Source organism: Panicum hallii, chromosome 6, assembly GCF_002211085.1.
Source record: "Panicum hallii strain FIL2 chromosome 6, PHallii_v3.1, whole genome shotgun sequence".
NCBI lineage: Eukaryota > Viridiplantae > Streptophyta > Magnoliopsida > Poales > Poaceae > Panicum > Panicum hallii.
Genome location: NC_038047.1, coordinates 18650342 through 18722430, shown reverse-complemented (window position 1 = coordinate 18722430; position 72089 = coordinate 18650342). Strand labels below are relative to the sequence as shown.

Here is a 72089-nt window from a genome sequence, read left to right as displayed (position 1 = left end):
CTTCAACCGGGCACCGCTCCTATTTCAAAGAGGCCGTATCACATGCCTCCAAATGAATTAGCGGAACTAAAAATCCAACTTCAAGACCTTCTTGATAAGGGTTTTATATGCCCAAGTGCTTCCCTTGGGGTTGTCCTGCTCTCTTTGTCAAAAAGAAGGATAATAGCTTAAGGTTATGTGTCGATTATCGCCCACTCAATGCGGTTACTATCAAGAATAAGTATCCTCTTCCCCGCATTGACATATTATTTGATCAATTAGCTGGAGCTAAAGTCTTTTTCAAAATTGACTTGCGCTTTGGTTATCATCAGATCAAAATTAAGCCTTGTGACATTCCAAAAATGGCTTTCTCGACCAGATATGGATTATATGAATATCTGGTTATGTCTTTTGGACTTACCAACGCACCGGCATATTTCATGTACCTTATGAATTCAGTCTTTATGCCGAAACTCGACAAATTCGTCGTGGTCTTCATTGATGACATTCTGATATACTCCAAAACTAAGGAGGACCATGCTAATCATTTACGTGTCGTTCTCCAACGACTACGTGATCATCGCCTTTATGCCAAATTCTCGAAATGTGAATTCTGGCTAAATAGTGTGAAATTTTTAGGACATACTATTTCCAGTGAAGGCATATCGGTTGATCCAACCAAAGTCCAAGAAGTTATGGACTGGAAACCCCCAACTTCAGTCCATCAAATCCGTAGTTTCCTTGGATTGGCGGGATATTATCGCCGATTCATTCCAGACTTCTCCAAGATAGCTAAACCCATGACTGAGCTATTAAAGAAAGAAGTTAAATTCTGTTGGGACGACAAGTGTGATAAAGCATTCCACACCTTGAGAAAACTTCTAACAACTGCTCCAGTGCTAGCTCAGCCAGATAGCACTCAACCTTTTGATGTCTATTGCGATGCTTCTGGGACTGGCCTTGGTTGTGTCCTTATGCAAAACAATCGGGTCATTGCCTATGCATCAAGAGCACTTCGAACTCATGAGCAAAACCATCCAACTCATGATCTTGAATTGGCAGCTATTATTTATGCTCTCAAGATCTGGAGACATCACCTTATGGGTGCCAAGTGTAACATCTACACTGACATTAAGAGCCTCAAGTATATCTTCACCCAAGCCGACCTAAATATGAGGCAAAGGCGTTGGTTAGAACTGATTAAAGACTATGACCTTGAGGTACACTACCATCCGGGCAAAGCCAATGTGGTTGCGGATGCACTTAGCCGCAAGGCACATTGTCACTGCTTATCCATATCAACCTTCGGTGACACTCTCTGCCATCAGATGAGAAAATTCAATCTAGAGATCATTCCTCAAGGAGTCTGAATCTGCTAATCATTGAGTCTACTCTGCAAAATAGAATCATCATGTCGCAACTACATGATGAGGGTATCAGAATTATCAAATCAAAGTTATCTCTGGGAGAAACTAAATATAAGTGTTTTCACACCGATCATCAAGGAGTCCTATGGTTCAACAATCGTATTGTTGTACCTAAAGACCATCCACTTCGTAGACAAATCCTTGATGAAGCCCATCTATCCAAATTCTCTATTCATCCTGGTAGTACCAAAATGTATCAAGATCTTTGACAGAATTTTTGGTGGACCAGAATGAAAAGAGAAATTGCTAAATATGTATCTGAATGCGATACTTGCCAGAGAGTTAAAGCTAGTCATCTCAAGGCATTTGGTACACTCCAACCATTACCCATTCCGTCATGGAAATGGGAAGACATTAGTATGGATTTTATTGTTGATCTTCCTAACACCTCCCAAAAACATGACTCCATATGGGTAATTATTGATAGACTCACAAAAACAGCTCATTTTCTTCCTGTGCATACCACTTACTCAACTAAGAGGTATGCAGAGATCTATCTGGATCAAATTGTTCGGTTGCATGGTGTTCCTAAGACTATCATCTCTTATAGAGGACCCCAGTTCATTGCGCGCTTCTGGGAACAGTTGCAAGCTGCTCTAGAAACTAAACTAATTCGAAGCTCTGCGTATCATCCCCAGACTGATGGACAAACTGAGCGAATTAATCAAATCCTTGAAGACATGCTCCGAGCTTGTATTATACATTATGGTGCAAGCTGGGACAAATGTCTTGCCTTAGCCGAATTCTCTTACAACAACAGTTATCAAGCTAGTCTTCAGATGGCTCCTTTTGAAGCGTTATACGGTCGAAGATGTCGAACTCCTTTGAGTTGGTCTGAGACTGGTGAACGCAAAATCTTCGGACCAGACCTAGTCGTTGAAGCTGAAGATAAGGTTAAGGTTATTCAATCCAATCTTAAAACCGCTCAGTCCAGACAGAAAAGCTACGCAGATAAGAGAAGAAAACCTCTGAAATTCCAAGTAGGAGATTTTGTCTATCTCCGAGTATCTCCTACCAAGGGTGTCCAGCGTTTCGGTATAAAAGGGAAGCTAGCACCCCGGTATGTCGGACCTTTTGAAATCCTTAATGTTTGTGGCCCAATGGCTTACAAAATTCGCCTTCCATCTCAATTGGCTGCCATTCACGATGTTTTCCATGTCTCTCAACTTAAAAAATGTGTAAAAGTACCCACGGAGATCGTTGAGACCTGTGCCATTGAGATTGAACCCGATCTATCGTACATCGAACAACCTATTCGAATCTTGGATACCAAGGAAAGGCTCACCAGAAGAAGAACAGTTAAGATGTATAAAATATTATGGGATCAACACACCGAAGAAGAAGCGACTTGGGAAACAGAATACTATCTTCAACGAAATTTCCCAAACTTCCTTCAAAGCCAATTCCCAAATCTAATCGTCTGATTCTATTCTGCTTCGGAATCTCGGGACGAGATTCTTTTTAGGGGGGAAGGCTGTAACATTCAGGTAATTAGAAACATAGACACTAAGTTTTAACATAATATATGCATGCTTGTTATGGTGTATGTGAGTAGTACAGATAACCAGGGGTATAATTGTAATTTATGAATTATATAAGTCCTTGAGTGTAATTGGGAAAATATAATATTAAGTGTCAAATCTAAATGACCATAGAGAAGAAAAGTATAAAAGGTAAGTTAAAACCTAAGAAAAATAGGCCTTTGTATGAAACCAGGGACCTATGTGTGATTAAGATAAAAATTGAAGGGCCATATACAAAATAGTTGAAGTGTAATAGTAATATTCAGGGTTACTTAAGGGCTAATATGTAAAAATACAAGTAATCATGACAATCCAGGAAAATTTGTAAACATATCCAAAATTTGATCAAGTTTATTTGGATAAAGACAAAGGTAATTCAAATTCTACCTTTATTCAAAAACTTAACATAAAAAGTTGTAAACTTTGAATTTCTGAATTTGAGCCCTAAAGCAATGTTGTAGATTTTGAAAAACTCTACAACTTTCATGTTGAGCACTTTCTCATTTGATCTTTATATCAGTGAGAAATTTTAGTTTACCGAGAAGTCCTTGAACTTTCTGGAAATCGCAAACAAGTCCCCCGGACCTCCTCCCCTCTCTTCTTCTTGCTCGCGCACGTGGGCCCCTGCTCTGTTCTGCTCTGCCGCCGGCAGTGCTTCCCCTCCGGCCGCCGCTGTGCAGGCTATCGCCGTCCACCTCCTGCCTCCTCTGCATCCACGCGTCATCCTCTTCCCCTCCCGGTCCTGTTCCTCTCCCCTGTTGGCCTTCCGCGCGCGCCACGACTTCCCCGAGCGTCCGCCGGCCGCCACCTCCTCGTCGCCATGGAGGGCTCACCGAAGAGCCTTAACTCCCTATCTCTCACGCGCAACAACATCACCTTGACCCCTACGTTCTGTTTCTCCAGTTCCAGTGCCAAATTCTCGAGCGCCCGACCCAAATTCCACTGCCGCCCTTTCTTCCTCCACTCCGATGACCACGGGCCACCGTGGGCAGCAGTCATAGGCCATCCATTGCCCCCGCTAGCTTCTCCGCAGGCTTTCCCGACCTCCACTCATGCTCCCTAGCCCCAGCCATCTCCCAATTTCCACCGAGGCATCCTCACCGACGGCCACCGTCCGCCGCCGCCTCCTGCTCCTCGTGGACAGCTTACTCCGAGCCTTCCCGCGCCACAACAACTCCCTAGCCAGCACCACATCATCACCCCGGAGCTCTACGACCACTTCATGAAGTCTCTCGTGCCTTACATCTTCCTCCCGACGATCGCCGGTATTCATTCTCGCCGCCGCCGCCACTGTCCTCGTCGATTACCCCTCATCCAACGCGTATACTCCCAATTGGTTGCACCTACACCTTCCCCACGACTCACTGAAGCTCATGCGCAGGTTCCCTGCCGACGTTGACTGTCGGAGCCTCACCGTTGACGGTGACCTCTCCGCCACCACCTCGGGTTCTCGTCGGGATCCCCTCTTCTGATCACCCCAGTCCACGACAAGAGGTGCACCCGAACCGTCGTGAGTTCCTGAGTCTCCTCCTCCCTCGGACCTCGCCGCCGGCGACCTGTCTCGCCGGAACACGGCCGTCCTTTCTTTGCTCTACGTCTGTCTCTAGCCCAGGGATCTCGGGTTAGAAGAAATAGAAACCCAGGGGGTTATCTGCAAAGCCCTAGACTCAAATGAATAGTGCTGGAAGGACCCCTTTATGTTATTTCTAATGCAAACTTTTAAATTCTGTATCAATTCAAGGAAAAATCATAAAAATACAAACTAAAATTTGTTAGAATTTTCTTTTTAAGATCTACAACTTTACTTAAAGGATGAAATTCAGTTTCTGAGTGTTTGATGCTTTGATTTAAATGTTAAGTTTACTTAGTTATAGGCTTAGAAAACACATAGTAATTGTTAGAAAAATGATAAAAATATGAAACCAGTTGTGTTAGTTTTCTTTTAACATGTAGAATTCAAGAAAAATAATTATCCTATTATTTAAATATAATTTTCTTAATGTACAAGTTTAATTATGAATAATGCATAATTAACCTTATAGAATTAATATCTATGCATTTTAAATGATCAAAGGTTATGAAAATGTTCTAGAGTTCTGTTCTTAAGTAATATAACCTGCCATTAAATTCTCAACCTAGGCTTAGGTGTCAAACAACAAAAATAAGTTTGGACATAGTATAACGGGTCCATAATTTAATTTTAACATAGGGTTCTTGTACATACTTAATATAGCAAATAAATAAAGATATGGTTTTCAACCCACCTCAACCTGTTACCTTATGCCACTAGTTAGATGCTTAGTGAAGTTAACCCTGCTGTTTAATGAATCTAGGTAATATAGTTAATACTCAATAAATGACTGCCCAGTGCAGGAATAAATTGCATAAGTAATAAATATATTCTACTTTCGTTGGATTGCAACTTTATTGTGAAATAACATAAAAGAATATGCATTCTTCAACTTATAGTTTTGCATATCATGTAGACTTGACTACTCTCGCCGACGGTGATTACGAAGTGGTTCTGGAACAAGGAGTAGAACCAACTGAAGACCCCGGAAACGCCGTCGGAGGTTTAACTGAGGTTCCGAACCAAAGTTCGGACAACTTTGACCCTACTGCTCCCAATCTTACGCAAGAAGGCAAGCCTCGGACATAACCCACTATTTTATTTACACTGCAATTTATATCTATTTATATATTTTTATGCATTAAGTTCTTAGGAATTGCTTGGATCCTTAGCTGCATAATTCCAGGAACCAATGTACTGAACACTAGAACTTGAGTCCGACTAGCTTTTATGCTAATAGGACCGGTAGAAGTCGAGTGATTGCCTGTCACTCGCGCGATGTAGGATTTGTAATGTTTACATTTCTGTTATCAATATAAGGATGACGGACGGGAGTTTTGTGAGGTATCATGGTTGTGATGATACCCCGTCTGTGTTGTTGAACTTGTTAAGGTCGTAGTGTGTGGTAGCGGTGGTTAAGCGTTTGAAAGTACTAGCCACCTGCCGCGAAATATGGTAAGTGGTAAGCCTAGTAACCAATCGGCCCGAGGAGTGGACATACCCCCCACCACATGTATTTGGTTCTTTTGGTTACTTGGTTCGACGTGTAGGAATACGTGTTGCTGGGCAACCAGGAGTACGGGTTTTGTAGTCGCGCTACAGACGTACGTCCTGCACTTTGAAAGTGCGTATGGTCCTGCAGTCGCTTGTGGTGGATCTGATCCACGAGTCGGAATGAAAGGCAAACGGTTGCTTCGGAATGACCCATTGGTGTTCCAAGCGTGTGAGTTAGGTTTATCCTTGCAACGTTGAATTCGATTCAGAATCGTCCATTTCTCACGATGATTGAGACTGCTTGATCCCTTTGCCACATAGAGTAACAAGAGAAATGTTATGATTGTCAAAGATCATGTTTGGTTAAAGATTTTATCATGCTTGAGTAGTTATAGGTGCTTACCTTGAATGAATAATCAACTAGAACCTGAAAGCTAAAAATTGCAATTAAGGACCTACTCTTTGTTGCTTTTCAGCTGAAAACTCTACCCAAAACCTGAAAAGCCTACATAAGTCTAGGTACATGGCTAAGTATACCATGAGTGGGTAAGTCTTGCTAAGTATTAGCATACTCAATCTTGCTTTGTAACTATCTACTTCAGGTGAATCCCCTGATGAGCCAGCTTTCATTACACCGTGGCCATATCCCCTGCCTGATGGTTGGTCCGTGGAGTGGGATCCGTCCCCGGCCAACACAGATTCCGCCGAGTGATATTGTGCTAGGGCTAGCATGGTATCCGTAATAACGATATGTACAATGTCCGTGTTTTCAAACTCCGCTGATGTGACCTAACACTTAAACTGTTTTGTAATAATGTCCCTTCTTTGGGAAACTAATGTTGCTTTTATGCACTAATGTAATATACCTGCCTATGATGTAAAATGTAATGGCTTCTATATCTCTGGACTCGCCTTCGTGCGAGGTACCTTGTTGGATCCTGCTTTTGGTGGTTTATCGGGACGATACCCAACAGGCCAAAGGATTATACCGTTTGAAGCACAAGGTAGTCCTCAAGAGAGGACTCGCATACTTGAGCCGGTGTAATTCAGATTGGTTCTGCCACAAGACTCTATGATGAAAACAGCAAGAAAGGAGGAAAGTGGATACACGAGTTGCCACATGTCGTCTGGGCGCTAAGAACTCAGCCGTCCAAAGCCACAGGACAAACACCATTCTTCCTTGTCTACGGCTCTGAAGCTATCTTACCGGCCGACATCATGTGAAAATCCCCAAGGGTTGAAATGTACAATGAAGGCGAGCTGGATGAAGCAAGGCAGCTAGAGCTTGACTCTGTCGAAGAGGCTCGTTGCACCGCTCTTATCCAGTCAGCACGATACGTGCAGGGGATCCGGCGATATCATGACCGCAACATGAGAGAACAATCGTTCAGTATAGGCGATTTGGTCATACGCCGCATCCAAGACGAGTCCGGCTTACACAAGCTCAACTCGAGATGGGAGGGACCGTTCGTCGTCAAGCATATTACAAGACCGGGGTCTTATCGACTTCAAAACCCCGAGGGCCAAGACGTCCCAAATTCTTGGCACGTTCAGAACCTGTGCAAGTTCTACCCATAAGAAGACGTGCAAGGATAGCTGTTCTCCAAGCGCCTAGATGTTTTTCTTCTGAGTCAATTTGGAGGCTATGTGCCACAATATTCGGAATGTAAATTTTATGTTAAATACAGAGGCTACGGCCATGTTCATGTTTTATATGAATCAACTTCTAGCCATGAGCTTTGACGGTCATTAAATACGGAGGCTACGGCCACGTTCATGTTTTATATGAATTGACTTCTTGCCATGAGCTTTGATGGTCGTCGCGATGACGATCGCATTTTTTCCTAATAGGTTAGGTCCATTCGATCGGATTATGTCTAACTTGTTAGATGGGCTCACATGAGGAGCTATTTCGACTACGCCCCGAGTCGTTGCACTCAGGGTAGCTTTGACTTCTTGCCGTAGGCGTGGCAGTCATGCGATGATGCTCGCGTTCTTCCTAACTGGTTAGATCCGCTCGATCGAATTACATCTAACTTTGTTAGACGGGTTCCTATGCGGAGCTACTTTGACTACTTCTGGGTTGTTGTACCCGGGGTAGTGTCTACTACTTAGCCTATGAACATGGATGTCGATCCAGAAGTCACAAGGAAAATACAAGTGGAGACATTAATGACAGATATATACAAGAAGAAGAGTACTTGTTTTTACAATATCTCAATCCTGTATTACACTTTCTACTATTTTTTCAGTTACAGGTCGGGCTTCTAGGAGGTACTCGCTAAATTGCTCTTCAGAGCAGTCTGCAGCCACCCCATGCGTGAGTACTTCTAGTCGAGCCTGCGGCCAAAAGGAATTTACAAAACTTAGCGCGTGGCTGACACATGTGATGGGGGCTTCGATGATGAAGTTGAGGACTTTTTGCGAAGCTTCGAGGAGTCGCTCCAACAGGGATCGCCCGACCGCTTTGCCGCCTTCCTGCGGATCCACCATGTCAACAAGCTATTGGGCGGCCCCCTTAAGGTCCTCCAGCTCCTTCTGTTGCTACTCCTTTTCTTCGCCAAGCCTCTTGATCTACTGAAGGCAGTCGACAAACAGTTATTCAGTGTCGACGATAACCTTCTGCAGCCTCTCCACATCATCTGTACGGCGATACAGCATATTCTTCACGTCAGTAAGCAACTCTTCTTTATGTGTTAAGATTTTCCTAAGCTCTGCGGTGAAGACAGTTTTCAGAACTCAAGACAACTTGCTAAGAGAAAGTACTCAAGGGAAGAAAGGGCTTGCCTTGATGTGCCTTTTTCTGCTCTTTGAGTTGTTCCTGGAGCTCGGAGTTGGTCTTCTCGAGGTTGCGGAGGTTGTTCTTGAGGAGCCATGTTTCTCACGTCCGCTCCAGCTTCAGCTTGTCGAGCTCTCGCTGAAGATATATGTTCTTCATCAGCTCTTCTGATATGCATTTATCCTTTGCTTGGAGTTCCTGGAGGCCACTCACAACTGCTTTCAGCTTTTTGGACTTTCGCTGTGAGAGTTTGGCCACATCCTGCATAAAGGGAAGGATTAGCACAAGCAACTTGACAAAGTATAACGGCAGAGGAGTAATCATGCCTTACCACGGTATATTGGTACATCTCCTTGGAGATCTTCTGGAAGTATCGCATGTTGCTGACCATCAGGAGTGGATCATCCACTAAATCTGTGGTGATGATGTTCTGGTATCCACTCCCGGACACCAGTAGATCTTCAAGGTTCCTTGAGGTACCCATCGCCTCTTTAGTTGGTGGTTGTGGGATACCTGCAAGTCAAGACACATTCAGTACATGATGTCTGTGGTCTAAGCAGTTAGCCATGGGAGGTCAGACACATACTTGTGCCATCTGCAGGAGTGGCATCAGTAGCCTTGACTTGTTCTTCACCACCGGCACTGGCTTCGGGTTGCTGGGGCTCGGGGGGTAGGGAGTCGGGCAGTGTCGTGTCCTCGGGGGCTGGCGCCTCGGGGGCTGGAGTAGCCGAAACATGCTCTGGCTCCGACCCCAGGATAGACGCAGTCCTAATGAAGCAAAATCAGTCATGTCTTTAAACAAGTCGAATAGAACAGAATATGTATTATGAAACAGGATCTGCACTTACAGTGAAGATTTTTTTCATGGCAGATTTCTTTAGTCTCAGAGCCCGTGGTTTTATAACCACGGTACTCGTTGCCGGTGGTGGGGTCACACCAGCCGATGGCGAGGTACCCACCACGGCAACGGTTACAACCCCTGTTGAAGTAGTCGATGGGTCCGTCCCAGCAGTTTCTGCGGCACTACCTGCTAGAACATCATCCCCAGCGAATTCAATCCTGATCACCTTTTGGCGCTTGGGGTCGGGTGGAGAAGCCGAGGGACTGCAAATCAGACAATGTAAGCATGCAACAACTTTGCTATTTGACAATTCTACAGGACAGTAACTTCATACCTGGGGGTTCAACTGCATGCGCTTTACGTTTGTGTACTACCCGACGACCCCAAGGGACCAATGGCAAAGCTTCGGTCAACTCCACGGATGGTCTGGGGGAGTTGTTCCTCTTCGCCTTCCCTTTGTTTTCCCTCTCCGCCAGGGGGCTCTCGCTCTCTATTGTTTCATCGCTGGGTAGAGCTTCGGCTGCTTGAGTTTTTTTTCACTTCAGCCGCGGTGTTGGGAAGGAGGTGGTCTGGTCCAGCGATGTTGGGTTGTGGTGGATACCTCCGGTACAACTCTGTGTGTCCCTGCAGAAGATTTTCAGTTAGCGGTAGCAGAACAGCAGAACTTGTTCCAAAAAAGTAGTCGAATACTTACCGGTTTTGGAGGATTTTGCGTAGAAAACAACTCCAGGACGTAGGGAACTGCGTTCACGTCCAGCAGCACTTGCTTGACCCAGATGAGTGCGGCGTCGTTAGTCAGCTCCTCTAGCACATCCGAGATGGATCTTCAACGCCTATGTACTCGAAGCCTAGTGTATGGCGTTGTTGGATTGGCTCAATTCGGCGTTTGAAGAAGGAAAACATCACAGACGCTCCGGTCACTCCTATTTCTTTATGGGCTGCTATGATGGCTAGCAACTCGTTGACTTGGTCCATGTCTCCTCTGGAGAGTTCGGTGTTCCACTCTGGCCTCATGATAGGGGGTTTTTCGGATTTTTCAGAAAGCTGGAGGGCATGGTTTCCGATGTAGAACCAATGGCTCTTCCATCCAAGAATATTGGAGGCGAATTTGTAGGAAAGGTACCTATTGCCGGCTTGTTGTCTAAGCTGGATGCCGGCGCCCCCTACAATGGATGGATTTTTTAAGGTGGGCTGCGGCTTTACTCGGAAAAGGAAGCGAAAAAGATCCCGGTGGGGTTCAATTCCAAGGAAAGCTTCGCAAAAATGGATGAAGATGGCAATGTGGTAAATTGAATTCGGGTTGAGGTGATGGAGCTCAAGCCCGTAGAAATAAAGAAGGCCTCAGAAGAAAGAGCAAGAGGGGAGGGCCAAACCCCATTCAGCAAAATGGTAAAATAAGACGATTTCGTCCACATTTTCCATAGGAAGAGGTTCGCGGAAAGAGGGGCGCCAGTTGACAAGACTTTTCTCCTGAAGCAAACCCTTAGAAACAAGATTCATGAGTTCGTTGTTGGAGCACTACTGTAAATCCACTCCCCAAATGGTGGCTGTGACTCCTTCCCCTTCCCATCCTTCTCGTTGGATCTCTTGGGCGCCATTTCAAGATCTGTTTGCCACGAGTAGCTCGGGGGCTGCGGAGAAAGGGGCATAGAGATTTGGCTAGTTTGGGGCTTCTCAAAGGGGATGAAGGCGAAGCGCGGATCTGATTGGGGATTCGGAAATTTCTTGGCGGATTGAAGATTGGAAGCACGGATTTTACCTGGAGTTAGCGCGGGGTTAAATAACCAGCGGCTGGATAGAGTTTTACTGTTTCGAAGTTGAAGAGTTGTTTCAGGGAATATTTGGAAGATGAGGGGTCATTTGGTGGACTGTTTAGATAAAATATTCGATTAATCATTTTTCAGGGTTAATTGTCCCGAAAAAAGGGTTTTTCGAATTCTAAATCTAACTTCCATCATCTGCACCATCACACCAATTATTTCTCATGGGAACATTTTTTCACTGTATGCCACGACCTTTGGATCCTTATTTCCAAACCTGAGAGATTTGGATTCAAGGCTCGGGGGCTACGGGATACGTGGCATCGACTACTTATTTTTCGAAATTATTCGAAAAGTAAGTAAGGAAGATTCAAGACTAATGTGACCCTCAGCCTGATTCTTCGATTCAACCTAAGGCTCGGGGGCTACTCCATATGGAGTGCGATTTTTTCAATTGCACACCATACCAAAGAAGTAATTCGGGGCTTGAGCACCTCATAGCTTCGATGCGGTAAAGAAAGTACTCGAAGAAGAACTTCAAGATGGAGCTTCAAAAGAAGTTGAAGACTACTTCAAAAAGTACTCGAGAAGCCTGCAGTACTCAGCTACGAAGAGCTCGGGGGCATGTCAGACCTGGGACTACGGGACTGTGCACATAATGTAGTTCATATAGGATTAGGAGATAGGACTTGTCCTATACTTTATCTGTGTTGTACTCTGCTCGTATGCGAGGTAGAACTAGTCGGTACAGAAGGAAACTACTTGAGTTGTACTTGAGTACGATTCCTTGGCTAGTATTGGACTAGGATTCATGTAACCCTATCCTCCCGGATATATAAGGGCAGGCAGGGACCCCCTCAAAACATAACATCAACACCCAAGACAATACAAACCACCATACAGGACGTAGGGTATTACGCACATCGCGGCCCGAACCTGTCTAAACCTTGTGTTCCTTGCACCTTCGAGTTCCTGATCTCGGCGTCTCCCAACCTAAACTTACCACCTCGGGTATACCCCTCGGTGGGCAGCCGGTAAAACACCGACAACGGCAGCCGCGCGCGCCGCATGCGGGGATCTGCGGCGGGGGCGGGTCGGACTTGACGAAAACGCCGAGGAGGACGGCAGCCGCACGTGGGGAAAGGAAGGGCGCCTCGCGTTGACACCTATTACTAATCGACAGCAGGGGATATACTTTTCCGTCAGACGGGCGAGCAGCTAACGGGGCCAGCAGGTGGTCGCTATATCATCACACGTGTGCAGCGTTGTTGTCGGTCAAAACCCGTCGGCGGACAGTGACAGGCAACACGAGGAGCCGGGAGGCTTCTAGGACGGCTGGTGGGCCCCGATCCCTCGGTCAACGGCCCAGTAATCCGGCGCGCACCCTAGCTTGAGGTTGCTAGGCGTGCCACCTGATCCTGCACCTGATCAGGAAGGTGTGATGTATCAAATTCCTGTACGCACAGACACGTGTAAAGGTCAGTCCGAGCCGTGATCGGCTCATCACTTCCTCCCCGGTATCGGCTATGGAGAGCCGATTGCATCAATATCGGATCGGATCTTTGGAACAGGCAATATATATATATATGCTTGAAAATAAATCTTGTTTCATAAATATCAATCTAATCCAATCCACGATAACTAAGCCCTCATTGCACGACCGGAATATCCTACACGTGATTGAGCCTAACGAATACGCAAAAGCATCGGAACAATCAACCTAAACAGGGATCCTAAAAATAGCCGAAAAGCCGATTCCTAGAGCAACCTCTATTCAAGCTACGACCTGATACTAAACATACTGCCGGAACTTTCAACTCGTTTGCAAGGCCTAATCATGCATATATTGAACCAAATCTCCAAATAAACAGAAACTAGCCATAACAGATCAGATCTACTGATAAAGATAAAGCAAGACGCAACCATCGTATCCGTGATCGAACACGACGATTACTAAGCACACGTGAGCAACGAACAAAGCATGATCGGGATACAAAGAGAATAACATTACTCTATGTGCGCTACGATAACTAGTGCTACTCGCCATCTACAAGGCTTCAGAACGAGCAACACATAAAATGAACGAGCAAGGGTGATGCTACCCCGATCACGCAGAGCGTGATCGGAGCCGCATGGCACTTACCCGATGAAAACCCTAGAACAGGGGAGGCGATGCGCCGAGAGTTGTTGATGAATGATTCTGTTTCTTATTTATTCATGGTACATATTTATAGTCCGCAGACTCGTCCTTCTTAACTAACCCTAACCAAACATGACACGACTCTTAACTGCCTATATCTAAATTTACACGGCCTTTCTGGCCCCAATCATCCGCACAAGGCTCGATTCACAAGCTTATTATAATTATCTTCTAGGCCCATCTTGCTCCGCGGCCCACTTCTGGCCTGTCCAGATTATGGCGATAACACATGCCCCCCTGGTTTCGGCAATGGTAATTCCAAAATCAACCATTTTAAAATCGCCTCGACCCTTCGGCTTCTGACCCGTACAGCCACACCCTTTCGACTTCCAACGGATGTGACTGCTCTGTATCACCCTCCTAGGGAACCGTCACGGTGCCAATTCACTTCACCTCTCTATTTACCTTTATAAACTTACCCCCGGCATCTTCCCCAATCATCTTTCTCTCACAGCCATTGACAATTGCGCTCCTTTCTTTCTTTTGCCATGGCTTCTTCTTCTTCTGCCTCCTCCGTCATTTCTTTTGAATCCGAATCTTCTCGAGAGCCTACTCCAGAATACGATCTGATAGCTGCTTATGAAGTCCGTGCCCCCCTGCATTGGGATGCAGAGGAATGGGACTTCCATTCCTAGTCAGAGGATGATAAATCCCTGATTGATGGTGAGGATCTCGCACTCCTCTTCGGAGCTGAGCTGGAGGAAGACGAAGATGATGCATCTTGGGAGGAAGACTTCTCCTCCTCGGAAGAAAGAGCCGATTCCTTCTCCTCCGAAGAAGATCCGATGGCAGGTAACTTCCTCTTTGGCAGGTCATCGGACGAAGCTTCCGACGACACCGAAGAAGCCGAAGATGATGACGGCTTCACCAGCAACAGCAGCGGGAGTGACGACAGCGACAACAGTAGTAGCGATGATAGTGGTGCTAACGTTGCTTCGCCGACCAAGCGCCGCAAGACCACTGGCGTGTACTGGTGGTAGGCTGTAGCACCACCATTAGGTTGTTTTAAGGAGCAGTTAGCTCCTCTTTTGTACTTGCTGCCTTGCTGTGAATAAAATCCTCTTTTGCATCAGTAAATTTCTTGCACATAACAACCTACTCAAGAGCCGATGGCAACCATCGGCCTTAGAATATACCAATCCGGATCCGAAATAACTTTCCAATTTGTTTTACCCTCTGCTGGACCTCAAATCCAAAACAGATCTCTGGAGATTCTGGGATCCAGGTTAACTCCCAAACTTCTTTTGCTCATAAACCCTAGCCGCAAAATCCTCCTCTGAACCTTGAGATGCACATTCGATCCCACGCCGTCAACCCTAGATCTATTCTCTAAGTTCTCGATTCGAGGCTCCCGATGGCGGAATCTTCAAGCACCACCGCCGCCATCTTCGGTCTGAAGGTAAACTCCGACCCCCATTAATTTAATGCAATAACCATAAAATTTACTGCGTAGTTAAATGACTTCTTCTTCGACTATCTTGTTTCCTTGGGGTTTCTTCAGGCTTCCGATATCTTCTTACCGCACCCTTCTTCCCCCAATTCTTTCTGCCTTGGACCTCGTTCTTACGAGAAGCCTATAGATCTGATTTCATCCGAAGCCAATCGAATCCCCTTCGTGAGCTAGGACATATATCTAGAGTCTTGGTCAGATAGCCTCCGCGCTTGGCAAAATCCTCCTGAGGGTTGGATAGTTTGGTATAACAGAATGGCAGACGCCTACCAGCCTCTATGGGAATCCATCGGGATAGCCGATGCTCTGTCTCTATCTCTTTCTCCTCTTGAAAAAGACGAGAACCTTCTGAAGACCATCGGCTACTTCTGGTCCGATGCCTTGAATTGTTTTCTTTTTGGGCATGGTCCGATGACACCAACGCTCCTGGATGTTATTATGATCACTACCTTAGACATCTCATCGGCTTGTCCCTCTGCTTACAGGCTTTCTGTAGTCCCCTTCAAACTATCTTCCAAAGCAGAATGTACGAACTGGAGTGCATACTTGAGCCAACACCAGAAAAGCAAGGGTCCTGTATCGGAGAAAGAGCATACGGCCTTTCTAAATTTGTGGCTTGAACACTTCCTCTTCTGTGGCCCTTCACTTGCTCCAACCAAAAATTACCTCCCTCTGGCTTATGAGCTGGCCAAGGGTAACCCTGTTGGCCTTGGTAAATTATACCTTGGGGAAATTTATAGATACCTTCATCTGATGACTTCGAGCCTTCTTTCACAGAAAAAACTCAGAACTGGTGGTCCGTGGTGGTTCATCCAGTTATGGGCTCATCTTTACTTCCAGAGCTTCATCCCCAACTTCCCTTCTCTAGTCGGCAATTCTTTCCCTGACCTAAGTGGGAGGCAGATTAGATGCACTAGCTTCGGGCAGGCTTTGTACAGTCTTCCCGGCGGGAAGCTGAACCCTCCCGACGCCTTACGTTGGTTTAGGATCTTTTACCAAGGCCTAGACAACCCAAACTTTCTCCCATATATCGATTCTGAACTCTTTGAGAACCCAGCCATGTTCCGGCTAGCCGATTTCGCCTATGACGCTGACACCAGGCGTCTGTACTCCATTATGGTTCGGCCCTGTCTTCTTCCGGTTGGCATGAGTACTTCCAATCGGATTATGAAGCCAGGGTATGAGTTTTACCAGCCGGTTGTAGCAGCCCGGCAACTTGGTCTTGGACAAGTACCACCTCATTTCCTTCTTCACTTCCTGACGTCAAATAGAGTGGATCTCCCTGATGCTGTAACCACCCAAAGGTGTTACAGTCTTTTTTCAGACCTTCCCCTATCTCTCTCTGCCGATCTTGTCTTCACTTCTTCAGCTGTTGATTTTGAGGGGTGGTGGTCGATGTGGAAAATTCACATTTTCCGAAGAGCTCTGGGTCCGATGCTGCAACAGATCCATTCTGAATACGAAATTCCCGCCAGAGAGGTATTGCCTCTTGACTAACGTTTCTCTTTTTTTTTACTTTTATTGAACCCTTTCTGATTTCATTCTTTGTTTCTGCAGCAGGAAAATGGCCCAGAGCCAATGAATGATGATGGGTCACCCTTTTGTTTCTTGCCAGTTGCCCCTGTGGTTTTTTTCGGCAAAAATGCACCTCCTCCTTCGAAGAGCATAATGCAAATCCAGCCGAGCACTGCCAAGCTGACCCCCAAGCGGAAGCGATCCTCTGAAGCTGTTGCCCCTCGAGCTCGTGCTAAGACGAGGAAAGTCCTCATCAAGAAGATCCGGAAGGACGCTGCACCATCTTCCCCTAACCCAGAAGTCCCAGTCGCTAACCAGGTTTGGATCACCTTCCCCTTTTTTTTAAATATAATCGGCTCTTTCCCCCTGCAGCCTGTCGTTGTGGATGTCTCTAGTGGGGAAGAACCCCCACACCAGCAAGGCTTAGCTTTGGAGGTGCCGGAGGATGTGGACGTGCCCATTAGAGCTCTTATCACTCTTCGTGATCCTGATGCGACAGTCCTGGAGGTCCCTCTGCATCGGTTGACGTCCCGGCTGCTTCGCCAGGTTCACAGGAGCCGGTCGTTACCGCGTCACTTGTTAGCCCCCCTCTGGAAGGACCATCCACCGCCTTAGCCACTGCCGACCTCCCTGCGCGAGAGACACATCTAGCAGAGCTGACCGCTATCTCATCGGCTGTTGCCCCTTCTTCTGGAGACGTGGCTCCTCTGGACTCTACTGTCACCGTTCAGCCTTCGGAAGGGATGCGCCCTCAGGAGCCGATTGCTTCTTCATCGGCTATCGCCACCTCTCTCTCGGGATAGGTATGCCTTATTTTTTTTAATTACTTCAGTCTTTTTCCCGCACTGCCTTGCTCACCCTCTTTTCCTCCAGAATCTGAATCTTTTGAAGCTCCTTGCGTTCGATCCTGCATCAATCGGGTCAGCTATACTAGAAGCCGATGACCCTCCCCTGGACTCGACCAGCACTGCCAATCGACTTCTCCACATGAAGAATCTTCTATCGGGTCCGATCGACGCCATGATCCAGGATTCCAGTGCAGTGAAACAAATCCTTGATGAGGTCAACTCCCAGCTCCCTGTGAGCCTTCAGGTCAAGCTTTTGCCGGCCGGGTACCTCCCTTCTTTTCGAGCAAAGGTGGCAGAGGCTCGCCATAGGATTGAGACTCGGTGCTCTCAATTGCTCCTAAGGACTATCATCGCCGAGATGTGCCAGTCGGTCAACAAGAAGAAAGCCGCACTCGACGCCAAGGTTGACACATCTGCCTCCGCCCAGCGGCTTCATCTCCTGGAGAGAGAACTAGAAGATCTCGAGGCTAAAGTCCGGGCCACCAAGCAGCGCATTTAGCAAGAGAAGGATCTTATCGCGGGCTCCAAGCAGGAGGCAGCGGTCTTGACTGCCGAACTGAAGGCGGACTTGGCCGAGCTGAGCGGCCTGAGCAAACAAGTGGTGCTGGGGGTAGACGAAGAGGACGAAGCGGTGATTGCTGAAGTTGATCGCATCCGTCTCGACGCCATTGCTGCCATCAATGATTTCCTCCAGAAAACCTGCCCAAGATGAACTCTGTATTTACGTGTCGTGACCCTGAAGTCGATGGTCATACATCGGCTATTTAGTAACCCGTGGTGTTTAATTGCTACAAAAACTTCTAAAGTCGATGGTTTTACATCGGCTATTCTAATGCCTCTCGTATGGGCCGATCATACTCATCGGCCTCCTTTTTCATTTTTTGTCTTGCCAAAATTCCATCGGCTTTGCCCGTGTCACCTTGCTTAAGCTTACTGGTTAGATCGGCTTGTTGCCTGATGGGTGCCATCGACTTCACTGCTCGTCGGCCCACATACTTGGGAAGTATTTCTTAAGATGTTGACCATTGACTGCCACTGGAAACTTGACGCCATCCAATTCTTCAAGCATGTACGCATTCCCAGGTAGGACCTGGTCAACCCTGTACGGCCCATGCCAATTTGGGGACCACTTGCCATATGCCGCGTCCTTAGTTCCCAATGGTAATACTGCTTCCCAGACCAAGTCTCCTACTTGAAATTCCTTCGGTTTGACCTTCTTATTATATGCACGGGTTACTTTAGCCTTATTCTCCTTAATCTTCTCTAGCGACCAAAGCCTGAGCTCCGTGAGGTCCTCAACATTGTCACTCATCAGAGTAGCATATTCTTCAGCTGTTAAGTCATTCTGGAATTCTACACGCCTTGACCCGGCTGTAATTTCCCACGGTAACACGGCTTCCTGCTCGTAGACCAAGTGATAAGGGAAAATTTTTGTCGCCCCATGACAAGATATACGGTATGCCCACAATGCTTCTGACAAGACCTCGTGCCAGCGTCTGGGGTATTCATCAATCTTTCTCTTAATCAACTTGATAAGGCTCTGATTGGACGCTTCGGCTTATCCATTTGCCTGAGCATAATATGGAGATGATCTGATCAGCTTGATACCCATATCAATGGCAAACTTCTTGAATTCCTCTGAAATAAAAACCGAACCCCATCTGTTGTAATGGTCTGAGGGATCCCAAACCTATGAATGACGTGTTCCTTGACGAACTAAATAACATCTCTAGATGCCACCGATTTCGTTGGAACCGCTTCTACCCATTTGGTGAAATAATCTGTGATAGTTAAAATGAACTGATGACCTTTGCTAGATGGAGGATTAATTTTGCCGATCATATCCATGCCCCAGCCTCTAAACGGCCATGGTTCAATAATGGGGTTTATCACGGACGCTGGTTCCATCTGGATCTCTCCGATCCTCTGACATGCTTGACACCCTTTATAATACTTAAAACAATCTTCCAGCATGGTGGGCCAATAGTACCCTGATCGCCTAATTAGCCACTTCATCTTATGAGCCGACTGATGAGTCCCACACGTTCCTTCGTGGACTTCATGCAGGAGCCGATTGGATTTAACCGGCCCCAGGCATTTAAGCAGCAGCCCCTCCAAGGTCCTGTAGAACATATCATCCCCTATCAGGACATACCTCATGGCTTTGTATCGTATCCTCTTGGGTGCCCCTCGAGCCGAATCCTTCAAGTAATTGAAGATATCGGCTCTCCAATCTCCCTGGTCCAGTAAGTACACCTGATGATTTGATCCATCGGTTTTGTACCCTGAAGCCAGTTGCGCCAGATCATTGGCCTCTGTATTCTGAGCTCTAGGTATCCAATAGAAATTTATATACCTGAACTGGGCTATTAGTTCCTGGCATTGCACCCACAACGGGAATAGTAGCTCACTTTCACACCTGTGTTCTTCTGTGAGTTGGGAGATTACCAATTTTGAGTCCCCGAAGACTTCTACTGCTTCGGCTCTGGCCTCCAGAAGCAATTCCATGCCTTTATGCACCGCCTCGTACTCTGCAAGGTTGTTGGTACAAGTAGTAGGTAATCTGATCGAGAAAGAATACGTTGCCCCCCGAGGCGATACCAGCAGGATGCCGATGCCACATCCGTCTCCACAAACTGATCCGTCGAAGTACATAGCCCAAGCTCATACGGAAAGCACTGCTATGTTGGTATTAACCCTCTCAGCAATGAGATCCGCTAATGCCTGCCCTTTGACTGCTTTTGCAGGTTGATATCGGATATCAAACTCTGATAATGCAAACATCCATTTTCCCAATCGGTCTTTCAACACAGGAGCCACTAGCATATGCTTTATAACATCCGATTTGCAAATGATGATTACCTCAGCCGATAATAGGACATGACGAAGTTTAGTGCATGTAAAGAATAAGCAAAGGCAGAGTTTCTCCATATCGGGGTACCTTGTTTCTGCATCCAGCATCCTTCTGCTAAGATAAAATACCACCCTCTCCTTGCCATCATATAATTGTACTACCACTGAAGCAATAGACGTGTCGCCAACTGACAAATATATGTAAAATGGCCTATCTTGTTGTGGTGGCACCAACACAGGCGGTCTCGACAAATATTCTTTAATTTCGTCGAATGCCGTTGCTGTTCTGCCCCCAGCGGAATTCTTCATTGGTTTTGATTTTCACTAATTCCATAAAGGGTTCAATCCGCCCAGATAGATTAGAAATAAACCTCCTGACGAAGTTAATCTTGCCAATAAGCTGTTGAATCTCCTTCTTGGTAGTGGGTGGTACCATAGTGCGTAGAGCTTCCTGACTTTTTAGGCCAATCTCTATTCCTCTTTCATGAACCAGAAAACCCAGAAACTGCCCGGCTGACACGCCAAAGGTGCACTTTTTTGGGTTCATCCTGAGCCCGAACTTTCTAGTTCGTTCCAGAACCTGCCGTAAATCATCCAGATGTCCCTCGACCGATGCTGACTTTACCACGACATCATCGATGTAAATTTCCACCAGATTGCTGATCAAATCATGAAAGATGTGGTTCATGGCACGCTGATATGTAGCACCAGCATTTTTCAAGCCGAAGGTCATAACCACATATTCGAACAGGCCCACCGCTCCGGGCACTCTGAATGCAGTTTTGTGTATATCTTCAGGGGCCATGAAAATTTGATTGTAACCAGCATTACCATCCATGAAACTTAAAATTTTATGGCCGGCAGCAGCATTGATTAACGTCTCTGCAATAGGCATTGGGTATTCATCCTTCGGAGTAGCCCTATTGAGATCCCTGAAATCTACGCACACCCGCCATCGGCCATCCTTCTTCTGTACGGGCACAACACTGGAGATCCATTCGGCGTACCTACAAGTCCTGATAAATCCAGCTTCTAACATCTTCTCCACTTCTTTTTTCACTTCGACCAGGACATCGGCTGTTGGAATGGTCGAAATCCACTTTTAAGAGGGAGCCGATGCTCAACTATACTCCTATCCAGCCCAGGCATCTCTGTATAATCCCAAGCGAAGCAATCGGCATACCCCTTCAGCAAAGTTATCATCAGCTCTCGTAGGGATGGATGCAATTTCTTACTTATGAACGTTGGTCGTGGCTTATCCCCAGGACCAATATCTATTTCCTCAAGTTCGTCAGCCGATGTGAAACTATATCCTAACTTCCCATCCTCCATTAGATCAATGCTGCAGATGGAAAAGGAAGATAGTAAAAAGAATTCCGGCCGATCGTTGAGATCGTTGAGATCGGCCGCTCCGCGCATCCCATTATTTTCCAAGTTTTTACAAAAAGAATAAGGCTGGCTGCCAGCGCTGGCCATCCCATAACAACTATGTAAAACACTTGACATCAAAATTTTAATTTTTTGGGGCCGATTGCAGGAATCGGCCTTCATAACTTCGCTGTAATGCCTCGTTTCATGCGGCTCCTTTATTCTGTAAGGCCGGTGGATAAGACCAGCCTTACTCCATTTTTTGTAGCCTCGATGCGATCACACCCTTCTAAGCTCATCCCTAAAATCGGCTCTTGATCTTCCGCATCCCAGATGCTCATGGCAGCATGTGAAATTTCAATCGAGTCATCTGCTTGGACCACTTCCACCTTGTCTCCATCCCACTGGATCAAACACTGATGCATTGTGGAGGGGATGCAACAGTTAGTGTGAATCCAGTCCCTGCCAAGTAAAACATTGTAGGTACTTTTGCTGTTAACGATGAAGAACGAGGTCAGGATGGTCTTGTTTCCAATGGTGAGATCTACACTGAGGACGCCCTGAGCTTTTGAAGTCTGCCCATTAAAGTAACTTAGCGTGACATTAGTCTTGATCAGGTCTCCGGTGGACCGCTCCAAACGGCGCAGAACTGAGTATGGCATGATGTTAACTGCCGCTCTCGTATCCACCAGCATCTTGTTAACGGGCTGACCGTTAATATACCCTTTAAGGTATAAAGCCTTCAGGTGCTTGTAATTCTTGGCCAGTGGCTTTTCGAATATCACCGGTCGTGGTCCCAAATCAAGCTGGGCTACCGATGGCTCCTTGCGGGTCCGAGCATGGAATTCTGCAGGAAGTACAAAAACCATATGTGTATCAGCCGATACCTTCTTATCGGCTTTTGTTGACTTGGGCCGCCATTCCTTTCTGGAAGGGCGTGACTCCTTCTCCTGCACATAATGGACTTGTTCTGTCAGATCCGGTCGCGCTTTTCTTAATGTCTCGATGTACTTGGCCTCGGCTTCTTCCAAGCTACTAGCCGCTGAACCCTGCGCTTCTCGGAACGATTAAGTCCATCAGGGCACCAACATGGACGATGATACCTATCTTCCTCTTCATCTTCCCTTCGTGGTGATCGAACCCGCTCTTGCCGGGTTGGAGCAGGTCCTAGCCGCCGGAAAACTGAGTCCCTTGCATCTGGCTTCACAGGTCCACACTCTGGGCAATCCCTGATGGTAGGCAGCCGGCTCATACCGGAATCCCAACAGTACCTGAAGAACGGGCAGTGCCAATGATCACGGGCATCTTCATGCTTCCTCAAGCGCTTTCCAGTGTGATGCTCATATTCTTCTTCCTCAGATTCCTGCTGAAGGCGCTGCTGGTACTGGTATTCATATTTCCTGAGAAGATCAGAAGAAGTTGGTCGTTGATTCCTCACATACCTTACTTGTTTTTCTGTGACATATTCTTTCCTTTCTTTTTGGGGCCGATCGCTGGGATCAGCCTCTTTGTTCTTGACCTGGCGGCGTGATGCCACCCCCGCCATGTTGATGCCAAGCGCGAAGTCCAGCTGTCGCCTTGCAGACCGGTCGTAATTTTCTACCATGTTCACACCGGGGAAAGGCTGAGTGTCAACTTTCATGGCGGTCTGGCCTAGGATCAATTGGCCCTGCTCAATAGCCGATTGGATTTGCTGATGGAGCTCCTTGCAATCACTCGTGCTGTGGGTAAAGGAGTCATGCCATTTACAATATGATCTTCCTTTCAACTCCTGCGCCGTGGGAGGTTTGTATCCTTCTGGAAGCTTCAACTGTTTCTCTTTTAATAATAAGTCGAAAATTTGTTCGACTTTACCCACATCAAAGTCAAACCCCTTTGCAGGCCCAGTTTGCTTTACCCATTTGCAAGGTACAGGATTTGCGCCGCGAGCCCATTCTGCAACTGATACTTCTAGTTCTTCTCCGGAGTCATCGGCTTCTTTTGTATCAGCTACCGCCACTTGACGCTTAAACTTTTCTTGGTACAGCTCAGGATGACGCTGCTCATGCGTCGTCAGCTTTTGGACTAGATGCGCCAAAGAGGTAAATTCCAATTGAAAAGCCAGATCTCTGATCGGCTTCAATAATCCCAATGATGCCAATTCAACTGCTTCCTTTTCTGAAATCCGTGTTGAATAACATCTGTTCTTCATCTCCCTGAAGCGTCGAACGAACTCTGCCACGGTCTCCCCACGCTTTTGTCGTACCTGCGCCAGATCGGCAATTCCTGCCTCTGCAGCTTCTGAATGATACTGAATATGGAATTGTTCTTCCAACTGCTTCCAGGTACGGATAGAGTCAGGACCTAATGACGTATACCATCCGAAGGCCAGTCCTGTGAGCGATTGCGAGAAGAACCTTACTCGCAACGGATCCGATACGGAGATCATACCCAACTGTGCCAAATATCGGCTCACACGTTCAATAGAACTAGAACCTTCTGCCCCACTGAATTTGGTGAACTCAGGGAGCCGATACTTGGGCGGTAATAGGATTAGATCATAATCACTTGGATACGGCTTAGTATAACCGATCGCTCTCCTTTTTGGTAATATGCCAAACTGATCCCTCAGAATGGCGCTGATCAGCTCCGCTGTTTGTAACCCAGGGGCCGAGTGCATACTGTCGTGACTCGGCCCGGTAGCATAAGTTGCTAGCCATGCTTGCTTGTTTGCGTCAGCTCCAGAAACCCCTCTAGCTGCTTTCTGTGCAGAATGTACCGGGTTACTGCTGTCCGGTATGTACGCACACATATAGCCATGTGGGATTTCCTTGGGTGGCTCGCTGAAGAACTGGTGATCCATAGGATCACCTCCCACTTTATAAACCACATAAGCTGGAGCACCATGTGATTCCGCAGCTGCGAGCGCATAAGGCAATGGAGGTCTGGTTTGGAACGGCAATTCTCCCTTATGACTTCCCAAGGTAGGCCCAGTTGGAGAATGCTGATGCTTCATAATTTCTTGGACCACACGCAAAGCTACACGCTCGAAAGCATTGACCAAACTTTCAGAATATCGGTGCAATGAGTGAGCCACCGCATAATTTACCTCCTGCCGCAGAGCTCTGGTATGATCTTCAGATGGGGTAGACAGATCTACTCCGTCAAGAGCACCTTCGGGTGAAAACCCTCTCCACCTGACACCGTGGTTGCGAGTCCTTTCAAAAGAGCCGATGAGATCGGCTTCAAATTGAGTCTTGATTTCATCATATCTCTGCTTATGCTCAGCAGAGAGCTCCTTGTAAGTGATTGGGTCGTCTCTTGCCATTCCGCCTTCCGCGATTGACGAAGTCAACGGCGATGATGAAGTCGATGAAGATGACGGTGACGATGATGACGAAGTCGATGAAGATGGTGGCGATGATGATGACGAAGTCGATGAAGATGGTTCCACTGGGCGTGCCAGAATGTGTTGTCGGTCAAAACCCACCGGTGGGCAGTGACAGGCAACACGAGGAGCCGGGAGGCTTCCGGGACGGCTGGTGGGCCCCGATCCCTCGGTCAGCGGCCCAGTAATCCGGCGCGCACCCTGGCTTGAGGTTGCTAGGTGTGCCACCTGATCCTGCACCTGATCAGGAAGGTGTGATGTATCAAATTCCTATACGCACAGACACGTGTAAAGGTCAGTCCGAGCCGTGATCGGCTCATCACTTCCTCCCCGATATCGGCTATGGAGAGCCGATTGCATCAATACCGGATCGGATCTTTGGAACAGGCAATATATATATATGCTTGAAAATAAATCTTGTTTCATAAATATCAATCTAATCCAATCCATGATAACTAAGCCCTCATTGCACGATCGGAACATCCTACACGTGATTGAGCCTAACGAATACGCAAAAGCATCGGATCAATCAACCTAAACAGGGATCCTAAAAACAGCCGAAAAGCCGATTCCTAGAGCAACCTCTATTCAAGCTACATCCCGATGATCGGAGCCGCATGGCACTTACCCGATGAAAACCCTAGAACAGGGAAGGCGATGCTCCGAGAGTTGTTGATGAATGATTCTATTTCTTGTTTATTCATGGTACATATTTATAGTCCGCAGACTCGTCCTTCTTAACTAACCCTAACCAAACACGACACGACTCTTAACTGCCTATATCTAAATCTACACGGCCTTTCTAGCCCCAATCATCTGCACAAGGCTCGATTCACAAGCTTATTATAATTATCTTCTAGGCCCATCTTGCTCCGCGGCCCACTTCTGGCCCGTTCAGATTATGGCGATAACAAGCGTAGATAACAATGTTTGTGAATAAAATAAAATATTTTAAAATAAGATAAAAATATTTTGAAACATTGCTATATCCAACTTTTTATTTTATTGTGGAATATTTTATTTTATTTTATTCTGTAATATTATTATCTCAAACGGACATGTACGATGATACGACGACCAGTACTACTTGCATGAATAGACATGAATAGACATCCGGCAGCCGACGGCCTCCAATTCTTCGCGCAGGACGACGCGGGTTTTGCGGGTGGGATCGGGACGTGCGAACGCTGGATGGCTTAGTGGCTGTTTGGATCCACCCCCAAATAGCAAAAGGGCAAATGGTAAAATTTTTGCTCCTGTCACATCAGATGTTTGGACGCTAATTAGAAATATTAAATATAGTTTAATTAAAAAACTAATTACATAGATGAGGACTAAATGACGAGACGAATCTATTAAACCTAATTAATCCATAATTAGCAAAATTACGGTAGTATTTTCCCTTTTGCACTTTGGGGTGTTTGGATCCAAAAGTGCAAAAAAAAGTGCAAAAGAGTAAAAGTTTTGCACTTTCTCTTTCTCTTTCCCATTCATCCGAACAGGCCCTTAGAAACGCGGTTTGGCTGGCTAACACCACGTATCAGCGAGCGGCGGGAAAAAAATACGGAGGCCGATCGGTCACACGATTAGAAACGCGGTTTGGCAGGTTAACGGCGGGGATTAGCGAGCGGCGGGACGAAAAAATACGGAGGCCGATCGGTCGCACAACCAACCGGTCACCAAATCACGCTTTTTAGTAGTGAGAGATGAGAGACTACTAGTCCACTTTTCTACTGGGTACTACAATCCCACTAAATCACCAATTAGGCAATCACTATTACCAAATTATGGAAATAGAATAACAGAAATAGAAATGCAGGAGCACATACATGGCAAGATTCCTTTGTTGTTTTCGTCCTTCAGCGGTGTCCACCTTGCCCCCTCCATTATCGTAGCTGAGCACCCAAGTGGCCGGTGCAACTGTGCAGGTGCCGAATGCATTTCTGTTCCTGTTATTCAAGGTTTAGGGTGGGACGGTGGGCGCCGACCAGCCTACGAAGGCTAATCATGTTCGCAACTCGCGCTTGCAGCTGGGGCTGGCATTCGGTGACTACTTAGGCCTGGATGAGGCGCTTAGGGCACCCACAGTGAAGCCAGGGTTTGAAACGTCCTGTCGCTGCCACGTCTCCATCGATGCCTGAACTCGTTTACGGTTGCAATGTGAGCACCGAAGCCTCGAACAAGCGTGGGGCCGTATTTTTTAATATAATACCTAGTATTCAACCTGCTGGGCTCGGCGTGCGCCCAGCGTGGCCATGGTAGCAGAAATCTTCCGGTTCGTGCGATGCCTATCGTTCGGCTCGTGGCGTCCGGCGAAGACCGGTTGGAATTTTACGACGGTGCGGCGCGGAGTGACTGCTGTCCTTTTTTGAACGTCTTGGCCTGACGCGTAATTTTGCATGTCGATGCGGTGGCACATCCGTGTCGCTTCCCCGGTCCTTGGTCCGTTTCGATAAGTCCTGCGCTCGCGTATTTACTGCTCTCCTTTAACTTTGCTTTGCCTTCGAGTGTAAGTTTTACCTTCGCCTGTTGTTTCGTTCGTCCTTCCCGCTGTTGCCATTGCCTTTGAGGTTTGGTGCTCTTCTTGTTCTTTTTGTCGCTGTTGTGCTGCGTACGTGCGCCTAGTCCTGTTTCCGGCTGTTGCTTATGTTTTTCTTTTTTGTTTCTTTGCGTTCTTGTTCCTTTCTTTGCATGTCGATGTTTCCTATTCCTTTGTTAGCTTGTCGCTGCTTCTTTCAGTTCGCCGTCCTTTGGCTTTTGCTGACGACCTACAACTTTTTTCTCCTTCCTCTCTTGGCAGCGACTGCTATGCAAACACAGCATAAATGCAATCATGCAATCATCTAATCACCGCCATCAGATCTCAATCCAACGTTATTAGGCTGTTTTGCAGATGAACCCTCCCACCATCCGGACTGATCTGCAAACCGTATTGGCCCAGAGCCGACCGGGGGCCTTCACGAGCCGAGCCGATCCCATCGATTCGATCCGAACTAGCAGCAGCGATCCCTCCGTTCGCAGGCCGCCGCTCCCTCCGTTCGATGCGAGGGCGCCCAGGCCGCCGCCGCTCCAGGGCCTGAAGCCGCATCCCTCCGCTCGCAGGCCGCCGCTCCCGAAGCTAGCGCCATCCATCTACGCGTTCGATCTTCGTTGCTCCGCAGTCCGCTCGACCGCTGGCCGCTTCACATCTCCGCAAAAAGCTTGGACTGCGCCAGCGCTAGATCGAACGTACTGAAGGAGTGAGGAGCCAGCGTGACCTGCATCTGCTCTGCGGCATTGCTCAGCTCGCTCTTCACCGGCGCAACCTGCACAATAGTTACAAACAGGCTTTGGATTCAGATGGGCCATAGGACAGCCGAAAACAGAGCGCAAACATGCATCGAGACATATGGTCATTTTCAGACAAAAGCAAGCGAAAGCAAGGGGCAAAAATTACCTTGTTTTGGTTACTGAAAGAATTTTCATCCATAACATTCCCGGATGTGAGAACAGTGGTGGTTGATCCCAGAGCATTAACACTAGCCTGAAGTCCAGTTGTGGAGATTGTGAGGCTAACAGCATCCGACCCAAAGTTTACAACCTGGACAAAAGCTTGAGATCACGTGTTTGTAATCCTACTCTTAGGAAGCTATTCTCTGAATCTTGCCACGTAATTGCAGATGCTGCCAGAGAACCAGAGTAGCTGGAACTGATTGTGATTGGATGAAGCATAGCACCAGAGTAGCTGGAACTATCAAAATACTCTGAATTAACTATCAAAGTGAATCATGAAGGCAATGTGACAGCCATGAAGGCAATGTGCAAGCACCAGATGTCTATTTGAAAAGAAAATAATTGAAAGTATATATTAGTCCACTACTCTTGAAAAGAAAATTACAATGTTTTAAGAACTCATGGTGGGGCTGCATCTTTATTTGGGCAATTGCGCCTATCGTGTCCAACACCTTTGCATGATGTGCATTTACGCGGACCTGAACTTTGAGTCCTTTTGTGTTTATCAGCATGGCCTACTATTCTCTTACACCTCCCCTTCGAAGGAATGTCACTGGGTGGATGTACTTGTACATTTTCCGGAATGGACATCCCAATAAAACTTTCTTGTTCCTCCTGTCTTGCACGAGATGTAGGCTCAAATAATAAGGAGAGCCTCTCCAAATTCTGTATAAGAATATCCAGACCTTCCTCAGAAGTCTTGGCCATTTGAAAAATATCTTCAAATTTGTTATGGGCAGCTGCCATCTTTCTTCTCGTACTATCTTCCATGGACGTAATGGACTTTTCAATTAATAAATTTCCTTCACTATCAAATGCTGCTTCTCTGAAAGTTAGTTCATGTGAGGATGTTAGTTTATAAGAAATGTTTGTGACGCTACAAAAGTACATGATTTATATTAGTAGAAGGTACCTTTTGCAATTTTTGGTCCATCTCTTGGTGATGTAGTGCATGGGTAGTTCACTTATCCTTGCAGATCTTAGCATCCGTATAATATGGCGACATGGTATTCCTATGGATTCGAATAACATGCATGAACACTTATGTACCTGATCGGCATTAACGAAAATCACCTCTCTTGGTCTGTTGGAGTTGTCGACCACTCTAATAATTGTTCTATCCTCCATTTCAGTTGTGGTCTGTACATCACAGTGCTCTCTTGCTGCTAGCAACTCATCCTGAAATCTTCTAAAAACCTCATGTGTGAAAACGGCACCGCCATGTCTCTCTAATTCCCACGATGTCAAAAGCTTTGGGTTGGTATGCATAGAAGTGTTATCATCAATCAATTCATCCTGCCTCTGACATTTTAATGCTGTATCAAACCTTATCCAAAATTCTACAAGTGCAAGCTTGCGACCAATAAAGCGACTGAAAAACGAATTAGCACTTTCTGATCTAGAGGTTGTTCGGAGTATACCTCCAAGCCATATTTCTCTGAAGTATGCAGGTGTGATAACCAGGTAGTTAGACAACTAGATACTAAGTTTGGGTGTAAGATATGTAAGCAGGATATAGTGTATACAAGTTGTACAAAGCAATAAGGGTATATTTGTAAATTATAAGTTTTATAAATTATCATGTGCAAGTGTGTGAAAATGTTCTTAAATGTCAAATTTCAGATGGCTATAGAAAAGAAAAGAGCAAAGGTTAAATAAACACAAAGGGAAATAGACTTTATATGAAACTAAGGACCTTTGTATAATTAATACAAACATATAAGGACTTACATGTGAAATGGTAAAAAGATAAAAGTAAAACTTAGTTTTACCTAAGGACTAAAGTGTAAAAAGAACTAGTAATGATGACTGCAGGAAAACTTGCAAAAAGACCCTAAGCATTAAAGTATTAGGATTGAATTACAAAACAAAGTTTATAATTTGAATGGCGCTCTAAAGTTTAAAATAAAACTACAGTCTTTGAGATTTTGAACTTGAACCTTAAAGCAGTTTTGTAGGAATTGAAATTCTCTACAACTTTGCTTTAGACACCTTTCTCATTAGACTTTTCTATCAATGGGAAATCTTAGTTTACAGAGGGGTCCCTGGAATTTTTGGAATTCACAAACTAGTCCTCCTGACATCTCTCTGCTTCTTCCTCCTCTGACCAGCGCTGCTTCACCTCTGCTCCGCTCCTGCCACCACCGCTCGCCGGCGATACCGCGCCCCAAGCGCCACCTCCTGCTGCATTTCTCTCCCACGCGTCGCCCTCTACCTCTTCCACCTTGGCTCCTCTTTTCCCCTGGCCTCTTCCGCGTCTGCCACGCGCACACCGTCACCGTGCGGCCGCCACCGAGCTGCCGCCGTGGCGAGCTCCAACCCGAGTGCCAGCTCCTATGTTTGCGAGCGCATCAGCACCACTGGGATCTCCTCGACCTATTCTAACCATCCATACGCTAGCTCCTCGTCTCTAGCCCCCGGAACGCCGTAGCCATCGCCGCCCGAACGCCGGCGAGCACGAGCTCACCGTCGTCCCACTCCTCTGCAACTGCTCCGCTTGCACCCACCTCGCCGTTAGCTCCACCGCATCCTCGCGCAGCTGTTCGACCAACCAATTTCCCCACTCAACCACCGTAGCGCCGACGCGCTGTTCTTCCCTTAGCGCCGCCTCGGCACCGCCGTGGGCAGTCCACACCAAGCCGTTTCAAGCCACCCCTGTGCTCTAGCCTGCACCACATCACCCCCACGACGCCCCCCGACCGATCCATTGGGTGTCTAAGGCCTCACCTTGGCTTCCCGACAAGCTCCCCGAGCTTTACTGTCGCCGCCGTGGCGGTTCACCGTGGGACTTCCTCTTCCGGCCTTTCCCAGCTCCAGCTGACCTTGACCTGAGCTCCAGCACACCCTCAGGCAACTCCCCGACCTCTCCACCGTTGTCCAAAGGCACTGAAGCACTGCCCCACCGAACCACCTCGCCGCCGGCCGCAGGACTTCGTCGCGCCGCCGCTTCGAGCCGTCTCCCTCCAATTCCCGGCTCAAGCAGGTGCGCAAGAGTATCTAGATGCTTCTCCAACCCTCGGTTCCCATCCCTAGAGCTCGCCGTCGCCGGAATAGGCCGGTCAACGTCGGGTTGTTACCTTGACCGAGGGGGGGATTGGGGGAAGGACTGCGGGTTAAAAGAAACGAAAGTTTGGGGGGTTTTGTGCTAATTCTAGGGACTGTTTTGTAAACCTTCTTTGAGCTCTCTGCTGTGAACTTTGAAAATGCATAGAAAACAGTAGAAAAATCAGAAAAATACGAAATTGATTGGGTTAGAAACCTTATGATAAGCTCTGCAACTTTTATTTTATCACCATGCCATGAAAGTACATGGTTTGTTCTGTATTTTAAATACTAGTAAAAGCATGCATTAATTAACTCTTGTGATCCATAGTCTTATTGCTGTTAGTTTTTGGGGCATGTGTTGTAGGTAATGTAAATAGCTCTGTGTAAACTCTTGAGGCCTAGATCAGCTTTCTAGCTAAGGTATTTAGTTACTTTTGTTATAAGTTAACAAAAACTTGGCAATTTAATTTTAGAAGTATCTATGCATATTTAGGGATGAAATTTTTACTATAGTCTAGTCTTTATGAGTGTAATATAACATAAAAATTTGAGAAACAGAAACCTAATATAATTTGAGTTATAAATTCAAACTTAAATTTCAAGATAAATCATAAATAATAATTAGAATGCATGAAAATTTATGAAACCTTTTTGGTATGCTAGACTTAAGTAGTTTATGATGTCTTTAAGTTTTAAACCCTAATTTTAATATAAAACTCTAGTTATAATTACACTTTGAAATTTCACATTTTGATCTTGTTTAAAATTAAGTAAATTGTTATTTATTGTATAAAATATCTAGAGTAATGTTATTTCAATTAAACCCACTTAGGGTAATTTCCATAAGTATTACTTTAATTTTACTAATTTATAATTTGCCTAAGATTAATTCAAGGTTAACCATAATTAGATAATAACCTAAAGTTAATTACAGTATTTAGCTAATAAATGGGAATTGCTAAGAGTGTGTAGTGTTACTTAAGGTAATTAGATACACTACCCAATATAGATAAATTGGATGTTCAGGGTAACCCACCCCGGTTGCCTAACGAGACTAGTTAGTTTAATTAGTACTCGATAAATGACTGCCCAGTACGGGGTAGTTAGATTATCGTCGTAATGTAATTTTTCTTATGTTGGATTGCAACTTTATCGTGAACTGAACTACAAATGTATGCATCCATTAAACTTCATTGTGCATAACATGTAGAATCGACCACTCTCGCTGACGGGGACTATCAGCTAATTCCGGAACAAGAAGGAGGGTATTCTGAAGACCCCGGAAATCTCGTCGCGGATTTCTCTGAAGCCCCGAACCAAGGTTCGGAAGAAAATATTTTGACTAACCCCAACCCTGCTAGCGAAGGCAAGCCCCGGACATAACCCCTACTTTACTACACTGCAACCTATATTATGTACATATATTTGTATGCATTAAGTTCTTAGGAGTTGTTTGGAAAACTTAGTTGCATTATTCTAGGAACCAATGTAATGAACACTAGAATTGGAGTCCGACTAGTTGCTCTGCTTATAGGACCAGTAGAAGTCGAGTGATTTCCTGTCACTCGCGCGATATAGGAAATTGTAATGTTTACATTCCTGCTATCACTATAAGGATACCGGACGGGAGTTTTATGAGGTATCATGGTTGAGATGATACCCCGTCTGTGTTGTGGAATTTGATAAGGTCGCAGTGTGTGGTAGCGGTGGTTAAGCGTTTGAAAGTACTAGCCACATGCCGTGAAATATGGTAAGCGGTAAGCCTAGTAACCGATCGGCCCGAGGAGTGGACATACCCCCCACCACATGTATTTTCTTCTTTTGGTTACTCTGTTCGACGTGTAGGCATACGTGTTGCTGGGCAACCAGGAGTACGGGTTTTGTAGTCGCGCTACAGACGTACGTCCTGCACTTTGGATGTGCGTATGACCTGCAGTCGCTTGTGGTGGATCTGATCCACGAGTCGGAATAAAAGGTAAACGGTTGCTTCGGAACAACCCTGTGGTGTTCCAAGCGTGTGTGTTAGGTTTACCTTGCAAGGGTTGAATCTCGATTCAGAATCGTCCGCCTCTCACGATGTATGAGACTGCTTATTCCCTTTACCACATAGAGTAACAAGTGTAACTTTATGATTATCAAAGATGGTGCTTGATTAAAGATTTCACCATGCTTGATTAGTTATAGGTGCTTACCTAGAATGGTTAATCAACTAGAACCTGAAAGCTAAAAGTTGGAAATAAGGATCTACTCTTTGTTGCTTTTCAGCTGAAAACTCTACCTAAAGCTAAAAGCCTTCATGAGTTTAGTTATGGGCTAAGGTATACCCAATTCCGGGTAAGTCTTGCTGAGTATTAGTATACTCAGCCTTGCTTTCATTTATTTACTTCAGGTAATCCTTCTGAGGAACCCGCGTTCATTACACCGTGGCCTTACCCTTTGCCTGATGGTTGGTCCGTGGAATGGGATCCGTCCCCGGCCAACACAGACTCCGCCGAGTGATATTATGCCAGGGCTAGCATAATATCTGTAATGACGTCGTGTATATTAACTACGCTTTTCAAACTCCGCTGTTTTAACCAGAAACTTAAACTTGTGTTGTAATAAACTCTCCTCAGTGAGAACAAATGTTATTCTGTATATTTTTGTAATATAACTGCCTGTGGTGTAAATTATTTTGGCATTGTATCTCTGGACTCACCTTCGTGTGAGGTACCTTGTTGGATCCTGCGTTCGGTGGTTCATCGGGACGTTACCCGACAGACCAATAGTCTTATACCGTTTGAAGTGCGAGGTAGCCCTTTCATTGAGGACTCGCGTACTTGAGCCGGTATAATTCAGGTTGGTTCTGCCACAGCAGGTATCCATGATTTGCGGATTTTATACCTTCCAACTAACCATTCATTGTTCTCAAAGTGATACTTTGCAATCCATGCTTGCCATCTGCTCTCAAACTCTTCTATAGTTTCTGAACCCCATACACATAAGTTGATCATCTTCCTAAACTCATCATCTTTCAGAAGGTTGGCATCAATTTTCTCAGGCAACTTTTTCATAATGTGCCACATGCACAACCTGTGTATAGTGTCAGGAAGAACGATGGCAATGGCAGCCTTGATGCTAGCATCCTCATCTGTTACAATAAATGATGGAGCCTTCTCTCCCATAGCTCGAAGAAAGGTGTTAAACAACCATACATAGCTCTCAATCTTCTCATCAGCTAAGAAGGCAGCCCCAAAGAAAATGGAACGCATATGATGATTGACCCCAGTAAAAGGAGCGAATTTCATGTCATACTGGTTTGTGCTGTAGGTAGTATCAAAAGACAACACATCACCAAAATGGACATAATTCTTCCTACTAGTTGTATCAGCCCAAAACACTCGAAACAACCGACCATCCTTTACCTCATATTCAAAGAAGAAATTGTGGTCCAACTTGTTAAGTGTATGTAAATTCTCAATAAACATATGAGCATCTGCGTCCTTTATTTTATGTCTGAAATCACTGTAGTAGTTCTGCAAATCCTTTTTTGTGCATCCAACATACTCAAAACCCCCTGCACCAATCTGAAGTAACCTGAATGCTTGTGATGTTCCTATGCTAGCCTTGTGACAATTGAAAAGAGTAGTTTTTGCCTTCTCATTGACAGAACGGTTGGATCGAAGGAGATGACGTTTGCTAGGTGTCACAAAGGCATGGTTATGTTCCTCGTATAGTGCTGCAATGACATACTTACCTTCAAGAGTGCGTTTAACATAAATATAAGCTGGACATCCACATCTCGACTCCCTACTTCTGCGACCCTTTGATGATGAACCACTAGCGCCTTCTTCTTTTTCTCTTTTATACCCTTCTCTTGCACACAAGAACCGCTTCCAGATAACCACTCCATTAGCATCTAATTTCTGTTGACCTATACGAACAGAGAAAGCAAGACTATATGCATATTCCATGTAAAATTTATGAGCCGCTTCCATGTCATCAAACAACATCCCTTTCTGAAAAATGCAGCATATTAGCCTTTAAGCATTTGAACAAATTTGTAATGAATGATTTTCTGGATACAAATATGTCACCTCAAGAACATGTTTTTTCTTCGTTGGTGTTCTAAATGCATCATTCATTTTGACAGTAGTCTCGTTATCTAATGAAAGACACGACGTCAAATTAGATCAGCTTATACACATATACGCATATGTAAAAAACTTGTTCATCCAAGCCAACAATTACCTTCACACAAGAAGTTCTCTTCGCGAACAGGCGATGATTCACTGTTAAAATCAGCATTCACGAGTCCCAGTGCATCTACCTCTTCTATGGAGATCACGTTGTGATGCATGGAAAGAGACACGTCAACATGGTTGACCTCCTGAATGTTCGTCTGTTCAACAACGACGGCGGCGACCTCCTGACCTCGTTGATCATCGAGTTCCATGGGATCATCGAGAGCCATCTTCCTTGTAAAACCAAGTTAACACGCACATACGACGGCCATTAATAAAAAAAATCAGTTCAAGCCATCCCACACGTGACTTCTCGCAGCGAAATAAGAACGCCAATAACGAGGACGCGGTGTGCGTGCGTACCTCTGTACGTGGGCGTGAAAGGAGACGACGTTGAACGGCGTTGAACCAGGCCAGCTACGAACCCAAGGGCGGCCAGCGGTCGAGCGGCGGACTGCCTTGGAGCGCCTGTTTGTAACTATTGTGCAGGTTGCTTTGAAGCTCGAGCTGAGCAATGCCGCACAGCAGATGCAAGTCACGCTAGCTCCTCACTCCTTCGGTACGTTGGATCTCGCAGGGGACGGAAGGAAATTTGACCTGCCGCCTTTCTTCTTGGGCGCAAATTCAGAGGAACTTTCAACGAGGAACACAACAAGTCCACGAGTCACGCGTACACGGAACCCGCCGGGAATTAATGCGGCCGCCGGGAATTAAGTCGGAGGGGGAGGAGGAGAGGGCCTGACGTGGTGCCGCGGCTTGGCTTGCAACATCGGTGTCGCTGCCTTGGAGCAACGAAGATCGAACGCGCAGATGGATGGCGCTAGCTTCGGGAGCGGCGGCTTGCGGACGTCGGGAGCGGCGGCCTGCGAGCGGAGGGATGCGGCTTTAGGCCCTGGAGCGGCGGCGGCCTGGGCGGCGGCCTGGGCGCCCTCGCATCGAACGGAGGGAGCGGCGGCCTGCGAACGGAGGGATCGCTACTGCTAGTTCGGATCGGATCGATGGGATCGGCTCGGATCGTGAAGGCCCCCGATTGGCTCTGGGCCAATACGGTTTGCAGATCAGTCCGGATGGTGGAAGGGTTCATCTGCAAAACAGCCTAATGACGTTGGATTGAGATCTGATGGCGGTGATTAGATGATTGCATGATTGCATTTATGCTGTGTTTGCATAGCAGTCGCTGCCTCCTCTCTTATGTCTTAGTACTGAGGGTCATGGATTCTCTTGATCTGCTCGCGCGACCATCGGCTCTCTGTTTCTCTTCATTTTTGCTTTTGCGGTCCTTTTCTATTTTTTTTTATGTGATAGCTTCCCTTAAATTGTTGCTGGTCAGTTCGTCTTCCTTCATTTGTACCATTCATTCCCAACGCTTCACTCCATTGTTTTATGGCCAGGTTGTGGATGAGTTCTAGGAAATTTTACTGATCTTTCTTTTGCATGTTCTGACCTGCTTTGCGCAGCTGTCACTTCATATACCACGTGGGGTTCAATAAAGTTAGATCTGTTCATTCCAAATACCTTGTACCTCTATAGTCATTATATGGTAGAAACAACATTTGCAGATTTACTTAAGCGTATCAATATTTGCTCAACTCTTACAGTCTACGACCGAGAACTCTGGGAATGGAAACATAAATGCTAAGAAGGTAACTACAAACAATACTACATATCTTCTTCAGATTTATTGCCCCCTAAAAGAATTCTTATTTTCATATGCACAAGCACATGTCATATCAAAAGCAAAGAAAGAAAGAAAGATGAATAAGAAAAGCGAAGGCGAAGCCTAATCTCCCTTTCCCTTGCAACAAGCAACCCCTTCTATCCTACGCTATTATGTAGATAACTCATTTCGCAGCAAGCAAACCTTAGTATATGACAAAGCAGTCTCTACATAATAATTATACACCAACTACTGCTTGTTTGAGCGAACGTGCATGTTATACTGTTATCATTCCCAGAACAATTCTACTGCGATCGCCTAATACACATATTATCTACCCGCGCGCATGGGCGCGCGAATCACTAGTATGACAATGAGCATTGATGGCTTGGGTTGTTACTGGAATTGGCAAACATCGATGCCTGATCTTTCCTCGGTGCTTGCTTTTTGAAACAGAGCATCGGTAGCTGCAGTGGGAAACTGGATGCTTCAAACAAGAGAAAAATGAAGTATCGTTTTTATACCACACTGTAGGTGCTCTTAAGTATTGGGGTTAAGGTAGTCGGTTGATCGTATAGATAGAGGTTGGGATGGGTTGTGAGGGATCTTAAAGCATTACTCATCCCAAAAATTTGATATTTCGATGGTGATTGGATGTGTTTCAGCATATTACCAAATCTATTCCATAATATCTAAAAGTTTTTAATAATCATCAAAATACACCTCCATCCACCCTAAATGATCCATCTATCCTATTCTTGGTGATTGAATTTTGATAGCAACAACCATTACTAAAATATAAAAGTAGTTATTGGTAATGGAGAGAGAGTGTGGTAGTTATCGGTACGGAGAGAGAGTAAGATATAAGTAATCTAACAGAGATGTTTGGACGTCTTGGCTTGAGAGGTTTGTTTGGTTCCATAGATTAAATTTTAGTTTAAATTTTAGTCCGTTACACCAAATATTTGGTTACTAGGAGTATTAAATACAAACTAATTATAAAACTAATTGCATAGATGAACACTAATTTGTGAGATAAATCTATTAAGTCTAATTAATCCATGATTTGATAATACGGTGTTACAGTAAACATGTGCTAATGATGGATTAATTAGGTTTAATAAATTCATCTCGTGAACTAGTCTTCATCTATGCAATTAATTTTGTAATTATCTTATGTTTAGTTCTTCTTATTAACATTTGAAGATTTGACATGATTTTTTAATCCCTGTGCCAAACACCCCTGCATGACTACCCAAATTAATCCCAAATTTAGAAATTAGAGGTGCAAATTGGTGATCTTAGGTGCATCTCTAACCTTTTTTATTCAATTATTTATGCTACTTTTCAAAATAGAATCTTATTTTAAAGAATAAAGAAGGTTGGAGGTGCATCTAAGGGTCATCAATTTATACCTTATTGGTAATTGGTAACCTCTTATCTGAGATATCGATTGGTTAAGGTTCGGGATTGGGGTTTTCTGCTAATTCGGTCCAGGTGATTTCCACTTGGTTCCAAACAAATCCAAGGGGAAGAAAAATCCACAAAAAAAATATCCTAATCCCCGTTGCGAGACGTTTCGAAATTCAGGAACAACTCGACCACTCGCTGCCCCGCCTCTGTACTCTCCTGTTCCGCCGACCTCAATCAACATCCTCCTCGTCGCCGCCGTCTCCGGTCCACCGCGCTGTCCCGTCAGCCATGGAGGAGTACCTGGAGAACATGAGGTCTCTCCGCTCCTATATGAACGGTGCGCACGCTTCCATATCTCAACCCAAATTACCCATTCCCTCCCGCTGATCGTTCCGCCGCCGCCGCTGGATGATTGCGTAATGGGCTGCAGATCTGGAGGACGCCGCCGCGAAGCGGTCCGCGGAAGAGCAGCAGCAGCGCACAGCCATCGAAGCCCACGACGCTGACATTGCGCTAGGTACGGACAAGTGTTGCTTTCCTCAGCTCGCGACCCACGCTAACTTCGCCTAAGTGTTGGTTTTGCCGTGGGGGGTTTTTGGCAGTGAGGGCGCAGGCAAAGCAGGCGAGCGAGGTGGCCGGGAAGCTGGCCGCAGCAAGGGCGCAGGTACGCGTGGATATGGCCGAGAAGCAGAGCAGGATCGCCACGCTAGATGTCGAGTGCGCCACGCTGAAGCAGGTGAGGGCGAGAAATTGTTCAATCAATAGCTGCCAAGTTTGATATGCTGGAATATGTGCATATAGTCGTAGTGTATTGTGCAGCATTGCTTAGTTCTTATTGATTAAAGTGATGGTTGGTGGAAATGGTATGGAAGGGTATATACTATTGAGGGAATAGTGAGGATTTGGTGGAGGAAAGAAAAGGGACTAGTCAATTGTTAGGCCAAAAAGGCTGGGACTAGTCACTTGGACTAATAAATTTTGCTGGAGGCCAGTAGTTAATATAGTTGATGATTTGTGCAGGTTAAACTTTTTGAGACTTGTTCAGGACGTTCGTTCCTTTCCCGAGTTAGGATATGATTATCATCCTTTTCATTTTCTGTTGTATTGCCTTTTTACTTGAGTTTCATACACTGATATTGCAATTCCTGTTATTTGGGATTCCAAACCATGCGTTTTCTAACCAACAGGGTAGCAGGCTATTAGGCACTAACAATAGACAGGAGATGCTCACTTTCTAACCACTTTAATGCAAGAAATTGATAGGAATTTTGATGGAAGTCCATAGGCAGCAGTTCAGTGGTATACCCATATGGATCATTTCTGCATTCCGGATGGGTCCTAAGAAAGTCGTAGTTTATTGGGCATGATATACCAATTTTCTCTATGGGTAAATCATCTGAAATGAGAACCTGCAGTTTGACATAGTCAAGTGCATAAGTTAATATAAATACCTTAATGACATGATTGTTTACATTATTTCTAATTCTTACGTGAGGTAAGATTCTTTTTTACTTATAAAATGGCATACTTATTTGTACATGGCTTATGAAAACATGAATCAGCTATTGGACGGAATAATAAAAGAAATATTTAATTTTCTGAAAACTGTGAACACTTTCTTCGTTGTTAAATGTTAATATATGACAGTGATGGAGAATATGAAGGATCCATATGCTCATGTAGAAAATTCTTGCTTGTACATGATATCACAATGAATGTAAGTGTCAGAGCAATAAGCCGTTGTAAGATTAGAAGAAAATTCTAGACCTCTATTTACTTTTATCCTATAACTATGTGAGTACATCTAGAATTCTCAGGGCAATCTTTTCTTGTTTTAATAAAAATAGGATTTTAAACATGGATATCAACCTGTATAGACTACATACATCATATTGAAATAGTGGGTAGTTTTTTTCTTTTTCTAATCAATTTGGATGAAGATTTCACACTTTCAAGGGGTTTCTTCTACTTCTTTCTTGTACAATGGGCCATATTACTACCCAGACTTTTAAGTGCTGGCACTGTGCTGCTTATTGTAACCTAATATAGATTTTCTCACTGATTTTGAGTTAACAAAAATGCATATCCAATAAGTGAGATTATGCTGCTTGATTTACCTTCTCTGAAACAAGTATTTATTTCATAACACCAAGTTTTTGTTTCATCTTCACTAAATAGAAATTCTACGTAGTCCTTTTGTTAAGAGACATAAAGGAGTTCTTTAAAGAGACATGTTAATCGATACTTTTCTCGAACATATTTTTTTATAGGATTGAAGTTTTAATGCCTTACCTTGTCTATCTTTTTTTAATCATTTATCAATATCTGACTGTGGCTCGTGTTATCCTGAAATTAATTATAGGTATGTGTTTCAGCCATGACTGTACGCTAGAGCTTTCGTATGAATTTTATTGAATGAACACTCAAAACCACATCAAATATTAGGTTTAATGTATATTCAAATTTCTAACCTTATTTCCACGCTTTATGCCTTGAAGACCTTGGAGCTCCTCCATCAGGAAATTGCGAGTACATCTGCCAATCTCAATGAGAAAAGGTACGCCTCTGTATCCTATCAAAAGCACATACTTTAAGTTCTGAGATGTAACATGCGCTAACTATTTGTTTTCGCATTGACAGACTGTTCTACAGAAAGACAACAGAAACCATGATTGTCAAACTACAGGAGCAACAGGTATATTTTTATTTATTTGTATTTTAATCTTTTATGCCAATATTGTTTATCTCACAAGGAAGATGGTCCAGCTATGGATACCAATACACTAACAATCCTATATTCCTCATTTTTCCAGGAATGGCTTGGTTCATTGAAGAATAAGAGTACTACAATAAAGCCACATGTAAGCCTTTTGTTCACATAGAGAAATTATTTTGCTTGTTTACCATGATTAATATTTTTCTGTAAAAATCTTGTACAATTATTATCTGATTAGTCATGTATTACTTTTATGATGGTTTTGATGCGCACAAGTATTAACCGGCAAGCACATAGTAAAACATTGTATCATTTCGAAAGATTAGGGAATGTTGTAGAGTTATCACTTATCAGAGCATAATGAGCATGTTCACTCTATGGTTCACATCTGATAATTCTGGTATGAGAGATATGATTCCGCATCCTTGTTTGATCCCTATGTAAGTATGGATTATTATTTGGATGATAGGGTCATGAGGTTTGGAGTAAGAGAGCACGGAACATTATTAAGCAAAGATGACAGCACATGATTATAAGATGACAGCACATGATTATATCACAACTGTAAATTGAATTGGCAAGAGAATCAAAACTGTAAATCGACTTTTAGGCTTTTTTTTTTAACTTGTGAACTGCAAGTTGGATAAACCATTGACCCATTTTTTATCAGGTTAATGAGAACTTGATGGTGCATTTCAAATTTGGACTCAGAGGTGTATTATATACTGATAAACTTTGCATCAAGAGAATTTAGCATTGATAAAAGTTGCCTAAAATTTGTCATTTGTCTGCAGTGCTGAACTCTTGATCGTTTGTCTTGATTATAGACATATAGCGACACAACATGTAATAGAAGTACCATGCTATGCATGAGACTCCAACATATTATGTTGTGCTTTTGGGTCCTATATCTTTTTCCATCCGTTTATAATGAGTGATGCCCGTCCTAGATCAATTCCTGGCCCAAATCCTAACAAATACTCTACAAAAACCATCTGATCCTTGTGAAATCAAAGGAGCAAACCAATTCAAGTTTATGTGAAACAATAGCAGAAGCTAATTTGGAGAGAACTTCTTGTCCTGGATGACCAAGGCGGCGATGCCAGAGGGAAGACGTGGATCTTGCGACGAAGGTGGCAGCTGGTAGGCGCATGGGGTAGAGTGGTCCGGAGCTATTGCACCGAACGATCACGTTCCTGGTCTGGAGATCCTTCACAGAGCAACCAGCGGGTCAAATTCGACAGAACAATTATTGTCAGATGTGAATTGGCGCACAGAGATCAAATTCTCAATAAGATTCGGGGAAACCAAAACATTATTAAGACGTAAAGAAGCAGGTAGATGTGCAGCGCCAGTGGAGGTAACCGGAAGAATAGAACCGTTACCAACAATAATTAATGAAGGCGAAGGGAAAGAACTATGTGTAAGGATGCTAGCATTGGGGGTCATATGAGAGGTGGCACCTGAGTTGAAGAACCAGTCATTACCGGGAGGCTGGTTGAGAGTCACGGTGCTGAAGGTGGAGGCCAGCGACTGCTGATCCCAAGATGGCGACCCGGCTGTGGTGGGGTAGAAGCCGGGCGGAGAGCCCCACACACCAGGAGACGTCCACAGGGGTTGTGGGCCGGCAGATGGACCAACCGTGGCCCAAGAGCCAGCAGCGGAGGGAGCTTGCTGCTGGGTCGGCGTGGACAGCTGCTGGGCCTGTTGGGCTAGCATGGCCTGCTGCTGCGTTGGCCTGGCAGGCGTTGGAGGCTGGGATCGGGCCACATCTGAATGGACCTGGCCTAGGGATTGTAGAAGGAGGGCCACTGCTCTCCGCCGCCGCTGGGAGCGCCGCCAGGAGCCCGAACGGAGGCTGCGCCGGCGCCCGAGCTGCTAGCCCTGGTGGAGCCGGCCTTGGGGCGGCCACCGCGCTTGCTCTGGCGGCTCTTGGAATTCCAGGAGCCGGCAGCAGAGGCGCCCCCGGACTTGGAGGGTGGATTTTTGTGTGTGTGTGTGGGGGGGGGGGTGGGCGGAGCACTGGCGCCGGTCGTGGCGATGAGGGCGATGGGAGCGGCTGGAGCCTGGTGTGCCGCGCTGAGCTCCTCGAGGAGGAGTTCGTTGCAGATGTCAAGGATGGGAAGGGGTGGCCGCAACAAAGATGGCGTTTGATGTCGGTGAAGTTCTTGTTGAGGCCGCGGATCACGTTCAGCACCAAGGTGCGGTCGGTGACGGGCTCGCCAAGATCGGCGAGGGCGTCGGCCATGGACTTGAACTTCCTGCAGTAGTCGGTGATGGACAAATCACCTTGGCAGAAGTGGCGGAATTGGGCGTTGAGGTGCAGTGCGCGGGTCTCTCTGTTCCCGAGAAACTGCGCCTCGATGGCGAGCCAAGCCGCCTGAGCAGAGCCACCGCGCCCCATCACGGTCTCGGCGAGGTCGGCGGAGATGGTGCCGTGGAGACAGGAGCAGACGACGCAGTACATCCGCGCCCAATCCGGGGAGGATGAGGACGGAGCGTCGAGGAAGACGTGGTCCTGGAGGGCGAAACAGCCGATGGTGAGCATGAACTACTCGCTCCACCGCGTGTAGGGGCCGGTGGTGGCGTCGAGGACAATGGGGATCAGTCTGCGGATGTTCTGCACTCCCGCGGCCTAGGCGTGGAGATTCAGGATGGCGGCAGCCTCATGGAGAAACATGGCGGTGCTGGTGTCATTCGACTGGGAGTGGCAGTTGGCATCGGTGTTGGCGTCGTGCTCCTGATCGTCTGTGCCGGCAACGGCGCGTTCCTCAGCCGCGCAGGTGAGGGCGTCACGGACGCGAGCGGCGGCCTTCGCCTCGGCCTTCTGAGCGCGGGTGAGGGCAGCGTCACGCTATGGCTGGCGTGCCTTGCGCGCGTCCTCGAGGCGATGCTGCTTGGCGGCCAGGGTCTTGGCGGCGTTGTTGCCATCGTCGCTGGTGGGAGGAGTTCCGGCCATGGCGCAGCCAGGGACGGCGTGTGGCGCAGCCAAGGTGGTGCAGCTAGTGCGGAGGAAGGAGGAGAATCAGGGTGAGAACCCGGACTTTTTACCATGAAAGTGTATATGGCCAGGAGATAATAGATTGATTGAATGGAGAGGCAATCCTTGTACACATATAAAGGCAAGGAACCCTAGTATGATGGCTTATAGAATCAGAACCAATCACGGGATCCTTGCCTATCAAGCAATCCTATCATCACAAGAGAAGGCCGGGCGCACAGCTTATGGCAGGTGCAGCCACGCGCCTAAGGCCCACAGGGCCCGCCTAATCAAGCCCCAAACTACCATGCTAACAAGGACTAACACATCCGCCTTCTCCTCACCGGTGTTGCTCGTAAGCAAGCGGGACGGTACTTGGCGATTCTGCGTCAACTACTGGGCACGGAACGACAAGTTCCCAATTCCAGTCGTGGACAACCTCCTGGATGTGCTCAAGGGCGCCATACTTTTCACCAAGCTAGATCTTAACAGCGGCTACCATCAAGTTCGGATGCACGACGATGATGTCGAGAAGATGGCGTTCCGGACACACCACTGCCACTTTGAGTTCCTCGTCATGCAGTTTGGTCTCACAAATGCGCCATCAACTTTTCAAGCACTCATGAATGACGTCCTCCGGCTGTTCCTTTGACGGTGCGTCCTTGTATTTTTCGATGACATCCTCATCTACAACAGATCATGGATGGAACATCTCCAGCACATTCGGATGGTGTTTGCCGTCCTGCGCGAACATGGTCTTGTGCTTAAGCACTCCAAGTGCCTCTTCGGCGAACAGGAGATCCTATACCTCAGCCATGTTGCCAACAATGTCGTGGCTGTGGACAACAAGATAGCAATTGTGCAGGCTTGGCCGCTCACTCGATCAGTGAAGGCTCTCCGGGGATTCCTGGGGCTTACGGGATACAATCGAAGTTCATCCACAACTACGGTGTCATCACGGCTCTAACGGCATTGTTGAAGAAGGAAGCATTCCATTGGTCGCATGCCGCCACTAACGCGTTTGAGGACCTCAAGTGCGCGCTCATGACGGCCCGGTCCTGCAGTTGCGTGACTTCGACGCCCCGTTTGTGGTCGACTGCGATGCCTCGGGAACGGGCTTCGACGCCGTGCTGCACCAAGGACACAGCTCCATCGCCTTTTTCAGCCGCGCGGTGTATTTGCGGGAGCCCTTCGGCCTGGTTCAGGCCGTTCGACATTGGTGCCCCTATCGCTAGACACGAGACTTCATCGTGAACACCGACCATTGGAGCTTGAAGCACCTACTCGATCAACAACTCTCCACGATCCGACAATACACATGGGTAAGCAAGCTTTTTCAGGTTGAGTACAAATCGGGCAAGCAAAATGCCGCGGTTGACGCTTTTCCCACTGTGATGAGAACGAGCCGGGCATCCGTTCCCATGCCATATCTCGACTGGAGTTCGCGCTGTTCGACGAGTTTCGCCAGGAGGCATCCTCTCTACAGGAAGTCCAGGATATGAAGTAGGCAATCGAGGATGGGATGGCGGGGTTGGCATGGTCCATGGCCGAAGGCTTCGTCATGCCCCGCGGCCGCATTTTCATGCCATCGTCCTCAGCGCTTTGGCCATAGCTCCTGGTCATGGCGCACGACACGGGACATGAAGGAGTCCAGAAGAAGCTGCATCGCCTACGTTCCTCCTACAACCCGCACGCCTCCAAGTTCGTCCGCGACCACGTCAAGAGCTGCACCGTGTGCCAGCATCACAAGATGGAGCACTTGCATCCATCTGGTCTTCTTCAACCCCTCGACGTCCCGACATCGGTGTGGAGTGATCGCGATGGACTTTGTCGAGGGATTTTCAAAAGTAGGAGGAAAATCGGCATCCTCATGGTCGTTGATCGGTTCTCGAGTTTGCACATTTCATCCCCCTCGGACATCCGTACACGGCGCTCTCCATCAAACAAGCGTTCTTCAACACAATCGTCAGGCTCCACGGGTTGCCATGCTCAATCGTGAGCGACCGCGACCCAGTCTTCAGCAACACCTTATGGACGGAGCTATTGACGCTCGCCGGCGTCAAACTTTGCCTGAGCTCCGGCCGCAGACCGATGGCGCATCGGTGTCTACTTGCGTTGTCTGTCGGGTGACCGACCGCGCAGCTGGGTCTGCTGGTTACCTTGGACCGAGTACCGCTACAACACCTCCAATTAATCGATGCTGCAAACTACACCATTCCGAGTGGTCTATGACTGTGATCCCCCTACACTGTTGACCTACTAGCCAGGTGTGGCTCGGGGTGCAGCGCTCGAAAAGCAACTTCTTCAGCGCGAGGAATTCTTGGCGGACATCCGGGAAAGCCTTCTCCAAGCCTAGGATTACATGAAGACCAACTACGACAAGGCTCATCGCGACCTCGAGCTAGAGGTCGGCGAGTGGGCGTGGCTCTGGTTCCATCAGCGTTCTGCCGTGGCTATCACCGACAAGACAAACGCGAAGCTGGTACCAAGCTACTACGACCGTTCCAGATCGTGGAACGTGTGGGGCACTTTGCATATCGGCTCCGTCTTCCGGCGAAAGCCTGGATTCATGACGTGTTTCATGTCGTCTTTCTCAAGCGGCATCATGGTGATCCACCAGAGAGCGTTGTCGCCCTGCCACATGTGGTCCATGGCCTATGTTTACGCTGTCTAATGTTGTCCACGCTCGGCCAATGCGAGACTCTTGGGAGCTCTTGGTGCAGTGGGTTGGTCGGGGACCAGCAGACGCAACTTGGGAGTCCCTAGCAGACTTCAAGGACAAGTACCCTGATTTCAAGCTCGAGTTCGAGCTTTTCTGTCAGGGGGCGGAAGTGTTTTGGACGCTTTCTTTGGAAAGCAATTCCAGCGCAGGAAGAAGTCCCAGGCAGCAACTGGTGGCTAGGGATTTCTTTTCGGTTTTGATTTGGTTTGTTAGGATTTGGTTGAGTTGCCAGATTAGATGAGCTGGCAAGTTAGAGTTTTAATTCAAAGTTGTTAGGAGGTTTCCTATACATACTAGAGTTCGAAGGAATAAAGATTAAGCAGAGATTAAACCCTAAACTCAGAGCCTCTCCGGAGGGCGAGTTGTTAATCCAAGCAACTAGCCATATCAGAGAATCTGTTTATGCATGTTAAACCAGCTTTTGCAAAGTTGCATCAATCAGAAGTTTAATAAATGCACGTGGATATCTGTCAAATCATTTCCATTTTAAATGTTTTTTCATTGAATATGCAGGAGAGCTGCACATTTTTTAAAATGGCTTGTCGCATGAATCAGTCAATGTTAATGAGTTGCAATGTATCCATGCAGGTTACCACATCTCAGAGCAACCGAACTTTCATTGAAGGTATGGGTTCTTCCTAAAACAGAGGGAATAGTGGCTTTGCATATGTCATCGTTTCATGGGCATATTTTCTTAATTCTTACATGCTTCCACCACATGGTGATGCGTGGTTTTCGCATGTATGAGATAACATACCCTCCAACAATTGTAAAATTACAAAGAAATGGCTTGTCAAATGGTCGAACAGAATGATTCATAAGTTCATCTGAACCTTGGATGTGCCCTGCCACTTGCAGGGGAGAGAGATGGAACCTTTAACTCAGAAGGCAGCCTGGATAAGTTGGTTAGTATTCACATCCTTCCCCTTTCTCCCTCCCACAGATAATCAATTCATCATGTACTTATATTTTTTTTCTAACAAATCAATTATCAAATGTTTGGTTTCCTTTCCTTCTGCCCTCAGGAAACGATGTCATATTTCATGAAACTGTTTTAGCAGTGGCAGGTATGCTAACTTCTCATTTTACTGTGGTGCAGGGCGTTTCTGAACCTGTTAAATGTCGTCGTGGACTGGATGACAAGGTAGAACTGGGTGGCGAAGCCATGGATCTAAGCTAAACTCTTGCGTCAAAAGACAACAGTAACACTTTGTTCTCGACATGTATATGCGTGAACGTAGAGCAGATTTTGGCAACTTGTACAGTAGTAAACATGGAAGACTACCACAGCGATTACCAAACTTAAGAGAAACCTGCAAATGATAGGAACGTTAGCTTATTATCTTTGAAACACAAAGATTCCTGTTGCAAGGGCACGAAGTACCTGGAGCTTCATTAGACCCTACAATACCATAGTTTTCATCATCTTTTCGCCATGCTTTTGCTCTACTACACTCCAGCCGGGAGATGTCATTCGAGTCCACTACTCTGTTTTCATTTGGTTGCGTGGTGCAGAGTATTGTGCTGCACCACGTGGCTGCGGGTGATCAACGGGGACGTGAGATTCACTCATTCACATGTAGGGATCCGAGGAGAAGTTGGGTAGGAGGAATTCGCCTTTCCCTTGACTTTACAGTTTATTGGTTGAAGAACAGGTCTGTTACACCTTACACGCTCGGTTCATAACTTATAGCCACCCTCGTCCGACACTGTCAAACGGGTCCCACGCACGCCAATAGGTAGACACCAACTCAAAATATCAAATACTTTCGCTACATGAACACGCATACAGCGGATTACGCCTAGGTTCTGTTTTGCTTGTGCCTCTGTCCCTGGTGCGGTGGTGCGACTGTCTCTTCCTTCGCCTGTCATGGACTCATGGTCGTCTGGCACCGTGCACCGAGCTGTCACAATAAACAGCTAAAGGGATCCTCCAGCCAGTTTTTCATAGCAACGTAAACTGCCACTGTAAGAAGCGGTCAACTCTCAGCCATGGCCTTCGTGTAGGAGGGTATGCATCATCATCGCCCGTGGAGGTACTGGCGTGCGCCTCGGGGACACTCAGGGTCGCCCTCGCCGGGAAGCTCAGATCCCTGGCAAAGCCACGCTCATGCTCGCTGCCAGATAGCCGAGAGCAAGCGAGCGGTCTCCGAGCCCGGGCACTCTGTAAGAAAAATAGCTCCTAAGCCAGTGCTTGTAATTTTGGTGAATAACATAATTATTGGAACTAAAGCGTTTGTCAAGGTATATTTTTGTAGGTGTTCATAGATTTCAAGGATAAATTTCAAGCCATCCAAATGATAGTAAAAAAAAAAGACTTATATAGCATCCAAATCATAGTAGAAATCAAGAGAGAATTTTTCTAAGGCATCTGAATGCTAGCAAATATCAAGAAAAAGAAACCCAGACGAAGTTTTCTCAGGCATCTAAATGCTAGCAAATATCAAGAAAAAGAAACCCAGACAATGACACGCGAAGAAACAAATTAAGATAGTGAAGTTTTCTCACCGATGTATTTGATCGAAGCTTTTTAAGCACATCACCGGGCCAGACAGTCAAATTGTCGAAGTACGCGTGGAATAACAGGACTACCGACGTTTTAGGAAAAGCATTGGTGATAGCACCGTATCAATTGGTGAATAGGAAAAAAAAACTCTTGGAATGACCGACTCATTTGATCATGTCCATAAAAACCACCATCGAACTAATAGAAGATGTTAGCAAGGAGAAGAACAGCTCTGGAGTGACCAACTCATGTGTGCATTCACAAATGACTGTTGAAACCATCACTGGATGAGTGACAAATGGCTAGTCGACGTGGCCAGCACCGTCCCATTTGGTGGTACCACCTCTGCATCACCGGATCAGCTGGTGAGACGCAGAATTGCAGCCGTGAGTTGCAATAACAAGTTTCTTGGTTGCCATGTGTACACCAGATACGTGGCCACTGCAAGGTATGTTAGAGGTTGAAGAAACTATAGGCTTGGTTCCCTTACACATTCAAGTATTCTATCCATCAGAATGCTCAAGAAAAGATTAAAGCAGTTAGACCTCAATTATTACTTAGTTTAGACCTCTTAGTTCATTGCTTTAGATTTTAGCCTAGGGTCAGGCAAGTTTTGCATAGCGCTTTGTTATCAATGCTTCTAAGAGTTATAAATCCGGAGCCTGTAGGTTTTGCGTGACCCTCCAATCGAGATTGTAGAGTGGCCGCTGGTGCTTGTGAGATGAAGGAGGGACCCTCGATGTTTTGCTAAAGCTCCACCTAGTGAAGATGGCGAGTAGCATCCGGGAGTGGCAAGGCGGAGATCCACTTACGTGTGGGAAGGGTTGTCGGCTATCCACAAAGTTACTTGATAGGGCGCTTGGTCCTTGCAACGGCTCCAACTAGAATTCGGGAATTCGGAAAAGTAAGAGCTTTCCGATACCTCATAAAAAGTTATTGTGCCAGAAGTTTGCATTCTTTACCTCATTTACTTTTTACATTACTTATTGCACTCTACATTCTGTGCTTATTACTTTTTCTAGAATTACCATATGTAGTTTGTAAGATTGGAATCTATACGGTAGCAATACATAGAAAAATCTAGTGCGCATCTAAATAATTTTGAAATAGTTTTTTATATGCTTTGAGTTTTAATTTTTAGAACATCTAATAATTAACGGTGTCACGGTTCGTTCACACTTGTAGTTGCAAGCTCCGCTGTCATGTCCAGTTGCCGCCGACGGTGTATACCGAGGTGGCCAATCCGTCCAATTTGGCCGGCATTGACTGCCTGCTTGATGAAAACGTTGGTAGGATTATGGATGCCGGAAAGAAGGATGCATAGTCGCCTCGTGTGGGTTGTGGCCTCGATGGTTGGATTAGCTGGAGTCGGCAAGACCGACATTGCCATTGCTGTGTACTGCAGCCTTGAGGGCCGATTCTAGTGCCGAGCATTCATCACGGCGTCAGGAGATTTGGCATTTTAAATACACGACTTTTGGATATCCGACCTTTTGGCTGTTACGCAGCACAAGGGATGAAAATGGCGGCAACATGTAAGGATGAAAACGGATCAGATGATACTAATATAAATAATTTTTTTCTCAAACTAAGTTTGTGGGCGCAAGGCGACTATATGTCGCTCAGGCGACAAAATCCGTGAGTGTCGCCCGAAGGTGGGGTAATTTCGATCCACGAGAGCAACCAGCTCCTACATTCGAAACACGGGCAGAAAGGTTGCAATGTAGCGTTCGGCCAGTGGGGTTCACATCGCTTCTTATTTATCTTCTTTTTTATCTCGCACTTTTGTTTGTTAGACATTGCTATCTACGCGTCTAGATGAAGCTCGGGTTCCGGCCATCTATCTTTTCCGCTCATTAGGGTCAACCATTTGAGGTGGTGAATTGGGTGTGTTTCCTCCATGAGTGGTGTTGAACAACTCTACGAACGTTACGTTCTGCTATGCACATTGTTTACTGGATTCATGAACACTACGTCCTTAAAAAACGCATAACATATAATTAGAAGATATTATTTTCCACACTAAGATATATATGCATATGCATGAGATCATGGTGACCAGAGAAAACATAACGTTAAAGGGCACAAACCTGGGAAGTGGTGCAATGAAAGACTGCGGAAACCAGGTATTAACTTATAGGCCTCTGGTCTACACAGACAATCCTGATAAGACTGCACAACCAACACAACTGACTGCCACATCATTTGCATAGTGTTTCAGAAATCATAATGTGACATAGGGTATGATATACCAAAACAAATAAACAACTTTCCAACAAAACCAATCAGAAGTGCATGCGTCCTGCTGGACCTTGTTGCCTTGAACCAATGTTAGAAATATTGTATCAGAAATTACCTGTCAGGGAAACAAATTGTGGAAGAAAATTGGGAGAAAAGGCAATCACTTGTCGACGCCTCCTGTTAGATATAAGTAATTAGCAACCATCAGCATAAATGAAAGAAGCAGTGTAATCTGAATATAGGTGATACCTCTCATTTGAAAATTTAGGCATGGATCAGACGTAAAGGGAAGGAAGAGTAAAAAATGCAGGGCATCTATGTGCTACACTGTCCTTTTTCAGTTTACAGATTGTAGTCATGTGGACAGACCTGCATACTGTTCTTTCTTAACCTCTAGCAAATAAAACCATGCCAAGGCCTAGGATGCATACTATCAGGGCAATAAGGGTCACAGAATAGCCATTCTCAGCATTTCTCAAGGCACATATCAACTTGCTCGAAGCCAGGATATCAATCATCAAGTGAGGACTGCTGTAAAAAATAAGAAGCTTCCACTTACAGTAACATCCTGATCCTTGAACCGCAGCTTATGTGAAAGAGAACGGAGGAAAACTATTTTTCCTTAAATCATGGGCCATGGATGGGCCGTGCACACATATGAGGCTGCAGTCAAAACCGAAAAACAGTGGCACCTAAACATGGTAAATCATCCTAAACCAAATCAAAGGATATCCTACAATCAGGTTCATATGAGGCTGCAGTCAAACCTGAAAAACAGTGACACCAAATATGAGAAATCGTCCTAAACCAAATCATAGGCTATCCTACGATGAGGTTCCTGAAAATATTTGACCAATACCTTAACTTACGGGCATTTATTGTTATTGAGCCTTCTTGTTCACCAATAAGGTAGTAATTTTTTACCATATCATATTTCCTTTCATTTTTGGTATGGTATGCGGTAAACCTAGCTAGTATTCCTGCTTGTTCCAGTGGAGTACCAATCAGTTTTTAGTTGCCTAAAATCATGAATGCTAGCAACAAATTGGGCAATACACTAAGCACTGGAGTAATTAGCATGCAGTTGTCAACAATTTCGATCGATCATACTTTTCTTTCTCTTGAGAATTCCTATTCCCATAATGTCACAGGTACACAAGTTCGGCTGATCTCAAACTGTCTTTGCTCTTTGTGAGTTCGATCTCTGAATGTCTCAAGATAAAATTGAGAAGAGAACCATTATGCTGAACATTCTCAAACAACAATGATATACAGTACATGTATATAGTGTCACAACCCAAATCTAATAAACATGATAAAAAATTAAACAACATCATCATGAGCATCATCCAAGCATAATGAAGCATCATGTGCATGAGATTGGCTTGAGTAACTAATTTTCTTGCCTTATTCAAGTGAGGGTTGTGAAGAAAGTTTAAATTTTGCTAAGTAGCTTTGCTCCCAAAAATTTTATTCAAATACTAAATTTCAAATGGTGAATTTTTAATATTTTTTCGAAATTTTTTGATGTTTATCCTGAGCCATAAAATTCTTGGAAATTTTGAAAACTGTAGTATTGTTGGAATTTTTGTGAGCAATCCTTAATATCTTTTTGCATTTTTGTTATTGCACTATGTTCTTGGTGGTTTGGTCTTGCTCCAATAAATGTTTGGTAATTTTTGGAGCCTGAGAAGCATAAGATTTTGAATTTTGAATTTGAATCATTGTTTTTCTTTATTTTTCACTCACCCAGGCCCACCCCTCAGTCCCCCAGCCCTGCCGTCCCTGCGCCCCAGCCTCGCCCGCTGGCCAGCCGCGGCGGCATCACCATGCTATCGGCCGCTGGTTGGGCCAGCGTGGCCGCGGGGGCGACGCTGCCCCGGCTGCTCGCCCTCTCCCCCTCCTCACTCTTCACTTCGGCACATTTTCCTTTCCCCTGCGAAACCCTAGCCCCCACATTCCGCCGCCGCCTTCTTCCTCCTCTCCGCCGGCCTCCATGATTCATCACCGTCGGTGAGCCTCCACCCAATCCCGCGTGCCCGTAGCACCTCCTGCACCTCCTCGCTCGACCCCAGCTCTCACCGGCCTCCCTTTCCCCTCATAGGAACCCCTCGGCGTCCGCCCCCGTCCGCCGCCACCGCTCCTCGTCGCGCCGCCGCCCGCCGCCTTGCGTCAACCATCGGTGCTGCGGGTGAGCATCCCCGCCACGCGCGAGCTCCTCCTGCATGCTCCGCCCTCGCCCCGTTCGTGCCCTTGGTCGCGTCCCTTCGCTGGCCGCTGCGCCGTTGCGTCGCGCCGCGTTCGCGCGCGCGGGCCGCGTCGTGGGCGCTCTGGCCGCGCCCCCGCGGCGAGTCAAGGCCATGGCCCGGGCCTGCCTAGCCTCCTGGGCCCACCTGTCGGCGCCTGGGAGCGCCGGATCCGGGTGGTAGTAGCATTTTTTTCAGGGTTTTGATTTTGTTTTATTATGCTATGTACTTGTAAATTCCATAGAAATTTGTGTGGGCCTCCAAAAATTATGAAGCTTTTTTTATTTGGTTTCTATGTGATAGATCTGCATGGAAAAATTGATGTTGTGCATGTTAATATCCTGTACACTTAGTTACGATTAATCTTTGCCAAAGTGAGTAAATTGCTTGATAATTGGTAGGATGCTCTAAAAATGCCAAATTAAATCTTATTGGAATCTTGGTGAAATGTTCTGTCTAGTGGTACAACTTGTGCAAATGAATCTTTGCTGTTTAATAGGATTTTAGTGTGCTTAATTAGTTTCTGCCTGCAAGCTTGTTTAATTTATAACTCTTGTTTGAAAGGTGATAAAGTGTCAAAACCACTTCTGTTAGCTTTGCTGTCATGTCTATTTTCCCTTATAATTTCCTAAAAATTTATAGAAATGTTTAACATGTCTTTTAAGATTTAACTTGTTTAGAGTAGCTGAAAATTGTGAATTGCAAAAGTAATTCTAATAAAATGATTTTTCTGCAAATCCAACTCCCATGAGTTCCTTATGATGTCCTCTGTATTCGAAAACTAAACCTTGATTTATGCTTGCAACATGAATTGCTTTGAGCAATCCTCATTTCGGTCTTTATGTTTACGAGCATAGTCGGCGAGCTCTTTATCTAGCTTTCGTGTGCTTCTTTGTTAATTGTGATCATTCCTCATTTCATCGTATCATTTTTATATCATCAACATCATGCTAATGCATACATTCATTCATGCAGTATAGTGACCGAAACGTCGGAGAACGAGCCCGTTGAGCCCGCCGAGATCGTCGAAACCGAGCCGGGAGTCGAATTCATTGTCGAGCCGGAAGAAAACCAAGGCAAGCAGCTAAGCATAATTCCTTGATCCACTTAACTTGATTGGATTTAGTTATCTCACTCGGGTATATATGTTTATGCTAAATATTATCTATTGCATCGTCGATCCTATTTTTATACATTGACCTCCCTTGCTTTTACATATACACTTGTAGTTAGTAACTAAACAATTGAATATATGCTTAGCCATGCTTAGAGTTGATTCGTAACTTGGAACAAATTGCTGGAATAGGATCACTTGCACACTACACAACATTTACCTTGCTCGCGCTTGTCCGGTCTTGGAATTTGAAGGTTCGTATCGGTCTAGTTGGAAAAAAAATAGTTTCGTGGTTTGGGCGGAATGTAGGGCCACGGCCTCGAGAAAGGAGTCTCGGAGGCATAGTCCGCTTGGATCGGTTAAGGATCATCCGTGGATGACCTCGGTTTTGAGCATGTTATCGTACTACCTCATATCCAATCATGGTATGGATGAGCCGATTACCCTCTAAGTTTTAATCTTTGATGCATGGTCCTAGATGCATGGCCATAGGGCTTTATAGAGAGACTTAGGGGTGTCCCCAGTGGACCTAGGTAACTCTCCGCGCAAGTTAGGCGAGATGTTCAACGGTTGAGACTTGTTGGAAAAGGTTGATGCGAGTACCCCCTTGCTAAACGTGCTCAACGTGATCGGTTGGGTGGGTTGCATGGTCCTTGTGTCGTGTGGGTAAAGAAGTACACCCTTGCAAGGTTAATTAAACAATTCGAATTGCCGCGCTTTCGGTTATGAACAAGCTCATTATCCAATGAATTCTTCGTAGAAGTATCGATTTTGTTCGAACTTGGTTTATATCAACTCATGATACTCTTTGTTTTGTAATTTAGTTAAATAAAAGTTGAGGTAGTTTGGGCAAGATAATTAAAATACTAGAAAGCTAGGTGTTGGATTGGAGAGCTCATGCTTATGCAAATTACTTAACCCTAAAGTCTTATCTTGTGAGCCTTCATTTGCATAATCCTTGGTTATAATTAAATTGAGTAAGTCTTGCGAGTATCTTTGTACTCACGCTGCTTTGTAACTAAGTTGCAGGTGAGCCGGAACTTGTGTTTGGCCACTTCTACCCCGCCGAACCCGGTGCGGGCGAGGAGTAGGTTGATGCGGCCTTGATGGTGTCCTTGAGCAAGACCCCATCATTTTATCGTTATTTAGTTATCCACTGTGAAATCGTTCTTTTGGGGATGGCATGTTCAACATTTAACTTGATGATCTATGTCCCTTTCTAATGTTAAGCAATGAGCCCGAGACTTGTATTTTATTGTTGAACCTTAAATTTCAGATTTGAATCCCTCCCTTGTTGAACTTATAATGTTTAGTTGTAACCCTTATTGCTTAAAACTTGCACTTGCTCTTTGTGGTTCATACAACAATATATGTGATTGTAAACGGTATGTGTGTATGCATGATCTTGGGCATACGGTGGAGCACATACCAGGACTACCGGATTTAATATTATTTTTGGCGAATGACGAGTTGGTCGTTTACGACTTAGATGTGGGTTAACACGTGACACGCCCTTAGCGCGAGCGCATGTTAGCTCTCGTAATGTTAATGACCGGCGGTTCGCTTAAAATGATGTTAAATTGGACGGTTTTTACATATAGAAAGAGTGTAACTGATATATTGATTTACTGTGTCAAAGCAGGTATATAAAAAGAGTGTAAGGATGCATAACTACCGCAGGGAGGATCACTGAAACTGAAGCTATCCAGACTCCAGAGGCTGTATACTTTGGAACCTAGTTTTGCCCTACAAATGTATGAAAAACACATATAGTACAAGCTCATGTCTGGTAGCAAAAACAATTATAGAAACATCATAGTACTGCTATTGGTGAGTAAAAATCGTGTCTTCCTTATTACCAGATTGCCCAAATTCTTCAAGCAAGGTGCAAAATGGAGATGAAGACTAACAAGCATAAATCAGGTATTCCTTTGAAGGCAACGCATTCAGAACAAACATCTAAATCGATCTAGCATGACAGATGGTTCAGATAACACTTTCTCTCCCAATGCACGAGTATGACATGCAAGTTCAGCAACTCCAAGACGAGTTGTTCATGGTGTACATGGTGCAGCTGGGATCCGTTCAGGAGCAAGAAAGCTCTACTACAAAGTACTACTGACGAGCCCCATGATCAGCAGGAAACCAGAAACCCTATGCATAACAGTCATCTAACCACAAACCCTATGCATGAATAACCAAGAGCCATCATTGGCGGTCTGATCAGGAGCAGGAAACAAAATCAGGAAGATAATCACCTGGTCGTGAAACTGATCCCCACGATCAGCCACGCCCGGAGGGAATATCGGTCGCCCAACTCAAATTGGAGTGCGCCGCAGGAGGAGACAAGGGGCAAGGGCATCGCAAGGGCGCCGCGGATGGACGCAGGGCACCGGAGCACCGCTGTTGGAGCCGAGGGCGACGCAGATGGAAGCCGATCAAGAGGGAGGTAGAACAACACAGGTGCTTGGTGAAGATTGCGTGCGCCACAGGAATGATGCCGTCGGCTTCGGAAGTGACCGCCCGCCGCGAGCTCCCTGTCGTCCAGGACCAAGGGTGAGGGCGAGACGTGACTACGTGAGAGCAAGGCAGGCGGCGATAGGGCGGCAATCCGATCAGGAGGCGATAGGGCGGGCGATATGCTCGGTGAGGGCGAAGCGATGCCAGGGAACGCGAACACGATGCGAGGCGATGCGCGATGAGAACAAATTTTGTTTCTCCGGGTGGAACAACTTTTGTAATAAAATTGTGTTTTCTTCACCAATAAAATGTTTCAACTAAAAAACTACCTAAATATATTTGAGTGTGGTCTAGTTTTGAAGATTTTATCATAGATAATATAATAGTGCAATCAGAATTTACTCTAAACAAGCAATTTTATAAGACACGGTTTTTTCCTCTACAAACTTCGCCTGCTAAAGTGCTAATCGTATTTTACTTTTCGTTCTGGAGATTTTTTACCTCCTCTTTTATGCGAGCCATGCATAAGTAGCGGGCCAGTATTGGGGGAGCTCGGCGAATTCTATTCATAGCACACACGAGTAGAATTACACCTATCGCTGGAGACTTTCTCCTATATGTTGCTTTACGTGTATGTTTTTTTGGCGCTATAATGGTCCATGACCCACTATTGACCCCACGACTGGCAAACCAATCCAGCGCATGCATGAATGAGCACAAGTGTACAAAGACTCATGCTAACGTGCTGGATTAGTCAGAAATAACTGGGAGCGGGGCTCAACTCAGTTGGTCACCCGCGTGGGTGAGAGGCTAACAATCAAAGTTCGAATCCTACGGATTGCGTCTCTGGTAGAGTGTAGAACAAACTGGCCGGAATTTAAATCTCGATCCCCATGCCACGTTCCTTGTGGTGGCAGAAGGCTAATCTACTCTCTGATCTCTAAAATTAGTCAAAAATAAGTTGAATCCAAAACTTGAATACATACAATTTTTCATTTTAAGCGATCTATTATTTTAGTAACCCTTTGCACAAGATGTTATTCATAGTTAATACAACAAGATAAGATTACACATGAATATATTTTAATTTTGCCAATTTTATTATTTTTAATTTACTTAGAACTTTTCTATTTGTTCTCAGAATAATTATCGAGAACACTTTCATCCTCGAAACATTTTATTTTGTTCTTTGCAAATTTTGTTTTGTTGAGAACAATTTCTACTTTTGTTTGAACATTCTTATTTCATATACAGAACAATAATTTTATTAGGACATTTGTATTTGTTCCAAGCAGTGTACGGGAACATCTGGCTAGAATAATTAAAAATGTTTCAAAGAATTATAAATGTTATAAATAATTACAATTATTCCGAGTTTACAATTATATTATTATTCTAGGAGTGTAGCTTCACAATAAACTATCTAATTTCATAAAGATATTAATTAAGATAAAATTATCTAAATATATTTAATTGTGGTCTTCTTGTGAAGATCAGAAACATAATAGTTCAATTGAAATTTAATTTATAACTTTGGTTTTGAATGTCTGTTTGTTAATCTCTTTGTTTTTGGGAAATTCTGCTACTGGACATTCTTCAATCTTGATTTTAGATGGAAGACATTGCTCAAATTCGTCTTTGCTGATGGACACTTTTCAACCGTGACTATTTGCTAATGGACACCGGTATTAGTAAAATATCAATTTTTATAAAGCGGGACAAAGAAATGTAGTAAATGGACAAAAATGCCCATCAATCCACGGTTGCTCCTGCTCCCCACGAGCTTGTGGTGCTACTAATCGATGGGCTCGCCGGTATGGACAGCTTGAACGCCACTTCTCTCCACCGTGGCGGTCATGTCCAACGCAAGATGCTAAAAGAGAGGCTACGGAGTGCAAGATACAAAAGCTGACTGATATGGAGCCCACTTCAATAAGGGCAAAATAAACATTTCACCCTCTTTATCTCTCCTCCAAACTAAGAAATGAATATTTTAACCCTTTCGATGTCCGGTGGCAAATAGATGCAAAAGAGCAGTGTCCATCAACAAATTCAATTTTGAAGGATGTGCGCTGGCAAATACCGTATTTTCTACGAGAAAATTTCTTCTTTAACACTAGTAAAATTAGTAATTTCTTCCTTAGCTCTTAAATTTCAGCGTTCCCAATTTGACACTTCCATATATGACACTCCGTTCATTTTTTTTATACCTGGCACTTCCATATATGACACTCCATTCATTGTTTCCATACCATCTGAAAAGATAAATTTACCCTTCAGTCATTAACATGAGTGAGACATCAGCCAACTCTAAGGTGACTCACAGACTGTCATGCAGTATCGCTGACTCAATTAAGATCCAGTGTCGCTGACTCAATTAAGATCCTCCGTATCTTATTATAGAGCATTCTAATATTTTTATGACAGATTACGAAAATAAGGAAATGACGCACGTACCTCTATTTATTGCCTTATTTGGATGTTATTTTGCTGATTTTATGAAGTGAGGCAACGGCTTTCTTACACGTGACCTCACTTATGAAATGCGCGTGTCTAACCACAAGGCCACACATCCGGTTGTGAAAAATTTAGGCATTCAGTTTTAATCCTATTGCTTCACGTCGAGTGAGATGAAGAACAAATATATGATTCATTTTCTCTTTCTAATCTAGAATTAAAAATTATAATTTGTATTTCTTCCTCATATGAACTCTAAATTTATGTTTCTTTTTCTAAATTTTTCTAAAATCATGATCTTTCGTTTAATGGTATTTGTTTGGTATTTGGTATGTAAATAAATGGGATAAAGTTTAGCCTTTTGTATCCAAACACCCCTAATTAAGTGCATCCAATGCGGGAAGCATATGCGGCAGGCCGCGGTGAAGACCTAGCGACACTAGTCCCAATTAACACGTACAAATTAATTACAATCATCAGCCCACATGTCGTCTGGAATGCTTTTTGGTAGCCCTTAAAAATTACAAGGCCGAGTAATTAGAGCAGAAAAGAAAGTCTCATATTATACAGCTAACTGGTTTGGCATATCCGGCGTTTTGTATGAACGATTACTATATGAACTGTTTTGATCCTCAATAAAACTCCTAAAAACGCATCATTCATCGAAACGTTACAGAATAAGCACCCTAGCTCCCACCACCATAAATGTGGAGCGTACTGCGAACATATGTGCATTGTCCACCGCCGGGACGAAACGGGGGCACAGCGAACAACAAGTAGGCTTCACAAGAGAACTCTTGAAGCAGCACATGCACTACTCACCCTTCGACGAAATGGAGCCCGCGTCCATTGTGGCCTTCACGGGAGGTGTCCTCGGACCGCTCATCATGCTCCTCTTCCGCGCAGAGCCCTTCCTCAACCTGCTGCGCCGCTTCGTCGGATGCCTTCATAACCCGCAGCCGCGGCCGAGGCGACCTGTCAGGGCTTCATGGAAGAGGGATTGATGTATGTATGAGCTACATGAGAAAATGGGGAAACCGCGGATCAGTTTGCACTCACATTTCCTTTGGAGCAAAACTGCTGGGAACGTTCTAGAGGAAGCTTTGCTTTTTCTATGCCCGCGATGCTTGTAACAACTCGAGGACGCTATAATTTTGGTTTTGATTATTTGCAGAGTTTGTGCCATCTCAATATACTGATTCATATTGGTTTACATTTTTTTAGAAACGAAAAAGTTTTGAGTGTGGATTTCGTGAGCAAGCAGGCACGTACCCCCAAGTTAGGGATGCAAATGGTATACAGATATTTCTCAACCAACAAACCGATCGAGAAGGGTCGGATAGTGATTTGATATTATTTTCGGATATTCGGATATTTTCTCGGATGTCAGATCAAATCTGGATACTATTTTTTGGATATCGAATTCGGATATACTCGGATATCGGATATCCGGTCCGGATTGGATAGTTGTATTTTATATTAAATATATACATTAATAAAAATCTGATTTAATCTTTAAAAATTATAACTAATTCATTTCAAAGTCAAAAAATTACAAAACTACTACCAAAATTTTTCTAAAAATATAATCTATCTATTGACGCTCAATTTGAAGTTGGATCTTATTTATTTCTTGTCTTTTAGTTCGAGGACTAAATTCGAACCCTAGCATTAGTTTGATAGTTAAAATAGACTTGTTCCGTATGAATAAATCTGAAAAGGTTTTCAGACTAGTAAATAAAGTGAGTGCAAGTTTTTTCTATATAATCTAAATTCAACATTTTCAATTAAACGTCCATTAATATGGTTGATTTTATTTGATATATATATGTTGGCTTTTCGTTACAGTATCATATAATTTATTCTTTCACCACAAACTAGTTAGAATTTAGTGGATAAATGATTACAACAAGTGTGATACATATAATTATTGCTTTTACTCCATATCCGAGAAAATATTTGTGTCCAACATTATTCGTATATGTCATGTCCTGCATTCGATATATATATATATATTTGTATTCGTAACCGAGATAATCCACATTCGTATCTGTATCCGATAGGTATTCGTGTATAATATCAATGATATCCGTCCATATCTGATCCGTTTACATCCCTAACCGTGGTCGCAGTTGCATGTGTAGCACGTTGGGATGTGTACCTGATGGAAATTCGATTAGTGGCTGTATGAATCGCGATTAGAGAAAGAATCTTTTGCACTTTTCAGCACTGTTCATAGAATTTGAAAGGTGCTCTCCCCTAGGTAATATGGGCGAAAGGGTTCTCTATCGTATGTCTTTTCAGCACACCTATGTCATTTTATCTTCTTCTTGATCCGTTACTTTCTCTATCCAAACTTATATGATTCCTTCTTTATTTTCTCTCCTCCGTTCTTGTCGTAATTGCAGTCCAACTTCTATTAGTAAAATAGTTTATGTCTAAATTTCTTTCAAGCAAATGTCCAGGAGATGGGTTCTATTAAAATTATTTCTAGCATTTTGTCTAGATAGCTCATGACAACAATAATTTCTAGAAGTTTTTTCCAATCTAACTTACAAATATCCAGTCCAAATGCAAACTCAAATCCACCAACAGTCTGATGACACAATCTAGACTGATTAATTTTAGCGATTTGGAATGCATCTTTCTTCGTCCGCATGATGACAGAGATAAAGAGTGTAGGTCACGGTGAGAAAAATGTACTAAAAGTTATGTGGAGCAGTTTTTTAGGGGTGGAGTGTGTGATTTCCAACATTTTCTCTTCAGCATGCATGCCGAACAAAAGAAAAATAAAAACGCAGTAGGGTCTGGGTTCGTACAAACGGATGAAGGTTTGGGCTATCTATTGAGGCAGTAAAATGTTACGACATGAGTTTTCTTTTTTGGATGGGCTACCTTTTCTGGGTCACTAGACTAAGTTCCCCGGGAGCCGCAGAGGAAAATAGAACCAAGGCTTTTCAATGAAGACATGACGAGCACATTAGCCCTCCGTTATCGAAACGAATTCGGTTTACAATTTCAAGAGGCGGAATCAGTTTGACTAAAAACGCATAAATGTATTTTTTATGGGGACCGACACATTCGAAATGCAGTAAATGCCATTATTGACCGGCTGCCGTTAAGGCGCTAATGAGTTGGGGTCGTGTACTACCTGCTCTACTTTATTTGCCTGCATGGCACTGTTATGCGCGAGACAGCCTTGTGTTGTGCTCCTGAGTTCTGCCCGATCGGCTACCTTCGAGCCTAATTATATGTACATGGCGTAGGTCTCCGCTAGCCGTCTTCATAGCTGTACTATTCCGTCCGTGATGAGCAAGACATCTAGCGAAATGCCATGGTGTCGAGTTTGTCTCTAGAAAAGGATGCACTACCTAGAAAACGGGCTAAACATACAGACCTAAAGTAGTACCAGCTATGCGAAGCATAAGCACCGGGTAGTGCCCTGCGGTGGCTATGGAGGGCTTTAGGCACCGGGTAGTGCCACTACCCGGTCACTACCCGGTGCCGATGATCAAACATAGGTACTGGGTACTGCTAAGACACGGTGCCAGAAATCCTCCACCACCAAAATTACCGAGTCATGCCACGGTCCGGTGCTACAACCTCGCTAGGCAATAGTGCCGGATCGTGGCATGACCTGGCGCTAATAATTGAGCATACACATCGAACCATGCCATGACCCGGTACTAATACCGCTGCCTATATATAGCAGCCCACCTCTATCACATCTAAAATATTTAATTTTAGGATATGAGTATCTTTTAGAATGTGTTCATCTATCAATAGGGTTTTCTGAGAATTTTCAGAATTTTTCTGGCAATTATTCTCAATTATCCTAGAGCTAGGTCCATATTTTTTGAAGGCTCTAAAATCTTATTTATAAGTCCCAAATAATTTATTTGGATTCCTCGTATCCCAAATTATCTCCAGAGTTTTCCTCGGAATTTTTGGGATTCTTCTAGATATATTTTTCGTGGTTTAAAATATTTATCTGGATTTTTCTAGATTAATATTAAGCTTAAAAATATGTTTTGGAAAATAAATTCTTTTTCTTTCAATCTCAAGCTAGACTTAAATTTATTTTTGGTCCAATTCGCCCCAAGACCGTAGAACCGTGCTGTTGAGATCGGCCACTACCGTAATCTCATCATCCGTCGTGTTTGACGACAAAAAGTAAATCAAAATCTTCTCTTTGAGGAACCCTACGCGAACCCCCTCGTTTCCCTTTTCTCTTTCTATCTCGGAGTTTAATTGCTTGTTGACGCTAGCGAACTGCCAGTTCCGATAACCAGAATCGCCGCTGCAAGTTCCTGAACTGATCCGTCGATGACCCAGCCTGATCTCTCTCTTTCTTTCTTTTCTATTTCACGTTCTCGAATAGCCTGTTCGTGTTCAACCAATACTGTCAGCTCGTTTTCATGTTTCGGCCCATAACCGAACTCGCTCGCCACTTAAGTCTTGACGTGAGGTCGTTTTGATGTAAACCCGTTAGGGTTTGTTCCCGATCTTTCGATGAGAGGGGATGGATAACTCGATTGGTGGATGAAGACGACGTTCATGGCCCGACTACAGCCTTCCAAGGATGTTGCGCCTTAGCAACCGATAAACCACCTCCAATGGCTGCTGTGATCTTGTGGAGCGCAACACCCGGCCACTAGGGCACTCGTCCTGCAAGCAATCGAAGAACAAGTAAGAACAAGTAGAATAAGCAACTTAATTGCAAATATGGAGATAAGAACCAATCTGAAATCATAAAGGTGGGGTTCTGAATCGAGTAGAATGGATGGTCTAGCCGACACACGCGTCTACAAGCAAGTAGCAATAGCTAAACTTTCAACAAAACAAAATCCAATCTGTTTGTGGTGGCTATAGAGGTATATGAAAGGGTAGAGGACGACCAGGATGTGGTGGAGATCATCCCTAAACCCTAGGACGCACCCCTATTTGTGACATCCAGGTAATAAGGGATATGGACACTAAACTCTAGTATGAAATAGGCATGTTTGATATGGGTAGTACAAAGGGCTAGGGGTGTATTTGTAATTTCTATACAATATAGGCCTTTAAGTGTAAGATGGGTGGATTGGAAGGTAGCCTTGAAACCTAGGAGAAATATAATATTAGGTGTTAAATTTATGTCATCATAAGAAAAATAAGCCCTTAAGTAAGACTAGGGACCTATTTGTAAATAAACGTAAGCCATAGGGTCTTTTATGCAAAATAATTGAGGAATAAAAGTAACTTTCATGTTTACCTGAGGGCCTACTTGTAAAAGTATTAGTTATCATGACATTTCATGAATATTTGCAAATATATCAAAAATTTGATCAAAAACTCTTTTGGTAAGGACAGAGGTAATTTAAATTCTACCTTGCTCAAAATTCAACATGTAATGTTGCGAACTTTGAATTTTTGAATTTGAGTCCTAAAGCAAATTTGTAGAGTTTGAAAAACTCTACAACTTTTATTTTTGACTTTTCCTCATTTGATCTTTAGATCAGTGAGAATTTTTAGTTTTTTGAAAGACCCTTGAACTTTCTAAAACTTCCAAACCAGTCCTCGGGACTTTTTCCCTCCCTTCTTCTTCCTCTGCACCCCTTCTGCACGCCTGCTCTTCTGCTCTGTCGCCGGCGCAGAAGCTCCCTTCCCCCTGGCCGCTGCCCTGCCCTCGCCGCCGTTCAGCTCCTGCCTGCCCTCTCCCCACGCGTCACCCTACCCCTGGCCGCCGCCGTAGCCCCTCCCCGCTGTCCTCTTCTATGCGCGCCACGGTTGCCCTGGACGCCCGACGGCCGCCACCTCATCGCCGCCGTGGAGAACCCCCGGGCAAGCCCTGGAACTCCTATCTTTCGCGCGCACTAACACCGCAAGAGTCTATACATCCTTTTTCCCTGATTTCCTTGGCATTTCCTAAACGCGCAACCCACATTCCGCAGTCGCCTCTCCCTCCCAACTCCGGCCGCGCTCGGCATCGCCGTGGGCAGCCACCACCAAGCACTCCTCGCCCCCATCGACCCCCGTAGGAACTTCCCCGTGCCCTACTGATGCTCGCCAACCCCTCGGTGCTCCCCAATTTTGGTCGGAACTTGGTTACCGACGAAGCACCGCCGCCGCCGCCTCGGCCTCGCCATGGAACCTCCTCTCCTGGCCTCCCCTAACCCCAATTGACCCTGTCCCGAGCTTTCTTACACCGTCAGGACGCTTTTCGACCCTTCTACCGTCACCCAAGAGCACCGGAGCACCATCCCCAACATTGCTCCCCCACCGCCGGCCGCCGGTCTTAGTCGCGCCACTGCTACAATCTTCCCCGCACGAATTCCAAATGCCTCCAGGTGCGCAAGAGTTCACTGGTGCCTTCCCTCCCCTTGTCCCTCGCCGCCGGCGATCACCGACGACGGATCGCGCCGGTCAAGTGTCACGCCTTCTCTTTGACTGAAACTAGGGACTTCGGGTTAGAAGAAGCTAAAGCCCGAGGGGCTATTTGTAAACCATTAGACTTCGGGGAATAGTGCTGGTTAGGACCCCTTTGTAAATGTATCTATGATTTTATGTGATCTAGGCTGCTGGTTTGTAAATTCGATAAGAATTTGTACGAAATTCCAAAAATTGCAAAACAAATTTTGTTAGAAACTAGATTTTAAACTCTACAACTTTTGTTAAATGAGTTTGGTTTGAAACTGAATATTTTTGAATCTATTTTAAATCTAAGATAAGGGGGTGTAATATCCATAGCTCCTACATATTTACTTTGTTGATCATGATTTTTAGTATGCAATTTCTATAGATTATGTATGAATGGGTGTAGAATTTTCAAACCTAGCCTTGTTTTGTAACTTGAATTTCTTTAAATTTGGGCAATTCAATTTGTTTTGTAATGAGATTAATTAAGCATATCTATTAAAGCTTAATTAATTAGATCTTTTTGTCATAATCTAATAGATGGATAATTAACCTATGATTAAATTTTCAAGGCTTTATAATTTTATTTACCTAAGATTTGAATTTAAATTGGGATTTGAGTCTAAACTTAAAATATTTTGTTCCCTGTTTTTAATGAATTCAATGCTACAGTCATAAGTAAATATAAATGGTAAATCAATGCTAAAACCCTTTTTGTTTAGTAAGTTCTTGCGTGTTAGCTTACAACCTTATCGTGAAATAATATAAAAGGGTGTGCATTCCTTAATTTTATATCTTTGCATATCATGTAGACCCGACTACTTTCGCCGACGGTGATTACGAGCTGATCGCGGACCAAGCCGTGGAAATTCCTGCAGACCCCGGAGACGCCGTCGAAAGTCTAACTGAAGCTCCGAACCAAAGTTCGGAAAACCTTGACACTACTGCCCCCAACCCTACACAAGAAGGCAAGCCCCGGACATAACCCACTATTTTAAATACACTGCAATCTATATTTATTTGTGTAATTCTATGCATTAAGTTCTTAGGAATTACTTGGAACCCTAGTTGCATAATTCCAGGAACCGATGTACTGAACACTAGAACTTGAGTCCGAATAGCTGCTACGCTAATAGGACCGGTAGAAGTCGAGTGATTGCCTGTCACTTGCGAGCTTTATAGGAGTTGTAATGTTTACATTCCTGCAGTCACTATAAGGATGACGGACGGGAGTTTTATGAGGTATCATGGTTGAGATGATACCCCGTCTGTGTTGTTGAATTTTAATAAGGTCGCAGTGTGTGGTGATCGGGGTTAAGCGTTTGAAAGTACTAACCACATGCCGTGAGTTTTGGGTAAGCGGCAAGCCTAGTAGCCAATCAGCCCGAGGAGTGGACATACCTCCCACCACTCGTATTTTGGTTCTTCCTGTTACTTGATTCGACGTGTAGGAATACGTGTTGCAAGGGCAACCAGGAGTACGGACATGTAGTCGCGCTACAGGCGTACGTCCTGCACTTTGGAAGTGCGTATGGTCCTGTAGTCACTTGTGGTGGATCTGATCCACGAGTTGGAATGAAAGGCAAACGGTTGCTTCGGAACGACCCTTTGGTGTTCCAAGCGTGTGAGTTAGGTTTATCCTTGCAAGGTTGAAATTCGATTCGGAATCATCCGTTTCTCGCGGAGATTGAGACTGATTGATCCCTTTGTCACATAGAGTAACAAGAGCAACATTATAATTATCAAAGATGATGCTTGACCAAAGATTATACCATGCTTGCTTAGTCATAGGTGCTTATCTAGAATAGATAATCCACTAGAATCTGGAAGCTAAAAGTTGGAATTAAGGATTTACTCTTAGTCGCTTTCAGCTAAAAGCCAAATCCAGAGCCAGAGCAAGCCCTCATAATGTCCAGTTACATGGCTAAGTATACCATAACTGGGTAAGCCTTGCTAAGTATTAGAATACTCAGTCTTGCCTTGTGACTTTTGTTCAGGTAGTCCTCCTGGCGACTCAGTTCTACCCGTACCGTGGCCCTACCCTCTGCCTAATGGTTGGTCCGTGGAGTGGGACCCGTCCCCGGCCAACGCAGACCCCTCCGAGTGATGTCATGCAAGGGCGAGGATGACATCTGCACTGACGACGTGTACAGTTCCCGTGCTTTAAACTCCGCTGCATGACCTGAAACTTATGGCTGATTTGTAATAATTTCCCCAGTTGGGAAAGTTATGTCACTTTTAAACACTCATGTAATATATCTGCCTGTGATATAAAACGTGATGGCATTTGTATCTCTGGACTCGCCTTCGTGCGAGGTACCTTGTTTGATCCTGCATTCGGTGGTTTATCGGGGCGTTACCCGATAGACCAAAGGATTATACCGTTTGAAGCACGTTGAAGCCCTCAAAAGTGGACTCGCGTACTTGAGCCGGTGTAATTCGGGTTGGTTCTGCCACAGCTGGTATCAGAGCTAACAAGTGTACACTAGAGATGTGAAGTACCTTAAAAATACTTTCGGTATAAAATTTGACCAACAAAGTATTTTGCAAAAGTACGTTGGATTCGTTAAGGCTGTGCTCAGTACGTAAAGCGCTAGGGTGATGTTTAAAGGGAAAGTAGAGGTGGCTGTAATATATATATAACTTTAACTCCCAGCATTACTTTTCTGTCAAAACTTAAATTTATGTATAACCCAACTTTACACTTGTAACGACACCTTCGATGATGAGGTAAGAAGGTAAGGATCCTCAGCCAACTGAGGGAGCTTGGCCTTCCCGTCGGTGATGCGAACCGAACGCTGTTTCTCAAGCAGTGGCTTACTTGAGATGCTGCCAATATACCAACCTCGGTTGATTATATTGGGAGTATATGGTTCGGTGCAGGGTATGGCGATCGCTGTTCATACCCCCGCATTTTGCAGTACCCCCCGTGAATACGTTATTACTGACGTATGTTAACGTTGTCTGTACGGCGGTAATGGTACAGATGCTGTTTCTATAGTGAACAGTGATGATTGGGGACGCTTTCATGACATGCTGGCATAAAAGGTTCATTGGATATATATTGTGATCTCTTGCAGATATACTAACCACGATTAAGAGGTTAGGACGAGTAGGATTTATCGGCTAGTTATTAGGGAGAGACGTATTTGTTATGCCACCGAAACTAATTGCGTAAGCCCGAAGATATTTGGCAGTTGTTTTTGGTTGAGAGGATGAATAGTACGTGCATGCATAATTTCTTGGCAAACAAAAGAATATAATGTATGTTTAAGTTTGAAAAGGATGAGTAGTATGTTGTTTATCTTTAATATGGGTTAATGGGGCTCTTGTGGTAGTGTTGGTTAAGAATCTTAAGTTTTCATCCGGGTTCTAGATCTTGTTGTTGTCAGTATCAATTGTCTCGTTCCATTTACCTTGTGATTTCCTAGCAAGGTAAATATATCTCACCATTTGCATTCTTGTTGCAGATGGCAGCCCCTTCTAATGACTTTTGGGATCCGGAAGGGCATCTCCATACCAATGCCCTGCACTGGGAGGGTTTCCCTCATTTACTTTGGGAATCCTTACAGTCATTCCACTATACGGAACCTCCCCAATATGATGCTGTTGAGTATTTGGAAGAAGGAGTTCACAGAGCTCAAGTCAGAATGACCATACCTCAGCATCCTTTCCGCTCACAATGGCAGTCCATTGAAATCAACATGATGGGCTATCGGATAGTTGATACTATTGAAGGAGTAGCATTGGAAGCAATTTATCGTTTCTGTAATCAGCATCCGAAAGAAGTTGCAGGACATCCTATTGGGTTATTTTCAACGACAAGTCCCAATGAGCCAGAATGGAATCTCAGAATCATCCCTGAGAGTCATAGATTGGAAGGTCCACCAGAAGAAGCACTTCAAGGAATGATGCGGTTTATGAATGTACAGTATCACTATCAACTGCTCCTATGTCGTGAAATGGGTCGGTTGATTAATATCGCACGAAGTCACTATAGAGAGGCTGATAGACAAAATACTCAAGTGGATCAGTTTCGAGCTTTGGTGACTCAGAAGGATGAGATTATCGCAGCACGGGATGAAACCATCCTTCACCGAGAAGATCAGATCAATGAGAATGATCATATAATTACTCAGCGCAACACCATCATTGAGTTCCTTCAGGAACAAATCCATGATTTGATCCTTGCGGCTGATGATGCTCAGGCTCAACTTGAAGAACTGCAGCAGCCACCGATACCTCCCGTCGCACCTGCAATACTTGAAGCCGAAGAAGAAGATCCAGAGGAGATTGAGGGAGTCTCAGAACTTGATTCTGAGCATGGGGATCCTGTTCTTAGTCCCCACCATTCTTCTTCTGGCAGTCGGTCTTCTGTAGGCAACTTCGACGATTTCTAGTTGTTAAATCGTCGACTTCTTTTTAGTTGCAACCTGTGAGGAGTGCAATACCTAAGATAGTATGTAGTTTGTTTAGACCTTGCGCCATTTGTTGTAACATAGATGGCCGGTGTATGGATCTTATGGTTGTGTCATGAGGGAAAACTATCATCATCCACGTTGTAATATAATCTTCATGTTTTATCTTCTTGATCTTTATCTTGATATTCTGAAATGAGATGATTGAATGGAATATGTGCATTGTTTATATGAATACTATATCTTCTGAATTTGGGAGTAAGGTTATATAATTAATAATGGACGTCTCCTTTATTTCAGATAGTTGGAGCCACGCGTGGAACCCCGGAAGGTTTCCGGGCAGAACAAGCCAGTGGTTCTCAACAACCGCCACCACCTCCCAATCTAGTTGAAGTGATGGCGTGGCAAACGGAACTTCTCAATTTGCTGGTACAAGCACAGCAGAACCAGCAACGTCAACAGTTCTGAGGAGGTTGTGATAACCTTCCCCCTCCAGAGGCCAGCTATCAGGACTTCCTTAGTACTCAACCCCCGTTCTTCAGTAAGGCTGAAGAACCTTTGGACACTGATGCCTGGCTTCATATCATTGAATCAAAGTTCACCCTCTTGACTATACCTTGTGCGGACTCGAGTAAGGCTTCTTTTGCTGCCCAGCAACTTCGCGGTGCTGCTCGTATATGGTGGGATAATTTCTACGCCATGCAGCCCGCGGGACATGTCATCTCCTGGGATGAGTTCCGGACTGCCTTCAGGGCACATTATATTCCCGAAGGATTACTGGAACGGAAGTTGAACGAGTTCTTGGCACTTACCCAGGGTTCCAATACGGTATTGCAGTATGCACAGACTTTTAATCATCTGTGCCAATGAAGCGTCCCCCCATCAGGGAAGACTTAAAAGTGTCACTTTATCAGTCCCAGGAGGCTGATAACACTTTTATTACATCAGATGGTTCATTGCCGTACAACTCTTCGCGGTAATGGGCAATGAAGCGCCACTATCGCGAGGATTACAACAAAAACCCATATT

The 72089-nt window shown here is 45.0% G+C and overlaps 1 protein-coding gene across 1 annotated transcript; it reads left to right on the top strand.

Annotated features, from left to right (window-relative positions):
* Window positions 1–38962: 38962 nt before the first annotated feature.
* LOC112897904 lies at window positions 38963–48658 on the top strand. The gene is made up of 9 exons (XM_025966301.1): window positions 38963–39141; window positions 39235–39321; window positions 39407–39540; window positions 41303–41361; window positions 41445–41499; window positions 41618–41665; window positions 47811–47847; window positions 48081–48127; window positions 48322–48658. The coding sequence occupies exons 1-9, from the start codon at window positions 39093–39095 to the stop codon at window positions 48400–48402; spliced, it is 597 nt and encodes a 198-aa protein (XP_025822086.1). The 5' UTR covers window positions 38963–39092; the 3' UTR covers window positions 48403–48658.
* Window positions 48659–72089: the final 23431 nt, after the last annotated feature.

Bases quoted from the DNA above. Each gene is read 5' to 3' on its own strand.
- LOC112897904 (XM_025966301.1), top strand. From the start codon at position 39,093: ATGGAGGAGTACCTGGAGAACATGAGGTCTCTCCGCTCCTATATGAAC. The intron at 39,541-41,302 runs GTGAGGGCGAGA...TATGCCTTGAAG, and splicing joins AGTGCGCCACGCTGAAGCAG to ACCTTGGAGCTCCTCCATCA. The intron at 41,666-47,810 runs GTAAGCCTTTTG...GTATCCATGCAG, and splicing joins GTACTACAATAAAGCCACAT to GTTACCACATCTCAGAGCAA.